This window comes from Drosophila arizonae, chromosome 3 (genome assembly GCF_054131065.1).
Source record: "Drosophila arizonae isolate 15081-1271.41 chromosome 3, UAZ_ARI_1.0, whole genome shotgun sequence".
NCBI lineage: Eukaryota > Metazoa > Arthropoda > Insecta > Diptera > Drosophilidae > Drosophila > Drosophila arizonae.
In genome coordinates, this window is record NC_142923.1 from 18332826 (window position 1) to 18387151 (window position 54326).

At 37.5% G+C, this 54326-nt stretch overlaps 4 protein-coding genes across 34 annotated transcripts; 2 read left to right on the forward strand and 2 right to left on the reverse strand.

Annotated features, from left to right (window-relative positions):
- Positions 1-1365: 1365 nt before the first annotated feature.
- Positions 1366-35190, reverse strand: wwk (anoctamin 8 white walker). 21 transcript variants are annotated; one of them, XM_089463821.1, is made up of 19 exons: positions 35147-35190; positions 33797-34258; positions 15758-16010; positions 14646-15016; positions 14259-14551; positions 14041-14196; positions 12550-12615; positions 10276-10411; positions 10081-10211; positions 9699-10010; positions 8307-8636; positions 7853-8197; positions 7669-7757; positions 7210-7347; positions 6436-6754; positions 4697-4795; positions 3756-4179; positions 3554-3699; positions 1366-3481 (listed from the first exon to the last, which is right to left on the reverse strand). In XM_089463821.1, exons 2-19 carry the CDS (start codon positions 34056-34058, stop codon positions 3248-3250), a joined length of 4104 nt encoding a protein of 1367 aa, XP_089319947.1. In that variant the 5' UTR covers positions 34059-34258; positions 35147-35190; the 3' UTR covers positions 1366-3247. The 21 variants fall into 21 exon arrangements, with proteins under 21 accessions (XP_089319947.1, XP_089319941.1, XP_089319939.1 ...); XM_089463815.1 differs by having other exon boundaries at positions 33797-34317; XM_089463813.1 differs by having other exon boundaries at positions 33797-34320.
- Positions 35191-35726: 536 nt separating this feature from the next.
- On the reverse strand, positions 35727-50519 carry LOC108611061 (ATP-dependent RNA helicase vasa). Of its 7 annotated transcripts, XM_089463265.1 has the most exons (9): positions 50360-50504; positions 49780-49867; positions 44027-44071; positions 43512-43953; positions 37774-37997; positions 36975-37718; positions 36682-36895; positions 36351-36619; positions 35727-36116 (listed from the first exon to the last, which is right to left on the reverse strand). In XM_089463265.1, the coding sequence occupies exons 3-9, from the start codon at positions 44045-44047 to the stop codon at positions 36066-36068; spliced, it is 1965 nt and encodes a 654-aa protein (XP_089319391.1). In that variant the 5' UTR covers positions 44048-44071; positions 49780-49867; positions 50360-50504; the 3' UTR covers positions 35727-36065. The 7 variants fall into 7 exon arrangements, with proteins under 7 accessions (XP_089319391.1, XP_089319386.1, XP_089319388.1 ...); XM_089463260.1 differs by lacking the exons at positions 35727-36116; positions 36351-36619; positions 36682-36895; positions 36975-37718; positions 37774-37997 and adding exons at positions 38869-40640; positions 42343-43366; positions 49986-50044 and having other exon boundaries at positions 50360-50505; XM_089463262.1 differs by lacking the exons at positions 35727-36116; positions 36351-36619; positions 36682-36895; positions 36975-37718; positions 37774-37997 and adding exons at positions 38869-40640; positions 42343-43366; positions 49938-50044 and having other exon boundaries at positions 50360-50505.
- Positions 41323-48368, forward strand: vig (vasa intronic gene). 3 transcript variants are annotated; one of them, XM_018003515.2, is made up of 4 exons: positions 41323-41601; positions 44631-45443; positions 46131-46415; positions 46723-48368. In XM_018003515.2, the coding sequence occupies exons 2-4, from the start codon at positions 44786-44788 to the stop codon at positions 47202-47204; spliced, it is 1425 nt and encodes a 474-aa protein (XP_017859004.1). In that variant the 5' UTR covers positions 41323-41601; positions 44631-44785; the 3' UTR covers positions 47205-48368. The 3 variants fall into 3 exon arrangements, with proteins under 3 accessions (XP_017859004.1, XP_017859001.1, XP_089319392.1); XM_018003512.2 differs by lacking the exon at positions 41323-41601 and adding an exon at positions 44284-44442; XM_089463266.1 differs by lacking the exon at positions 41323-41601 and adding an exon at positions 44369-44503.
- A 7-nt stretch (positions 50520-50526) lies between the features above and the next one.
- Positions 50527-52087, forward strand: TfIIS (RNA polymerase II elongation factor). 3 transcript variants are annotated; one of them, XM_018003516.2, is made up of 3 exons: positions 50527-50666; positions 50784-50875; positions 50958-52087. In XM_018003516.2, exons 2-3 carry the CDS (start codon positions 50804-50806, stop codon positions 51855-51857), a joined length of 972 nt encoding a protein of 323 aa, XP_017859005.1. In that variant the 5' UTR covers positions 50527-50666; positions 50784-50803; the 3' UTR covers positions 51858-52087. The 3 variants fall into 3 exon arrangements, with proteins under 3 accessions (XP_017859005.1, XP_089319394.1, XP_089319393.1); XM_089463268.1 differs by having other exon boundaries at positions 50606-50666; positions 50932-52087; XM_089463267.1 differs by lacking the exon at positions 50527-50666 and having other exon boundaries at positions 50673-50875.
- The last annotated feature ends 2239 nt before the right edge of the window (positions 52088-54326 follow it).

Below are 54326 nucleotides of genomic sequence, written 5' to 3' on the forward strand. Positions count from 1 at the left end.
TATAAAATATATACAGAAATAAAGATCTCTTATTTTTCTTCTATATATTCGCTTTATAGCTATGCTTTTATATACTAAATGTGGACGCTCTTATATTAAGTAAGGGTTTTAGTATTACAATTCTCCCACTTTATATATACTCTCTTATATTATATAAGTATTTTAGTATAACAATGTTTCATATTCTCAACCATCCTACATTGTAAGTTACTTGATAAAAAAAAATAAAATAAAACTTCAAAAATAAAATGTGTAAACGATTAAAAAAAATAATAATATAATAAATACAAAAAAAAAAAGGTAATTTAATAATAAATTCTACTCAGTGTAATCTCCAACTCTGCCTATAATTTTAAGGAAATATAAATTATCTAACTGCCTACAGGGTATTTCCCCACCCGACTAGAGTGCACTTATGTCAGCTTGCCATTTTTTTGCAACAACATTTCTCATTTTGTTTTATAGCCCAGCACCAAGTGGCAGGCACAAGGAGAGGGGCCCATGGATGTGGCTCTGGATGTAGATGGGGTCACTGGGGTCACAACTGCACGCTCTCATCAGCAGAAAACAGCTAACAGCAACAGCAACACATGTCATTGTTACAGGTGAGCTGTTCGCTGTCCGCTGTCCGCTGTCGACTGTCTGATGTCTGATGTCTCCTGATTTGAATTCATTGATAACACAACGCGATCTCAGCTGTCACAGTCGTTCGAGTTGGCCGGCAATGCCCTCGGGTTTGAGAGCCCAGCTCCAGACTCCACACACTCCGCACTCCGCACGCCACTTTCGACACTCCTCTGTCACCAGGTCCATATTCTATATCATTTCGAGCGCCTGACAAAACGCACTCCGCACGTACCGCTAATTAGCGCGCGCGCGTTTTAAGGCCCCCTCCCCAACAGTCGGACAGGCGCACGAGTCGACGGCCATTACGAGCATATACAGATAAGTCACTTTATATACATTATTTATATATGTACGCACACAAGTATATAGAATGCATATTATGGGCTTGAATGACAGGTGTGTGTGTTATATGACAAATTGTTTGCCTTAAGGAAAGGGGTATAAAATGTATTTTACGAAAATGTTTATAGCTTGTGAAATGTTCGCTGTGATACGATATGATAATAAATTATATATGTAATCTAATATATAATCTAAGTATATTGCAATTATTAAAAATAAATATATTTATAATCAGATACTTAATCTAAATTGCATTGATTTAAATGAAATTAGAGCGTTGTATAAAAATATATATTTTAAAGTAAACCCCTTTTAACTACATACATATATAGACATTATTATATGTAACTGAAATTGAATAAAATGCAAATTACAGCTTAAAATTATTATTATTATTATTAGAGTTCCGATGTTTTTCCATCTGGCAAATCTGCCAGAACATATAGTATATACTAGTAATATATTTTATAAGTATGTGTATTTAAAATTATTCGCATTTTCGACAGTTTTAAAATATATGCGTTTAAATAGTTTTCTAGTTATCTAAATCTTATATATTAATCTTCAACTAATGCTGAAATTGGTATTACAAATTTCCAACAAAATCTTTTCCTAGCATTTCCTTACAATCGCTGTACATTATCAAACTCTATATAATTCTTCGTATGGGTGTATAAAAACAGTCGAGTTTCAATATTCACTACCCCGATAAATCGAACAAAATTCTATCCCCTTGAACAAAATTCGTTCTCGATAATTATCGATAATATGAATATCTTTTTAAATTGGAAAAACACTGATCCCCTTGCCATTTTGAATTATCGGGAGTCGACTGTAATAATAATATATATAAAGTCTTTCACTTGTACTTACCAATAATTTGAATGGATCCGTTTCTTATCTTTTTATCACATTTACGTTTGCACTTGCACTTTTTCACTTTAATTTTAATTTCTTGTCTGTCTTTTAGAAATTTCAAGCAACGCCCTAAAACATGCAACTATTGCTCCGCCTTCATAATATGCAGCAGCAAGCCTAAAAGAACACAACATCAAAGTCAAATCAAAACTTTGTTTTCAAAGGATTTGTTTAAATAATTTGCATTACCTATTTTTTTTTTTTTTTTTTTTTTTTTTTTTAATTTATATTTTTTGTTATTCGTTTTTGTTTTTAGTTTTCAACTCAAGAGCACATTAATTTTATTATTATTTTTATATTCACGTGTAAATTTCTCGTTGACATCTTAAATACTAAATATTATGTACAAATATCCATCGGTAGAGTTAGTTGTATATAGGTGTGTATATCTGTGTGTCCTTATGTGGTTGTGTGTGTAAGTGTTCCTTTCAAGCACTAAATAAACATAATAAGTATCAGATTGCTTTTGGTAATAGCATTTGTAAATAGATTTGTTTAAATTGTTTTAGTTTAAGCGATTGCGAAGTCTGTTGTCTGTTTATATATATGTATATATATATATATGTGTTTGTATATATATGTCTGCATGTATATATGGAAGGAACAATGGACGACATTTGAGTGCGCAATGCAATTGGGCATCACAATGTTTGTCGTTGTGTTTGTGTGTGTGTGTGATTGATTGATTGATTGAGAGATCACTGCAACGAGTACATCAAGCTTAAGTCTGTAAATAATAATTGAAATTTAATGAGTATGCAGTAGTCGAAAATAATAATTGATAGCTACTCATTGCAGCTTTCTGTTAAGTACATAATTAATTTGTTAATTAATGAATCATTATTAGTAAAAAGTAATCGCAACATAAATGCGTAACATCAAGTTTTAACAAATGACAAATATTTTTCTTCATATTTTTTGCTGACTTTCGTTTATGGCTAAGAACATTAACTACACAAAAACATGTAACGGCTAAAACGCTTAAACAAAATTCGTTTCACAACTGTTTTTTATCATTAATCATTTTTTAAATATTAACAAACATTCATGTGAGTGTGAGAATATGACTTAAAAAACATTTAAACATTTTGTTTTATGTTCTTCTATGTTTTGCAAGCCATATCATATCATAGTTAATAACATTCGTTAATTAGTTTGTTAGGTGTACTAATACATAGACGTTATTTAGTTGCTTCCAACTCTGGACAAGACACACATTCAGCAAATGGCTCATATCATCAATATGTTAGTGATAGATCGCTCTAAAACATGGACCAGATATGGGTATTACGTGCATAGAAAAAAACTATTTACAGTGTGCGTTGTTTTTTATAGTTAGGCTAAGTTCTGTCGATTAAGCTTAATTATCCGTATGATGATAATGCTGCTGCTGCTGCTGTTGCTGCTGTTGCTGCTGCTGATAATGCATAGAGGAGCCCGGCTGTGTACTCGATGAAACGGCTGCTGATGTTGTTGTTGTTGTTGCTGCTGGCTTGATCGCTGGCTTGATATCATCGATTTGTATTAGATGTTCGATGGGTATTAGAGACAGCTCGCCGCCCACGGGCTGCGGCATTGGCAGCTTAGCCAGAGCCTGGGAGAAGAGAAGATAATTAAAATTCAAAATCTTTTCACTTAGCGTAACTCATGAATCCAAAATGTGTACCTTGGCATGCTCCACAGCAATTGTGGCTGCCTTTTCCGCCTCGCGCTGTCGCCGCTCCTTGAGCTTGAGCGAGAATATGGCCACAGATCTCGCGCTCTTAACCAGCTTTTGTTTAAGCCGCGATTTCTTGGCCGCCAACTCGGCAGCTAGAAATGAAATGAATAATTAGTTTTAATATATGCAGGGAGCTGAACAAACTTACCCTTTGTCTCATCGTCTGTATTGCCAGCGGATGTGGATGCAGTGGCTGCCGCTGCCGCCTGCTCCTGCTCCTTCTCTCGCTCCTCCTTGGCCTCCTTTGCCTGCTTCGCCTGCTGCTGCTGCTGCTGTTGCTGTTGCTTATGCGATGAACTCGATGAGGAATTGGATAAAGCGCCCACACTGGGTCGTGACTGTGAATTGCTGATGCCGCTGCTGCTGCTGGCTGCGGCGACGACTGGGCCCACGCTACTCGGACTGAAAACGCTGCCACCGCCGCCCGACGACGACGATGAGGAGGCGACAATTTGCTGAGCAGCTGGGGGCGTGGCCAGCATAATACCCGGAGCGCCTGTCTTCAAGGCCACGTTGCTCCAGGATGGCGCCGGCTTCAATATGTCTGAGTTGTCCGCCGTGTTGCCGAGCTCCTTGAGTATCAAAATATATTACATGTAGAATGATATGAAGGATTAGGCTTGAAGGTTCATAGGTCGACATTAAATGCTCGCAACGCTACACACACACTCAAAGCTTAAGGCATGCATAGATTATGAATGGATGAGCACTTGAAGCCAGCGTGAAATTGTTTTCTAGGTGTTATTTTTTTACGATTAACGACATAAAGCAACTGCCATGCCCAAATCAAAGCTTAACGTATATTTTCTATATAGCTATAGCTGCCTGCAAATTGAATCCAACTCTGAACCAAATGAAGCTTCAATTGCAATGCAAACAGCAAGGACAACAGTTTATATTTATATATATATATATATATATATATATATATATATATATATATATATATATATATATATATATATATATATATATATATAGATATATGTATATCAGCTTCTATTCGAAACTCAATCCATATGCACATCAATTAACATATATACGATATATATTTATATATATATATCGCTTTAGACAGCTCTTCACTACCTTGGCAATACAATCTATGCTTCTATGGAGATTCACATTGTCGTTCACTTTTAAGCGTGACATCCATTCGGGTGCGTGAAGTTTTATATGTAGTTTGTCCTTTAAACAGTAAACAATTTGTTAGAGTTTGTTTTGTTTGTTTACGGTTTAGTGTGGTGTTGTGTTAACTGAAAATTGTGTGTTCTATAACGACGTTTTATACTAAAGAATATACCATAAAAATAAGTTGAGTAATTTCATATAAAAATACCTAAGAGACATATTTTATATCAGATCTAAAAGTTTACTTCTATTACTCTCGTGGCAGCAATTATTTTGAGAACTTATAGATAAGCAAATGTTCGCATGATTTATCGTAAAATAATATTATAAATATAAATATACTTTTAATATTAATATATGCTTTATTTTCTACCTTCAATAACATGACATCACGCATCACCGGTCAAAAGTTAAACCTCACTAAAAAAAAAAATTAATAAATAAAAATAAATTATTAAAAATAAAAAAATAAACGAAGTATTTTCAAAAGGTATAGCTAATATGTTGTTATTAAAAAATAATTTATATATACAAATTTGCATATATCATAGCTTTAAAATAACTGTTGATCGTTCCTCGATGTCTGACACCTTGAGAAAAAAGTCTGAGAGGAGGAACCGATTGCGTCGGTTCTTCAACTTCCTCGATCGCAATCGGACAGAAACTTTTTCTTCAGTTCTTGTGGTTGAGTAAAAAGTCTTTCATGTATTGGTATGTATGAGAGAGTTGTGTTTGCTATAACTATGCCTATTAGTGAATCGCTAAGCATGTAAGCATGAGCATCGTTTACACAAATTCTCATTGGGCGATCGTCAATCGTGTCGCTCTCTAAATGATATTCGTCAAAAAGAACGAAAATAACCGAAGGCTCTTGCTCAAAGTGAAGACGATGGAATATGAATTTTTTTCAGTTGATCACAAGAACAGAGCATGTTGAATGAAACAGTTAATAAAAAATGTATGTATATAAATAATAATAATAATAATAATAATAATAATAATAATAATAATAATAAAATACTAAAATACTAAAAATATTGAGACCATGTATAGGAAAAAAATAAAAAATATCAAATCAAATCAAAATACATTAGTATGCCAGTTTAAAAATACTATTATTATTTTTATACTATATTAATTTTAATAATTAACAATATACATATTTTTTAAATAGCTTAAAAAGCTCGAGAATAATTCTTATTTTTTAATTTTTTTTTTTTAAATCTAAATTCGCTACAGTCTATAATAGTTAGACTGTAATTAATCCTTGATTATTGATAATACTAATCATATAATTTTCACAAGCTATTGTAAACATGGGGCCTAATTCTATACTTTCTTTGTCAGCAACAGAGTGGAAGTAGTGCCATAGAGTAGTGTTGTGAAAAACTATTTTTGCTCTACTCACAACATCGAGTCACAAGTATCTAATCAATGTTCAATTGTTGCAAAAATGTTATATAGCTATAATAATAATTAATAATACTACTACTTAGCGCTAAGATTAGTATTTGGCAACAGTTAGGTGTTATTTGGTCAGGTATCGAGGTTTTATTGGTCAAGCTACGCACAAGTCGAGGGTGTTTGGCTAGGGTTCAGTTTGTGTGAAAGGGAAAGATTTTAATGGCATTGAAATATATCTAAATATGTAGATATATCTAGATATATGTAAATTATATATAGTGCTCTGTTCTTACGCTCAGCGGTACATTGGCAACGCTCTCTGTGGATATTTTGCGCTGCTTGCTGTACGGCGGAATCTCTGCGATTCTAGTTGGTTGCTGCTGCTGTTGTTGCTGTTGTTGCTGCTGTTGTTGCTGCTGTTGCTGTTGCTGCTGGTGGGTTGATTGCAGCAGTTGGCGCGCCGATACGCGCTGTGGACTGCTGCCCGTGCTGCTGCCTGTCTGATCAGCCGAATCGCTCGATTTCTTGCGGAACGGCGGTATTTCTTGTATATGCATCGGCGCTGCGTAGCTGGCAGCGGCTGAGTTCAGAGCTAGCGTGCTAGCTGAAGCGCTGCAAGGTGCCATAACAGAAGCGAGCGATAAGGAAAAAAAAGTAGGAAAGAGAAATATATATGAAGACAGAGTGTATATAGTAAGTTGAGTAGAGAAAAGCAACAAGAGTCTAAAGTAGGGGTATTCCATGAACTACAGAAATTTTATGAACCATAAAATCAATTACTGGAATACCCTTACTTTAACGAATAAATAAGTTGAATATATATATACATAGATCTATTATAGTTAGAGTAAGCAGCTTGTAAAGTGAAGAGGTTGGCCAATTGATAGAGAAATTGTTTAGAATTTTTGGTTTTTTTTTTTGAAAGCGAAAACAACAACAAACAGCAAGAAATTAGAGCACAGCACAGTAAACACATTGAATTTGCATTGTTGCATTGTGTTGCAATGCCTCCTCCTCCTCCTCCTCCTGCACACACACATCTATAGTTAATGAATTACACAATTTACCCGCTAAGCAGCTGTTGTTGTTGTTGCACTCTCTGACCGTGCGCGGACAGAGCACTCAAATTGCGCACCGAATATCCAAGAAATGGCGGTATTTCCGGTATAAAGAATTGCGATTTTTGCCTACAACTTTTACAAGCGCTACAAAAGTTATCGATAAAAAAAAACGTATGAATAAAATTTTTAAGAAAAATGGAAAAATGCAGAGAATGACACAAAAAGGCGAGAGGCCATGGCAAAAGGAGTTAATCAAAGGCATTAAATATTAAGAAAATTTTTGAATAAATTGAAGTGTGCAAAATATATTTTTGTATATAGTATATACCAATGTTATGGTGTGTACGTGTGTGTGTGTGTGTTTGCCAGTCATATTATTCAGCCATTGAATGGACCTTAATTAACTTGGCGTGTGCAAAATACTTAAGAGCTTAGCCAGAGCCAAGACTTGGCTTCTTCTCTTACCCATTGCCATCGTGATGCAAACTGCTCAGCGAGGCGCCACCGTGCGGCGGCGTGGATTCATGCAGCGGTCTTATGAGTATGGTGCTAGTCTGAAAGTGATTAAACTCTTAGCTTTAATATGCTCCACATATACATATATAGAAGTATAAATATAGTGTAGAAAGTATGTGCGCATTGCACGCACCTGCGATGGCGGTGAGTCGGGCGAAGAGTCACGATTCTCATATATATTCACATCCGCCTCAATGCTGCGGCCATAGCTGGCGCCTAGCTCGTGGCCATAGAGCAGCATATCCTCAGCCAGCTGACTCTCCATGGACTGATCGTGCGTGGTTTCGGCACCTGTGACCTCCTGCTCCGGCTGCGTGGATGTGGTTGAGGGCGGCGTCGGTGGTGTGGGCCGGGGCGAGGTGCCCTTGCACTGCATCTCGCGGCGACAGTGCTCGGCACGCGCTATTTCCGCCGCCAGCCACGAGGGCAATTCCGGCAGCAGCCAAGTCAACGCCTGCCGCAGGCCCAGCATAATGTGCTGCACACAGAAAGCAAACGGCAACAACAACAAGAGCAACAGCCAAACAGAAAATGCATTAAAACTTTATGCATGTACATAAATATAAATGATTGCCATTTGGCCTCACCTCCAGCGTCACGATTAAAATTATAGTTTGCGCCGTGGTCAGGCCAGGCCAGAGGCGCGACACCTGCCCGGAGAGGCCAATCAGCGCACAGTTGACAATAACCGCGGCCAGCGATAAAATGCTCAACGCATTCTGCCAGGTGCCAATGTTGGCCACGCGCTGCCCAAACGGCCGCTGATGCACATGGGCCAGCTTAAACGCATCCGAGCGGATCTCCATCAGGTTGTTAATTAACGCACAGACCCCGGCCAGCGGGAAGGCGGCCGAGAAGAGCACCACATAGCCCATTTGCACCAGCATCTCCAAATGATCCGAGAATGTCCCATCGTACTGCAATAGTAGAAGCGAGGGCTGTTTAATGCAGTTTTAATTAGAGTGATAAATATATTTCATATGAATTGAATGAACTATCATCAACTTAATTAAGTAAGCAAGATTAATTAATTGATTTTTATATGAAATACAGTTTGTATTTGATTTAGACTTTGGCTTGACTACACTCATACTAATAATACTAAGAATACTACAACTACTACTAATAATACTACTACTACTGCTAATAATTATTCTATTTAACTACTACTATTACTACTACTACGTCTATAAAAAATTCTACTAATATACTACTACTAATACTTCTATAATAATTACTACTATTATAAATGCTAATATTGTTACTACTACTATAATATTCTACCCTTTATATTAAAATATACCACTACAATGTAGTAAATGTAATAGTAGTTTTTATAGTAGTAGTAAATGTAGGAAATTATTAAAAGTACTGAATAATTTCCTACATTTACCACTACTATAAAAACTACTATTACATTTATAAAATACTACTACTATATTTTTACATTACTAATAACATTACTACTACTATTGCTACTACTAATAGTATTAGTACTGCCACTTTTATATTTACTCCCACAATAGCCTACTACTACTATAATATTCTACAGATACTTATTCTTACTTTCAATAAAATATAAAAATTTTTATATTCAGTTAAATTATGAAAAACTTATATGCTGGTATGCATTGAATCTCCAAACTGATTTATCATTCTGGGTAATATATATTTAACTCAAAGATCTTCTTTACCTCTACACGCTATACTAAGCTTTGAAATTCAAATAAATACTATCTATATATTTCAGGCTTGATATCTAAACAAAAAACACATCTCGAACTGATGCTGCAAATTAAATCTAAATGCTTTTCACATCTCTTAACTTACAAGTTATAACTTCCAACTCATTGAATGATTTTCCGTTACATATTAATTATTAGCATATCTATATCTCACTTGCTATATCTAAACACCTGTACCACATCATCTATAGCTTATAATGCAAATCTAACCAATAGTTTCTAAGCATCCCTTACTTTATATAGAGAGCTCTCAATCTCGGCTTGTCCAATGTTACGTTTGTTAGTAGATTGCTGCTGCTGTTGCTGCTGCTGCTGTTGCTCCTGCTGTGCTGTAGATTTAGTTGTGGCAGCCGCCTCAGCCTTGAGCTTCTCCTCGGCAGTGGCCAGCTCCTCGGCTAGACTGCGATTAACATGCTGTGTGGGGCTCAGAGCGCCCCACATATTGAAGCTCAACTTGGCTAGCTTCCATTGCTCGAGGACATAGGGTACAGCCGATTCGCGTAGATTGCCAATAATTTGACGAGAGATGAGCAAGCCAGCCAATTGCTAAAGAAACACAAAGAATGCTTAAATAAAAGAGAACTGCAAAGACATTTAATGATGCTTAGGCACAAACCTCCTTCAGCTTGTCCTCATCCCGCAGATAGAAGGCAATGTAGAAGAGCGAAAGGAACGAGTTGACGAATTGAAATAGCGCAACTTTCGCTATCAAATGATTCTCGTACTTCGATTGCAGGCGATAGTTTTCTATGAAAAGTTTATTATATATAATTATTATATATAATTCGCATATTATATAAACAAATCTTACCCCTATCGTTCAACCAAACGGCCAGCTTGAAATAGGCCTCATCCATCAAGGTAATCGCACCAGCTAGCAGCACTTTGGGTATCACACTCAGGCAGCACAAGACGCTGTCCTCGGGCAGCTTCGAGTCCCACCAGTCCTAACGCAACAAAAACGAGAATAAATCAATTATATATGTATATATAAGTGTGTATATATAAAATTAATGTGTGCATATTTACGCTAGATTAAGCCAACTTATTAGTTAACGATATAGCATGAGTTTGGCATAGCGAACAGCGCTCGTTTAATACATCATTTCATTTTGCCAGCCAGTCAACTCAATTATTGCACTCACACACACTCACACACACACATACTTAGACACTCCATTTATCAAATTGCAGCTTAATTTGATTCCATTACGATATATATCCGTTGTGGGAGCTGCTTTTCGTGAGCACGAGATCAAACAGACATTTGCCCCCGCTCTCTCCGTCTCACTCACTCTTACGGTAATTCATGACAATTAAAAGGCACTTCGATTGCTTGTGCGGACATATTATAAGCTAGAAGATACCCTGTGCAGTGTGCTATATTTTTAGAGAGTATAATATGTAGTGTATAGCCTAGATATAATGCTTGCTTAGGATAGTTGTTCTCAGTTATTGCCGTAGATTCCTTCTGTTTTATGTTTAAAGATCCCTCATGTTTTATATGTTTACAGTTCGAGCATTTTCATATATATCATTGATCATATTCAATAGATGTTATAGTTGGCAATTAGATACCCTCTAGTTTCACCCAAATTTATAACAGTGAAGTCTGACCTACCAGCTACCCTCTAAAGTATGCTATATTTAGACGCAGTTTATGTTTAGTCTAGAATCTAGAGATAACTATTATTTTTGAAGAAGAATGAAAAAATGTCAACTATTAGACACCCTCTGAAATATAACATGTCTCGATATATTGGATTATCAACTATAAGATATCAACTATAAAATAAGTTAAGGAACTATTATCTTGATAAAATATCGCTATGAGATACAGCATATACCTTGATAGATTATTTAATATATTATATAAAGATTAACTATGTTCTTAAATTAAGAACTCTATGAAAGACAGCAAACACCTTGAAATATTAAGAAATATTTTGTATTATAATATAATACTTTTATAAATACTCTATATTAAATTATTTTTAAATGCCCAATTTTTACTACATAGATATAGCTATTTATCAATATTAGTCTATTTAAGAACTAAGTTCCATATTAAAAAACTTTCACTTTTAGCCATAAACAAGTTATATTAATTCATATTGAAATAGAATCACTTCCACGTAATTTCTAGCCAAATCTAATATACCCCTTAGTAAGTCGCTTAGCTGGGTATTCATGACACAGACACTCGTTGCACGGCAATCATTTACCAGCAAACCTGGCTAACATTTTACGCTAGAACAAAAGCGGTTTGCGCTTTTAAATTGCCAGCACTTCCGAAAGTGTGTGCATGTGTGTGTGTATATGTGTGTGAACGTGTTGGCATCTCTGTTCTGGCCACATGTGCAAGAGTTAGCGTGTGTGTGTGCTCGTCTCTTTTGTATTGTTGCATAATTTTCAACTTAATTAGCAGCTTGTTGTAAGCAGGTAGTTAGCCTAGCTGCCAGCTGAATATCATAATTTACGTCTCAGCTCGTTGGCAAAAAAGCACAGAACAAAGGGCGTGACATAATGAATGACGGCAAGTGCAATATGCTATAAGGTGCATTTTAATTATGCTCTAATATATATTAAAAAAGTTAATGTTTGAGCTGGGTCTTGGCAAACGCTTTGCAGTTAGAGAACAAAGTGTCTATCAAATTCTGCGAAATATTCCCTTGAGTTTAATGAGACTTACAAAAGGCTTATGGCTCATGAGCTTCGGTGTGGCATTACAGCTCAGCTTTTCAGCTCAACTCATGAGTTAGGGTATATCTAAAATCCTCTTTCACAGAGGCAGCAGAGTGTGCCTCAATTTAAATTGAAATTCCTGAAACATATGCTCAGGCATTTCAACAAATTTCACTCTGTGTCGAAGGATCTAAAAAAGGTAATCGTAAAATTATGCCACGAAATTGAGCCTCTTAAATTCTTGTTAGGCTCCTGTTTTATGTATTACGCGCGTGTGAATATTGTGACTTGATAATAACAGCTACGACATGACGTTTAAATTGCTACATAACAAAATTGGTGAGCGAAAAAGAACACTTAGTCGTAATAATAATAAAAGTTAAATGAAATCAATAAAAACCTTGTGCAAATTATACATGCATTGAGCAATTCCTCTATCAGGTATTTTATGATGATCCAGCCAATCCTGTGGAAAAAGAAACAACAAACAAACGGAAAAGAGAGAAAACAAAAGCAAGAAGAAAGAAAATAATTCAATGAGGCGTGATAGATGGGATAAATTATGGTTTTTATTGTAGTTTATTTCTATATGTACTGTATTAAATATTTTTGGATTTATTTGCCTTTTGTTTTTGTTGTTTGTAAATAAAAATCATGAAGAAAGAGAAAAAACTGTGCGCATAAAAAGTAAAAAAACGGCAAAAGCCAAACGGAAGCCAACAGAATTAATGCGAATGGGTGTGCGTGTGTGTGTGCGTGTGTGTGTGCGTGTGCGTGTACGTCTGCGTGTGTGTATATTTGGCAAATGTGCGTGTATGCAGGTGCTTAAATGCGTGTGCTCGTAAAAGCGTTAACGACAACAGCAACAACAACAACAGCAGCAACAACAATACGAAATGCGCTCGCTAATGAAATGCGAAAGGATACCGTTAAGCAAATTGATAAGCACACTCCCACACACATGCACACATAAAAAGCATTAAAATCAACACACACACACACATTAACACGTATCACAAGCACACGCACACAGACAGCCACTCGTTCACACACACAAGCAAATTAAGCGGATAGGGAATCGGATTTGTCATAAAATGTAAAACAATATTAAGTATTAAGTATACGCACGATGTAACAATTAAGTAAATTATTTTTAAGGGAAATATGTCAAAACATGTATATAAATAATATTGAATAGAGAATACCCTAACACCTTTAAAAGGGAGATAAAGAGAGAGCAAGAGAGGAATAGAGCAGTATGCGTTTCATAAAAAATATTTTTATATATGAAAAAGAAATTTTGTTTTTTTACATAGTATTTGATTATAAACAATATATAACAACTAATAAAAAAAAATTATAAATATTAATATACACATATATAAAGTGAATATAGCAAACATATAAAAATAAATATAATTATAAATTTTAATAAAAATTTAATAAAATTATATCATTTTTAATTAAATATTTGTTTATATTTATACAGAATAGAAAAATTATATTTTGAAATGTTTATATTTTTATAAATCCTTCAAAGAATTTGTGTATGTATGAAAACCCTATATTTATAAAATGATTTTACCAAATATTTTCCCTACAAAAATTTGATATTCATGATGTTTTCATAAAATTTTGTTAAACGGAGCTTTAATTAATGTAACATTTCAGCTAGTTTTTAATATAATATAATTTACATTTATACTTGCTTCACTTATTCATTTGTAAAAAGAATGAATTTAAAATTAAAATATCTTTCGCATTACAAATCTAAAACTTTCTTTCTCTCTCTCCATCACTTCACCACTTGCAAAAAATATTCAAGCAGTCGGTGAACCGAGAACTAGACATATTATGTATATGTTTATACATTATTCACAGCTCCACTCACCTGGAAGCGCAACATGAGAAACATAACAGCAAAGACCACACAGAGGCACAGTCCAATCACAGGAAAGCTGACCAAATAGCGAAAGGCGCGACGCTGCCAGGCGGGCGCCTCCCTTGGCTCCAATCGACCCGTCACATTGTTCTCCTCCAGCGGGCCCTGAAAGCATCAAATAGTTGTAAATTTCATATTCATTCTCGATTCTCAGTTAGACAACTCACCTTATAGAGCGGCCGCGGCGGCTCCAGCAGTTCGGGCGGCGTTGAGAGCGTGCCCCAGCGAAAAGCCAGTTCGACGGAGTAGCGCTTCCAGGCTTCCAAGTACAGTGACGCCCAGGCCACGTTGAACAGCGAGAACAGCACATGGCCCATATCCTGCGCCGTCTGACCCTTGCCCCACAATATGCAATAAAGTATGGTGCCAAACACGGCGGGCACGCCCAGCGCGCACGTATAATGCCCCAGCCAGGCGAAGTACAGAGCGACCTTAACGCCAAAATAGGCGGCGATGTCATCTGAAGCGATATTTGGATATGTTAAAGATATGCAAAGATATATACCTATATATACCGATATACATCAAGAATAGCTTGATATTTGATCTCTTACCCAATGGTTGTGGGGCAAATATTTGCTTAACCCATTGCGCTTGCAGCTGTGCCAGCGAGCGCGGCTCGTGCAGGGGAAAAACCTGTGTGATCAGACCCGATTCCTGCCAGGCGGCCACAATGCTCTGGCCCTCGGCCACCGCGGCACGTCCTTGCAACGCATCGATGTCGCTGCAGCCGGCACGCAGACCCTGCAGCACCTGCAGCACCAGCCACTGGCGCTCCTGTGAGGTGAACAACGCCGTGCTGCCCACATCGCCGCGCAGCTGCTGAAAGCAATGGCTCTCGCGCGTCGTAAACTCACGCAACGCGCCGCCTAAATCGGGCCGCAAACGTTTCGGCAAACGTGCCTCCTCAGCGGCTTTGAAGAGACTGCGGGGCAGAAGAGTTAATTGGACTTTAAGTTCATTTGATTTAAGCTAAATTGAATTGCAGACTAGCTTTAAGTAATCATAAATAATTTTGGGCTATGTTTGAGATGAGAATTTTTATTGTTATAACTATTGATTTTCGATATATATTTTATGCCTTGATGCTAGAGAGAAATGATTTGAATGTTAAATAATATCTATCTACTGGCTTAGAGTAAGAAGATTTTGTGATGATGTTTGTAACAGACAGAAGAAGGCGTGGGGACGACAAGCCGAGGGAATATACATAGCAATAATTATGTAAGATTGTCTGCCTTATCTCATTAATCACTAAAGCTATTATCGAAAAATATCGGTAACTTGATGTTATATCTAGACTCACTAAAGCCATTATCGATAAATATCGGTAACTTGATGTTATGTCTACCAAATCTCATTAGTCACTAAAGCTATTATCGATAAACATCGATATATTGAAAAGTCAGCTGTGCGTAGAGCCCAGAATAAAGCTCTCTTGCTTGTTAAATTGAGCAGCTATCAATGTTATCAATCAAAGACTTCTCTTTAAACTGTGGATCTATTCTAATCTGTCACCCAGTTTTACTTCATAGGAGTCCACACTTCACTTCACATCATTATATTCCATCTGGAAGTGCTCGTAGCTAATTCCACTAAATTCTACTCTTATATATGTACATGTATTCTCTTAATTAATTTTATAGCCCACTCTCTCGCCACTTACACATTAACTGGCGCGCTCACATAGAACGCGTTGCGTCTGGAGCTATCGTGAGCCTTAACTTGCACCAGCAGACCGAGACCAGCTGGCGGCTGCGAGCGGATCCGGGCTAACAGCCATCGCAGCGCCTCATCTGGTGCATCCTCGGGAAACTCAATGACCACATCGCATTGTGTGGGGATTTTGTTGAGCCAGAGGCGACGCGGCGTCATCAAATGGCCAGCGTATGGCACTTTACGGCGTAATTGGCGGGAAGCTACAATAATAAAGCAGAAATAAGATGAAAATTAATTAATATCAAGAATTTACGCAGCTGTCTTTTGTTTATTTTCTATTTATTTCGTCATGTGCATCAGTAATAAAAATATATAATTTCTAAATTAAATTTATTCAAAGTCGATTTAACAATTTTAATCTCTATTAAAATATTTTTGCAAATTAAGTTGAATTTGAAATTTAATTCATTTCAAATGTCGTTTTTATGATTTTATTATATGGATTACTCCTAGCATCAACTCCAAAATAATAATTAAATTTTATTCCGCTTAGCGCATTTTTTCCTTCCGTAAAATTTAAAATCTCTTTTGTTTCGTGTACAGCGAATGCATATTAATAGACCGCAGCGAAGCGTGGGAAAAATAGTCAGCAAAAAGCTGCGATAGAAGAGAATTATCTAGGTAACAATGGAAAATTGGCGCCAGCAGAAAAACTGCTTTTAGAGCAGGTAATAGAAATTCTATCAGCTGTCGAATTGCCGCACAGAATATGCGAGAGATGCTTTTAAAGTTGCAGAGAAAATATTAAGGTAATATTAAGGACTTAAATATAAGAGAAATAGGGACTCTATCTTCAAGAAATAAATAAAAATTTTAAAAGCTCTTAATTGTAGTCAACTGTAAGAGAGAGGACAAAGTTAATGGGAAAATGCATTAAAAATGCTATATCAACATCATCAGCCTTGCAAGCATAACCTTTACTCTCAAATGTCAGCAATCTATCAAACATATTTAGTAAAGCAAAAAAAAATGCTCTGCGCTGCAAGCAAATATTGTTAAAATCTTATTTTATTATTTATAGAAAAGCTCTCGGGCTTATGTGTCAAGCACATGTCACATGACATAGTTCAAATGCACGAGACACAAAAAGCCGCACAACCTCTGCACTTGTGCGTCGCACAAATTGTGTTGCATAACCACGAACAGGTATGCCAAATTGTGCAGGGGCTAAAGCAGGATAGCAAAATAAGCAAACAAACAAATAGACAGGTAAATATTAAACCGCAAAAATTTGCCGCAACTTTTAATTAAAGGAACAGACGAACTGAACAAAAATAGAAAATCAACATTCCAGGAAAAATACGATGCAAAAACCGGTGCAAAAATCGGAGGAAAAAGCACAGTTAAGCAACAACAAGAAATTGACTAATGACAGCTACCAAAAGTTACGAAAAAGCCAACTGAAGGACCTCTTATGCCACGTCCTCAACTATCTGCTACTTGCTGCCATATATATATATATATATGTATATACACGAGGTTGTAATTAATTATGAGCACAAGTCCAAGGTCTGGGACGTAACTGATAGCAGGCAGTATGCAGCAGCAGCGGGAAACTTGCTGCGGCAGCAAGAGTCGACCTCAAACAGCATTTTTGCTTATCAACAGCTTCCATTTCCCATTAAACGAATGTCAAATGCAATTTGCAACGTTTTATAGCAGCTTCCGGCCGGTGGCAAGTTTAATTTGGCTCAAGGGGCAGCCAACACATAGTATTTAATGGTTCATGCTCTCGATATATGTATATAGTTTTTCTTACTTTTGATAATGGATATTAAGTATTGCTCAAGATTTGAGTAAACTGTGCTGCATAGTTGATTAGAAACGTAATAAATAAATATCAATAATATCGATCGATAATTATATAACAGAGATTGATGAATAGTAAGAAAAAAGAATGATTATCGATTATTTACCGATAATATTCGAAACCAATAGCACTGAGCGTTATAACAATACTAAGAGTCTTAATTCATTAGCAAATTAGCAAAATTAAGTAATAATAATTATTATATCAATATTACATGTTTATCAATAACCATAGGTATCGATAACACTGAGCATCATGACAAACCAAAGAGTTTTAATTAGTTGATTCATATAACGCTTACTAACACTCGATTTATAACAACTACTTATCGATATAAGAACTTTCAGTTAGTTTTTTCATTTTACTAAGAGAATTAAAATGCTTATAACAAAATGTTACTCTGAATGGTAATTTACTTTTAAATAAAGAAATATTAATATGACTGTTTAATAAGTTTAATAAATAATAAATATGAGGAAAATAAATCTAATTATATAAAACCGTAATTTACTTATTTTGCACGCATAATACAGAGTATTATCGATAACTTGCTATATGTCACATTAGAATGCGTAAAACTATATTTAGATCAACTTCATTTTCTTTAGTTTACAACAACAAATCACTTTCAATTTTTATGGCTGTATATTCAATTTATAATTTGCAAATTTCTGCACTCAGATAACTTAAATGAGGCACACTGTGCGCTCTGCAGTCCAATCCAATAAGCTCTGCATTTTATGAACCTGAAATCTCTATTCATATGCCAAAACACATTTACTCATGCATTAAAATAGTAGCAGCCCATATATACACACACACACACGCTTATGTGCATATATACTAACTAAACTAAACGCAGATGCGTAGGCTGATGCTGTGCGTGAGATTGTTCGAATTTTACGAGCGGGGCGTGATGAAATCCGTGATGCCCCGTGGAATAGAGTCCTATGCGGGCGGCATACTAAAATAGCAATAGCAATTGTATATTTCACATGTTCTCTTTCTGGTTTATTGGCTGAAATTTGCATTGACAATTTGTTCTCGTGGTTGGCAAACAGAAAATTTGCAGCCTATTTGCCATGTGGGAAGCCAAACATAATTTAGATACATTCATGGAATGTACGAGCCGGATATATATAATTAAATATATATGTATATATACTGTTCCTATATATCATAATGTGCGTGCCTTTGCCTCTGTGGTTCGGATTTTATTTTTGGAATTTATTAATCTGCGATTCCCAGAGGCAGCAGCAAGCTCTAAACAGCGTAATGGGTTTTATAAATTTGGAATATGCCCTAATTGCCCTCTCGATTTTAATTCAATTTCAATTGCTACTCGAGCTAACTAAGTTTAGCTATGCAAATAACTTCGCTTAAGCTAATAGGCGAATTTTCATTACAAAAATGCTCAAAGCTTTTAAGTATCTATTGGAATATTTTGCTAATGTTGCTCTGATAAGACTAAGCGTTATTCAAAGCTAATTGAGCATGAATCTTGGCTGGGGGGCAAGTCGATTAAAGCTAAACAATATATGTATGTATATATTTCGTTTAGCTTCAATGGACATCAGTTGGCATCGGTTGACATTGTTGAAAAGTGCCAGCTAATACGTTTGCCTGTTAAATCAAATGCAGCTGGAGCTCTCCGGATATCGGACAGAAGATGACTGCCAGCAGGCAGCTGGAGACCGGACCGTACTGTGCCCTGAATAATTAATGAAATCGGCACAGGGACGGGCGTTGAAAGCGCATTGAAGCAGAGCAAAGACCTTGGCTGCCTTCTGGCTGCAGGCAATTGGGATCGAGCAGCGTAAGCCGCCTACCCAAACATCCAACCAGTTAGCCACCCAAAAACACCCAATAAAAGGCTCAAATTTAATCAGTTGCTGGCAACAACTAACTCAAGTCCATGTAATTGTGTGAACGAAACGGCGAACTGAGGGAACAGTTTATGTTTTAATTAGCTCAACGCAGCTGACATTGACGAGCAGCTGAACTGACCAAAGAAAAACTCATTAGCAATTGCGCATTTGACGCTCTGCGGCTTAATCTACTCGAACTAAATGCGTTTAATTGAAATCAAATTACATAGTTCTGCTAATGCCCAGCGAAGGTAGGTAGGTACCTAGGTAAACGAACAGCCAAGAAATCATCATTAGCACCCCATATTAATTGTGATTTATTGTGTGAGCTATTTGCAGAAATGAGATTTACTATGATTAAAATGGTTAGTATACAGACTAGGTAAATAGACTTAGGCAGGTATAAAAATACCGATTTTGAGACAGATAGATACGCTGAGACAGTGGAGAGACAAGAAATAGAGAGAATATAGAGTATAGGGTCATAGAAGTGTCACTAGAGAAAGAGGGAGAGAGACAGAGAGAGAGAGAGAGAGAGAGCGATAGAGAGGGAGAGATAGAAAGAGAGTGAGAGAGTTAGAAATCAAAAGAGAGAGAGAGAGATAAAAGATACAGAGAGAGAAAGACAGATCAATAGAAACCAAAGACAGGGAGAGAATGAGAGAATTAGAAATCGAGAGAAAGAAACAAAAGGAAAAATTTAAATGAACACAATGAGAGAGAGAGAAGGACAGAAATTCAATGAAAAATAGAGATCAGAAGCATAAATAAGAATCGAAGACAATCGACAAAAGGGATAGACACAGAAAAGAAAATACAGATAGAAGAGATGGATACCATCTGAGACCAAGTCGCAACTAGAGTATGCGTTGTTAAAAAAAAAAAATGAATGAAAGAGACAATCATCAAAGAAAATAGCTAATATTTCGAGTTATTAAAAATTTAAGCACATACATAAGTATTACGATATCATAAACAATAATACGTGCCATAAAGTACTCTGTGCAAAAATAAAAACTATAATTTAACCGCATAAACCTTAAAAGTTTATGGCCCAAGCTCACTTGATGGCTGTGCATAGTTGACTACAAAGTAGAGAAGTGGAACAGGGACACACAGTCTTAGCACATGATATTCAACACTTGACATTGTCCGCCTTAACTGTCACTTCATTGCTGCCTCTGTCCCATGCACACAAATGTAATTAATTTATGCTGACCAAGCGTTAGTCCTTGTTGGTCCTCGTTTAATCCTGTGCAGCAGCAAAGGGAAAGGCAGGGCAGGCGAAGCGCCCGTTGTTGTCAGGGAGAGCCAAGTGGCGCCCACATACAGAAGTGCGGCTGCCCCACTTAATCACTTCGAAGAGTTCAGTGCATCAATAAAAATGTGCCACAAATACCATTAAAGGACAACGCTGCCAAAGTGGTGGAGGTCGACTCACAGAGCCAGGAATTCTCTACACCAGACACTGGAAACGGGACCGACATCAATTTACCAAAACGACTTTATGGTGCCCCTGTGTGAAATACAATGTAATATTGGAAAAGTGTAAAGAGCAAAAGCTGCCAGAGATTCTCACGTCATCTATGGAAAATATTTAAGTGCAATGTGGATCCAAATGGCTTGGAGTCACTAGAGAAACAGAGTTCAGTGCTCGATAGGCGAACTATCAAAGCTGATGATATGTATCAAAATTTCAACTGTGCATAAAATTCTTTAATAATCTCAGCTATCAACTACTTTTTGAAAGAATCTAGAGAGAGTTAAAGTTGCTCTAATAATCTCTAAGGGGTCTGACTTCTCCTTCTTCTTATTTTCGCATCCAATTAAGAATATTTTTAGCTTTGCACTTATTTATGCCCATCTTTTGCTCCACACTTTACATTGTATTCCAACTGTCAATCTTTTGAAATCCTTTCGCCTTTTGCCTCAATCAAATAATATTTGCTCGCTGAAAATTCCCCAAGCTGAGCTCTCGCTCATTCACTCACTTCTGTGACCCTTTAGCGCACATATTTTATGCAAAGAATTTTCATAGCAAAGCTTTTTCACACTTTCAGCGCACTCTGACAACTAAAACCACTCAAAGTGTCAAAACGACCAGCAGTCGGACAGCGACCCCAGCGGGAATAGAGGAGGCGAACTGGGACTGGGACTGGGACTGGGACTGGGTAGGTTATCATATAAATGCAAGACGCTGGTGACTCTTCAATGAGTGATGTCAACTTATTGATTGGATCTGCATATATAATTGAAGCGCACAATTGAAAATCAAACTGAAAGCAAGCATTGTCCGTCGAGGCGGGACAGATGCCGATGGAGGCCAACTATGATGGCCGTGCCAAAATGGACATTAATATAGATTAAGCTTTTGAAATGATTGAGCGTTAAAGTAAACTTTCTAAATAATTGGCATAACAAGAGTTTAACCAATGATAAATCTTGTGATACAAGGGATTTATAATGGAATTTAAATTCATTTGAATTCAGTCAAATTCATTCAATAAGAAATTTGAAAATCTTAAATCAGAAATCTTTTATGTGCACTACTATATATATTCACTATATACTATATATATACATATATCTCCCAAGATTCACCTGCATGCCCATCTTAAGACCTTAATGAGCTGTAAAACTTTGAACAATAAGCCAACGCTGCAGGCCCTAGGGCGTCCAAACGGCCACTCAAGGGGCGTGGCAATGCAAAGGCAAGACGTGGACTGTACGAGCATAGCAAAAACTTTAACGACTTGGGCAAAAATTCAACAGCAACAAATTTCAATTTGGCCGAAAAGAAATTATGTAGTTGCATAGCAAAATGAGAAATGTGAGAGAAAAACGAAATAAAATATATTTTTAATGTAGAAAAGAAAGAATAAGACAAATGACCAAAAGAACTATAAAAGAACTATTGACTGTTGACTGAAGTTTAAGGAATATTTTAATTTTTTGCTTCAAATAAATTCGTAAACTTCAGTCAATTTATTAAATAAGATTGCAGTAGATTTTCTAGAGATATAATAAAATAGAATTTACTTTAATCATAATTAAAGGCAACTTTGGAAAACTAAAGAAGATGCAGCTTTACTAGTAAGTCCGGCCATTAAAATGGATGAAACTAAAACTTAACTTAGTTAATTCAATATGTAAATGTTTTATTATCAATAATAATTAATATTTAAGTTATTCATAAATAGTTCAAATATATTTTTTAATTTTATTAATTTGTTTTTATGTTTATCATGTATTATGAAATGTATTTTCCCTTCTTATATTTTCATATTGTTCAACAATAATGTCTGCTCTAAGAAATTACCTCAACATATCTGATATATAATATTTTTATAAATACATGCCCACATTCTCTCTTATTTATTGCCCCAAGTACATAATCCGTTTGAGTGAGTATCAATGCACAAGTATTTCAATTGGCAACTTGTTAAGTGCACAAGATACGGATATATCTGTCAACTGTTTGCTGGCTTTTTGGCTACAACAAACGCATCAAAATCTCAAGCGACAGCTATAAAAACCTAACAACTCGCAACTGTCAGCTTAAATGCGTGAGTATTCGTAAATAATAAAAAAGGAATCGAGTATAATCAATCGAAAACGACTAAGTTATGCCCTGTAAACAAGTAAGTGGGAAACAAATTAAGAAACAATGATAATTTTCACATTGAAAACTGATGTAAGAGCCAAAAGAAATATTTTGTTTTTATCCCAAGTGTGTAACCTATGCTACCTGTCACATATTCACCCGCTAATATAGGGTATACGCATACATAACGCAAAGCTCTTGAGTGACATGAATGGCGCTGCTTGGCGCCTAACATGGCTGTCACATTAAGTATACGCAGACGTGTACGCATATTACGTATACGCAGCGGCGTACATGACAAAGCTGTATGTATATTGTGTGTGTGTGTGAGAGAGTGTATTTTGGAACTGCGGCTGTTAAACCACAAGCTTGCGGCTAAAGACGCCAACATGTCTGCCACGCCAGATCTTTAAACATAATTAAGCCACATTAAATTGTTATTGGCAAACAAGATTTGTCTAAAGCAATTAAAATATTTAAGCACATCTTCCGACTTGAATGTGTTGCGACTATTGAATTATAACATCAACGCGACCAGCTAAGTAACCCCACACGGACACACTCACACACAGCTGAATATCCTTACGTCAGCTTGAGTTCATTCTGCTTTTGCACCTTTCGCCTTTCGTGTTGAGTTTCTGCCTCGCTAAATGGATTTTCATTATAAGTATAGGACGGGATTTATTATTTAATTTGAGAGCATAATTTGTAATTATGTCTTAACATTTACCCAAACTGACAACTGCCTGCGGCAGGGCTCAGCGTGGCCATTAAGCCTCATTGAGATAAGATTTAGGAAACGTTAAAAGCCAACTTAACAGATTATCAGTTTGTGTTTTGTTGGCTTTTCCCAGAATTTCATCTTGCCTCTGTCAAATGAAAGTTGATTATTTATTGATGATAACAATCAAAAGAGAGGGAAGAGGGAGGGAGGAGAAGAAGCGGGGGGGCAGAAATACGGAACAGAGGGGGGAGGGAAAGAAGAGGAAAAGGCAGAGGAGAGGCAGGGGAAGAGGAAGAGGCAGAGGCAGAGGCAGAGGGAGAGGGAGGCAGAGGCAGAGGGCAGAGCTAGAGGCAGAGGCAGAGGGCATAGGCATGGGCAGATGCAAGGCGCGGCAGAGGAGAGGGAAGAGTGAGAGGGAGAGGGAGAGGAGAGGGAGATGGGACAGGCAGAGAGAGCAGAGGAGAGGGAGAGGCAGGCAGAGGCAGAGGCAGAGGCAGAGGAAGAGGCAGAGGCAGAGCAGAGGCAGAGGCAGAGCAGAGGCAGAGGCAGAGGCAGAGGCAGAGGCAGAGGCAGAGGCAGAGGCAGAGCAGAGGCAGAGGCAGAGGCAGAGGCAGAGGCAGAGGCAGAGGCAGAGGCAGAGGCAGAGGAGGCAGAGGCAGAGGCAGAGGCAGAGGCAGAGGCAGAGGCAGAGGCAGAGGCAGAGGCAGAGGCAGAGGCAGAGGCAGAGGCAGAGGCAGAGGCAGAGGCAGAGGCAGAGGCAGAGGCAGAGGCAGAGGCAGAGGCAGAGGCAGAGAGGCAGAGGCAGAGGCAGAGGCAGAGGCAGAGGCAGAGGCAGAGGCAGAGGCAGAGGCAGGAGGCAGAGCAGAGGCAGAGGCAGAGGCAGAGGCAGAGGCAGAGGCAGAGGCCGAGGGCAGAGGCAGAGGCAGAGGCAGAGGCAGAGGCGAGGCAGAGGCAGAGGCAGAGGCAGAGGCAGAGGCAGAGGCAGAGGCAGAGGCAGAGGCAGAGGCAGAGGCAGAGGCAGAGGCAGAGGCAGAGGCAGAGGCAGAGGCAGAGGCAGAGGCAGAGGCAGAGGCAGAGGCAGAGGCAGAGGCAGAGGCAGAGGCAGAGGCAGAGGCAGAGGCAGAGGCAGAGGCAGAGGCAGAGGCAGAGCAGAGGCAGAGGCAGAGGCAGAGGCAGAGGCAGAGGCAGAGGCAGAGGCAGAGGCAGAGGCAGAGGCAGAGGCAGAGCAGATTCAGAGGCAGAGGCATAGGCATATTCAGAGCAGATTCAGAGGCAGATTCATAGAGTCATAGTCAGAGTCATATGCATATTCATATTCATATTCATATTCATATTCATATTCATATTCATATTCATATTCATATTCATATTCATATTGATACTCATATTCATATTCATATTCATTTTGATACCAATTTAGCCACGCCTCAATCAAGTTCAAGCCCGCTAAATAGGCTGATTAATTGCTTTTGCAAGCCATCGCACACAGCTTGGCCGAGAATTGACCGACTTGTTTCTGGTCTCATTTATGAGCCATGTTAGCAACGCCCACAGGGCATTTGAGCTATGTAGAGGAGCAGAGAGTGAGAAAAAAACATGATTGATTGCAGCTGCTAATGGGCAGCACCCAAACAAGCAAACAACAAGAGCTCTGACAACCTACGACAGTTAGCCTAGAAAAGTTAAGGATGAACCACAAAACTTTGCGGGCAAATCACATTTGAGTTGATTGGTGGGGATTTAGAATAACTCCCCGAAACAAATTAAACAAATTGAAAGCTTTTATTTGAAATATGAATTACAAATAAACTAAAAATTCCAATTTCAATTTGAAATATTCTCTCTATTTATTTTCATAATAATATAGTTTCGCATATTCATACTCATATGCTAGCAAAAAAACTATGTATGTAGGATAAACACAATTGATTCACTGACACCCGAACATGTGTTAAGCAAGTGGGCAAACACAACTGGGTAAAGGCAAGCAAAGTGGAAAATTAATAGAAAGAGCACGCAACAGCAAACAGCACTTAAAGACCAAACCCGAGCTGTTGACCAAGTGTATTTGTCTAAACACTGAGTGGCAAGACGTCGGAATGCATTAACTAACGGCTAACTTGACATAGTCATAATTTTCAGAGCTTATCTAATGGCGACAGCAAATATATTTTATATAATGTTCTTGAATATATACATCTAAGCAAATCCCAATATTTGTTTATTCCAAATAAAATAATTCAATCTGCAAAATAACAACAATTGGATAACATCAAGATTAATCCTGTGGCTGGCAAATGATAAACTGCAAACACAAATAAATAATATGAAATTTGTAAGGAAAACCAAAGCGACAAAAAATTCAATTGGATTAATGGCGAAACACCATCAACAACAACAACAACAGGAGCAGCCAAACACCAGCGCAGCCACATGGAACGTATGATGAATATCGAAACATTTTGGCGGTAATGCCATATTTATGGCATGCTCTGAGCGAAATCATCAAAATAAATTAAATTTATTGCCTACTTTTAAGTGCATGAAGGCATTGCCCACTCTGCTGCGTGTGAGAGGTCGTCCTGAAAGGTTAAAGGTTAAGCAAAAAAATATATTTTCTACAGATTTATTTTTATGGTTGATGAATTGATGAAGCATAAAAGTAAATTAAAGGTAAATTATTATTAACTACATACATTATTTATGATAAAAAAAAAAAAAAAAAAAAAAAAAAAAAAAAAACGAATGTAAAGACTCCATCGGAATTTAAAGCGATGTCCATGTAAAACATAGAAGACTTATGGAAGAAATGCAGTCAGAATTATTATTTCTTTTTTTTTAGAATTTAAAAGAGATGCATTAATTTAAAAAAAAAAAATGGATTATTAACCAATTATTAAATTAAATTTAATGCATATTAAATTAAATTAAATGCATATTTATTAAATGCATTTAATATGTAATAAACTAAATGAAAGATATTTTTATTAGTAGCCAATACTATTTTCAGCAACTATATGTTGCTAGTTTTTCTTTCTCAGACCCTAAAGTGGATATGTTTCTGAGTTTCCAACAAAAATTATATACATTTATTCCATTTTGTTAAAAAAGTTAAGGAACAAATTTTAAATTATTTACTTTGTGTTTTCTACAATATTGCAGTAATCCTTTCTTTCATAAATAAAGCTTTATATGGACATATAGATTTTTAACAATTATATTGTGAATTCTGGCCTTAGAGAAAATATAAAAAACTTTAGCTGAAATTCAATCTACATTCTTGGCGAGCTCACTTCTAAAGTTTTATATATATTTAGAAGAGTCAACTTCAATTTTTGCTGTTGAAATATTAATAGAGTTTCGCTAGGATTTCGACATTTACTTGCTCGAATTGATTATTCGATTTCGCTCCGCACATGTCAGCCATTACTTGAAAATGGACGAGAGAGGAGAAAGAAGAAAGTGAGAAAACAAGTTGCCTGAGAATTGGCTGGATGCCAAAATATTTAGACACATGCAGCGTATTCATTTATAAATAGAAAACCAAATGCTTTGGCTAGAATGTAGAAACCTTTTTTTTTTTTACGGCAAATGAAGTCGGCGTGGGTGCCACGAGTTGCCCACTCCCAGTTAGTCCTAGTTGGTTGGCCAGGTGTGGCAACTGGCGAAAGCAACTGCTGCAACTTTCTACGCTAGTTTCTTTTGTTCTCATCCTGTGGTTGTCCGCCGGACATGGGCATAAAAGTACAACAATGTCTATACAGATATACACATACATATATGTACATAGCTTGTGCATGTGAAAAATGCAGATTGATCGGCTGAGATTAGCTTTTGCAGGGATTTGGAAAGAGAAAAAAAGGAAACGAAACCACCAAAAGATGGTATTTTCACTTTAGGGCCGAAGTCAAAGGGAAGTGGATTTTGTTAGCTGGAGTGGATTTAGTTTACGTGTGCCACATGCCCAAGCAGTTGCCAACAGGAAATTGTTGCACATGGTTAACACATGAATAGATGAATAGATAGCGCTAGCTGAACGAAAATTGAGGCTAACGCTAGACAAAGAAAATACACTAAACTCAACTGAAACGGTCTGATATTTAAAAAAATTTACAATGCTTTTTTTAAACAAATATTCCAATTTGATGGAAATCAGGTTTTAAAAATTTTATTTAATGTTTATTATTTATTATTTATTATTTATTATTTATTATTTATTATTTATTATTTATTATTTATTATTTATTATTTATTATTTATTATTTATTATTTATTATTTATTATTTATTATTTATTATTATTATTTTGAAAATAATTTCTAATCGCCCAAAATATACCCTGCACATATTCTCAACATTTTCCACTCCTTCAGCTCCCTTAATAGTCCTTGCATTCACAGTTGAATTCCCTTTGCATTTGCATGCTCAGAATTGAATTACAAGCTTCAGATGCCTGACAAATGCAATAGCGGCTGCTGACGCTGCTGCTGCTGCCGCTGCGTAATACATTCGTGATGCTATGCTAATCAATAAGGAATTAAAACATGAAAGATCGTCGACAGAAACCAATCGTATTAGCCTCCCAATCAAAGGTGTCACACACATTCACACACTCACACCTATAAACACATACTTATGAGGTTTAGCATATGCTTAACGGAAATTAAGCTGCTCTCAATGTCACAGGCTGCCAGAGATATAATGATGATGATGATGATTATGGTGATGCTCATGATGATGATGGGTATTGACTTGGTATCTCGCCAGTTGAGACATTTGAACTGGAAACTAATTTTTGGGCTTGGGCTTAGAGGTGCAGCTGTTGTGAGTCAATGTTTAAATAAAAGATAGTTTGCATATATGTAAATACACTGAAAGAAAAATATAAACACTTAAGTAGAAAATGAGAAGTGAATACAATTTCGAAAGTAAAGTAAGTAAACAAATCTATACTTTAATCTTCCAAAATGTTAGCATTCGAAATTTGTTTATTTTCTATTTGGTGTTATTTTTTTATTTTATTTTTTTTCAGTGCGTAAAAACATATTGCACCTGACGGTAGTTCAATGAACACCTGACTGAGCACAAATTGACAGATTGGCTGCTGGCAACATGCAGATGAAAACTTTTGCTGCTGGGAGCAGAGGAATAACTTAGCCACAGGACAAGCATTTGCTATGCTTTGTGGATCTTTGCAGACAAATATAGAAATACTTGATACAGCTAGCATTTGCATAACTCAACCATTTTTATTGACAAATGCTTTAAACTAAATTTGAATTCTGTGAACCAAATAACGTTCAATAAACTATATCACAGTGCTCTAGTTGGGAGTGCTCGACTTGGGGATACTCTGCCTACTGTTCAGAGCTGTTATTTCAATTACTTAACGCATTTACTTAGCTAGTTTACTTTCATGTACAAGATATTGAAAAATGTTCCCAATCTTAATTAATTTAAATTTTTCAGTTGTGTGACTTTAAACTCTATCGATTTTATTATCCCCAACCTTTAAAGCCTGCTCTGTTCTCTATTCAAGCAAATTGTCGCTTTAAGCAGATTTAAATAAATCCAGATTAATTGAAAATCCGCAGGACATTGCTACTGATTATACAACTTGGCCAAAGTTTATTCTACATTTCAATATCAAACCAGAATTTGCATATCAAAACGTTCCCCGCCCCCGCAAAGCCGACGCCGTCATCAACGTCGATGCTCATCAAGCAACTGGCATACCAAAATTTATATGCAAATATTGTTGTGAGTTGAGTTTTGGGTTCACAGCTCACACACACACACACAACAACGAAAACACATACAGGAAACATAAATAAGCCGCTACCATTGCTTCATTATCGAGCTAATTTAATCGGCTTTTCACAAAACATGTGAAGAAATAAAGGCACAATTGACCCATTGCCATGAAAGGCTCTGAGCCGATGAAGTCCAATGATTCAGTTTAGCCATGAATGGCTTCGTTTATTTTTTTATTTTATTTTACACATTGGATTTTCTTAAAGTCAAATTCCTTAAATATCGCTTTACTCCCATGAATATTTAAACATTTCTGTGTTTTTATTATCTTCTAGATTGCATTGTTACGTAGTTTTTCATTAAATTCAATATTGACATTTCTTTGTGCCACACTTAAAAAGCAACAGTAAAAACAACCGTAAATAAAAAAACACCCATGTGTGTATGTATATTTGCCACACAGCGTTTTTTTTATAGCACTCTCATATTTCTCATATATTTTGTTTGTTGTTTTTTTTTTTTTTTTTTATTTCGCAAGCCGCAACAAAATGTTGGACACTTGCCTGAAGACTGCCATTTGAGTTGAGCTAAAGGAAAATGTATATAAAAACCATGCGTGGTTTAATCGAGATTGCCTGAGTAGCAGCTACCCTGGACACCTTTAAAAGTAACTTTATAATTTAAAAGATATATGAACCGACATAAGATATTCTATACATTTCGATAGGTATTTTTTCGGTCAAAAAATGTAGTTAGATCTTTATAATGTGCTTAATAATTTGGACTATATTTATATACTATATATTTTAAATAACTAAAAATTAGATTTTTACATTTAATTACATTTTTTTGAATACCAAAAGATAATTAATTTATAATATGATTGAAGTTATTTAAATTATTATTTTTTTTTATTATTATTATTTAAATTTCAAGCTGATTTGTTAGCTATCGCTATTAACACATTAAACCGGGTTATATCTAAATGAACTCAGCTGCTATATTCTACTATTCTTGCTAACTGCTTTCTAAAACCAATATACCCGTTTGTTTCATTTTGACTTAGACCATGCAATGATACCCTAGCTCAGCTCTATGAAACCTGCTCTAGTTGTTTATATACAGCTGATACACCCGTTTCATTCCATTTCATTAGACATAAAAATACCCTTCCGAATCATAGCAAGCGTTGCCAGATGTGGGCATTATTTATCCATTAGACTGCGAGACCTTTTCGTGTTGCGCTTGGAGAACTGGTTTAATGGCTTTTCGATTGTTTGCAAACAAATCTCTTCTCAGCTCAAATATATTTCAGTTTAAACTTTTATATGACATATAATCAAGCTTTTTTGCGCTTTAAGTGTTAACTAAATGGCTTGACTTACGGGTAATTATATAACAAATGAATCATGTGGAATACTCGAAAAACTATTTAGAGAGGGAGGGAAAGAAATAAATTGTAATTTGTCGACGTACAACAGACGAACGAATCGAGGCTAAGGGGTTAATAAAGCAGAAGGCAATGCCAATCTATTGCCAGAGTCCTCGGAGCCATAAAACGTCTGCGGGTGACGCCTCGATTGATGGCCCGGCGACAGGCAAGGGGCCGCTGCTCATAGGGCTGACAACGAAAACAATCATCAAAAGGACAAAAACAAACACTAAGCACGGACAATGGGGCCCAGACAATCAACGTTGGAGGGGGCCTGTGACAGTGATGGCAAATATATAGAGTACATGGCATATTAAACAAGAATGGGGCTTACGAGGTGCGGTAGGCAGCCTAACGATTGCCCTAATGGCCGCCAGACATTATCGCAGCTAAAAAAAATCGATACGAGCTGCTTACATTTTCCTACGCCAGTGCCCAATTCCAAGTGAAACTTTAGAAATTTTCACGCCAGGCCAACGCACGCGATGCAGTTGCGTCTTCTTGCCATTAGCAGAACAAGATTGGGGTGTGGCGGGGCGGTGCGGCGTCAGGATGAGAGCGTAGCTATACGTCAAGCGAGCAAAGTTTAAAAGTCATGTCTGTATTTTTTTTGCTTCTTTTTGGCGCACGGAAATCCTCGCTATTTCTAAAAACAGAGTCAGAAATCAAGACAGTGCATTTGTATGTGTGTGGCTGCGAGGGTGGTCTAACAAAATCATCGATCTTAAATGTAATGAATCAAAAAACAAAACATAGGGAAAAATAAAAAAGAATTAAAATTTTTTTTTTTTTTAATCTTTTGCTAACCCAAAAATGTTAAATATTATTTTATTCATTTCTTATATATATTTTACAAGGAAATGAGCAGCGTTTCAATTTTACATTTCTTTGTATCTACAAGCTCTGCGGACATTCGTATTAATATCAACAACAACAAAAATTATTTGTCTCAGTGTAATAATGTAAATAATATTTTCACTCTTTGTTAAAGTGTAAAGTCGCTGATTCATCTGCTTATAACAAAAATACTTTATTATATGAGCCTTGAGCTCTTTAGCTTCTCTTCCATTAATTTCCACAAATATATTCTGTTGCCTTTCATTTTTTAATTTCATTAAATTATTATGTGTGGCGCAAATTGCAGCATTAATTTAATCTCTTTTTCGCTCGTTGACAGTTGACATCAATTGCTCATTTATTATTCATATTATTCTTCATTTACCCTTGCTTGTTTCTGTCTCCTTGATTATTTTTGCTGGAATTCTTAGGTCCCTTCAATTGTCCGCCATTTTGAGCTGGAGTGAATAATATTTGGCAAGAAATGCGTTGCGCAATTTGAAAATTAAATATAAGTCCTTGGATGCAATAATATTTATCACGAAGTTGTTCAACATTCTTTACAATTATATATAATATAACTCCAATATGTATAATAAGTAAGCATCAGCACAGCAGTTAATAGAGTCATTAAGCCTTTATAATTGCACGATGAGCACAGCACCAAATCTACGCTCTCAATTCATCTACCTTGCTCGCTCATACAACAAGGAGATCAACGACAGCTCAACCAATGACAGCAGCGCTCGCTGAGCAAAGGCACACTGCTCTCTCTTTCTATTCAACACGAATGCATTTTTTAAAGTAAAGCAACGAACTGCTGATTACCAATACAATTGCACCAAGAGCAGAGGCTTCACCGTCACACATATGCAATATACGCTCTATAAATAGATCAGCTCCAACAATAGTAGCAGCGCTGTGCATATTTATACATACACTTGCGCTCATATTTATGGAAGCCTGCATTTGCATATCTAATGTAGGAAAGGAGAACCTGAATGCTCTGCTCTCTCCTGCCCGCTCTTGAATGCTAAATTAAAGAGATCAAAATTCATGCGTCATCTCTTTTACTCCTGCATTTGCTTATGCCACTGCCTGGTACATTTACTTATAGATGCGCAATTACCTTTATTATATTGTACTGACCCTGCCGCTCTTTAATGTTAAGCTAAAGAGATTAGTACTGATGGCAACAACGTCATTTCCCTTACTTCTACACTTTCTTACAGCTCTACTGTGCCATTGCAGGCAAATTCTTTATTCTCTCATATTAATTTTCAATTTAATTAATGCAAATGATTTTTTACACCCACATGGGAATGCCCAGCAGTAAGTAATTTTCCCACATTTACTTCAGGCGGTAAATTAATTTTTATGGGTCAAGGATGTGAAGTGCTTTGCGTGTGTTCCATATCATACGAAAAGAGTACATCGAAGAAATCCATATGATATTTATGGCTTTGCCTTAAGGGTGCCCAAACATAAGGGTTGGCCCATTAACAAGCTACGAAATTGGCGTCTCGACTGAAACTCTTGAGACAGAAAGACAGAGACAGGCAGAGAGAAGGCCGAATTGCGTGCTAGTAAGGTGTGTTTATTGGGCAAATTACAAAGTCAATAAGTGAGCCAGAAAAAAAACGCCTCACTAGGATTTGAATATTAAAGAGAGAGAAGAGAATGGTATAAAAGAAAATAATTCTTTTCAAAGCGATCGCTTATATGTATAAGATATGTATTAGAGTGACAAAAGGATTTAATTTCTAAGAGAGTTGAAGATTATGTGATAAAGAGCAGTTCTTTATTATTTTATTTAGTTCTTTTTACGATAAGATTACAATTAAATATGTGGGTAGATTTTTCGTATTTAAAAATACTTTTTGAAGGGATTGCTTGTAGCCAATATTATATATATAAGACATGCTACATATACATATGTATAAGAGTGACATTCTTACCATTCTCAATTGTCTCCTTGGCACAGGATATTATTTTGCCTTTGCGACGTCGCAAATTCGATTCGAAATTGTTATCCTCGCTGAATTCGTCATCTCGCAGTGTGGCAGCTGCTGTGCCAGCGGCTAAGTCGCCGGCTGTCGTTGTTGTTGTTGTTGCCGTCGAATCCGGCACATCCTCCGAGGACTGTCGCTCCGCATAGTCGCGCCGTCCGCCCCCACCTCCGCCTCCGCCGTGCGTTAAGCTATCAAAACTTTGGCTCATTGTGTGCCAAAATAAAAATGAAAATAATAAAAAATAAAACTAAAAACAAATATTGTCTTTTCCTTTTTTTCTCTTTTGTGGCTTTCTATTATATTGCGTTTTGTTTGCCCCTTGTTTTCTTTCTTAATTTTTTGTCTTTTTTGTTCACTTTGGATATTAGTTTTCTTTGATGAATTATTTCTCGAAATTGTGGAGTTTCGCTTTTTGTAAAAAAAAAGAGTGTCGTGGCGTGTTTATTACGTAAAAGTATTACGGAAGTCTTCTGGAAAAACATTCATTCATTAATCTTTTCTTTTACAGTTAAACATAAAACTTGCCGATTCACTGATATTGCTTATGAATTGCGGAAGAGTATTAAACGAAACACGCGAACTTACCGAATAACTTCAATTACAAAATTAAAAATTCATAAAAACAGCCCACTGTGCAAATGGAATGCCTTAAGGACCGTAAATTTTGGTTAAATTTCAATAAGTGCAGCTATTCATTTGAACGGAGCTGTGAGAGAGCTCAAGAGAGAGCAAGTCATATTCACAGTTGAACTTTGTAAACAAAAAGAAAGAGAAGGAATAAGGCAAAATAAACTGTTTTTTGTAGTCTTCCACACGCAACGCCGGCTAAGCATGCGTGCGCGGGCTGGGGGAATTTTTGCCATGCGGGGTAATATTGCAAGTAACGGGATCTTGCATACAAAACATCCCCGCTCGGGTTCAATGTGCGTTGCCGTCACTAAACAGTTACATTCTTGTTGCCTACTTTTAGTTGTTGTTGCTGCTGTTAGTGTTGCTGTTGTTGGTATTGTTATTATTGTTGTTGTTGTTCATCAAAGCCGCAGCAACAACAGCGACGAGTGCCACTTGAAGCCGTTATTTCATAATCGCTAAGAAGCGATTTAGGTTAAACCAATGCCACAGCGACAACAACAACAAAACTCAACACAAACAAACTTCAATTAATGCACTCCGTTTTCACTCAAATATAGCACACTTTTTAGCGCAACACAGCATTTGCATTTGATTTGGGCAAATGTAAATTCTTAATTCATTAAATACCACCAAAATGTTTTAGTTTTGTAATTTATTGCGCACCCGGTCGAAATAACGTTCACACGCTGGAAAATGCCGTCAGAGACTGAAATGACACGCAAATACTAAGCGGAGCAAAAGTTCAACACATTTGCAGAGAGAGAGCGCGAGAGCACGCGTGGTGAGTTTCGCATTTATTGATTTTGTTGTGTGCGTATGCGTACGTGTATATGTGTATGCATGTGTGAAAGTGTGCGTGCGTGCTCAAAGACAAAAACATAGCAAGGCAAAAATTTGTATTGCCTTTTTTGTTTTCATGCACGCCTCACGATTCCTGCAGGGGCCCGTTAAGGGAGCCGCATGCTGCAGACAGCATGCAAAAAGCCGGCATATAACAAAGCAGAGCAGAGCACAGCACAGCACATGGCAGGCAAAGAGCAAGCGAAAGCATTACAAATGCAAACCCCAAAAAGAACAAACATATGATTATCTTGTCAAAAGCTATGCCTCTCTTTTTCTCTATTTGGTTTACATATATATGTAGCTCTGACAGTTAGTTTGATCTGTTGCCTTTGGTGTAGCTCTCTTTAAATTTATTAAACTTAGTTTATTAAGAGAAATTTAATTGAAAGCCGTTAATAAATACTTTGTCAAACGAAAAATGATTTTATTTAATTCAGATTAATAAAATGTTAAACAAATTTGCAATAATTTTGTTTAACAAAAATAATGATTAGGTGCATTCCTCGAATTTTGTTTTTTAAATATTCATATAACTTTGTGTTATAAGATGAATTATAAGATTAACATAATTTACGTTTAGTAATACCCAATGTTAATGTTGTTGTATTTTTTGAAGCTCTTCTTCTGGTTGTTGCATTTTTTTCTGTTGTTCGGTTTGTTAGAATTATTGTTTTTGTTGTTGTTCTTTTTGTTATTGGTAAGCAAAAGTCGATATTTATGTTATATAGAGTAAACTAATTTAGTCCCAATCTTGTTCATCCTCCAAGTTGACGGGGTTGGCATTATTAACCTATGAACATAAAGAAAATACAAATAGAATAAAATATAATATAAATTAGATAATACTAAATATAAATTATAATATAAAATAGGAAATTAAAAAAAAATGCGCGACTCTGACTTTAAAATATTTTAGTATAAAAGTAGTCATACAAATAAAAATATAAATTCAAAAATGAATTAGAATATAAAAGAGAGTTATAAACTTTTCAAACAGCCCTCGCAAGAGGATTTCACTACTTACACCACGGCGCACATCGATTCCGCCAAAACCGGAGCCACCGCAATAGCTTGCACCTCCGCCCATTTCCTTAAGAAAATCGGGCACCTCCTGTCCAGAACCCTCCAAGATCTTTATCAAATCGCCGGCAATGGCGCGATCCTGATCGGGATCAAAGAAGGATGTGGCACGTCCACTATTGCCCACACGCCCGGTGCGTCCAATGCGATGCACATAATCATCGATATTTGAGGGCATGTCATAGTTAATCACATGCTTCACATTTTTAATATCTAACCAAAAGAGAGATTTAGTTTAAACAAAATATAGATAAACAGCTGGAGGCATCTCTCACCAAGACCACGTGATGCAACGGACGTGGCAATGAGCACCTTCATGGTGCCATTCTTAAAGTCACGCAATGCCTGCTCGCGCTGACTCTGCAAACGATCGCCATGGATGGACGTGGTTGGAAATTCGGTTTCCGAGAAAAACGAAGCCAGAAAATCTGCGGCACGCTTAGTCTCCACGAAGACAATGGTGCCATCGGCCCCCTCACGTAGAATTTCCTATAAAATATAAATATTTAAAAATAAACTTGAGTTTACTCAATCTCCCCCCCTCCCAGTCACAATCTGCCCGCCTCACCATCAACTTGGAGCGCTTGTTAAACTTGTTGACCTCGTAGATGGTCTGCTGCACATCGGAGCAGGCGCCGCCGACCACGCCAATGGTCACAAATACATAGTTGCGTAAGAATTCACCAGCCATGCGCTGTATCTCCTCCGGAAAGGTGGCCGAGAACATCAGCGTCTGATGCTCCGCACGCATTGTCTGATGATGCATTATCTTGCGCATGCTGTCCGAGAAGCCCATATCCAGCATGCGATCGGCCTCGTCGAGCACCACAAAGCGCGTATCATTGAATGTGATGAACGTGCGATCCACAAAGTCCAATAGACGTCCTGGTGTCGCAATCAGCACATGACAGCCCTTGGTAATGCATTCGTTCTGATACTTGAACGAGGTGCCGCCATAGACAATGCTAATCTTCAGATAAGTGCTATACGCAAACTTCCTGGCCTCATTGAAGATTTGGATGGCCAGCTCACGGGTTGGCGATACAATCACCGCCTGCGGCTTGCCAATCTCCAGATCGTGGCTCTCGTCCAAAATGTTACTTAGAATGGGCAAGAGGAACGCTGCCGTCTTGCCAGAGCCGGTCTGGGCGCAGGCCATCAAATCGCGTCCCTCGGCTATCACTGGGATCGACACCTTCTGAATGGGCGTCGGCACCACATAGCCCGACTTGACGACATTCTCCAGCACACTGCCACGCAAGCGTGCCTGATCAAAGGTCTTGATGGGGGGCGGCACGTTCTCGCCAGTCACCTGGAAATGTTGAAGATATATTACCAATTCGCAAGGGTAATTGATATACACCTACCTTAACAGGTATATTATCATACTTGGCAAAGTTAATGCCCGACGAGATGCCAGTGCTGAACACTTCAGTCTCATCGTTGGTCGGCTCGGGTGGTATATAGAACTCACGGGCCTTCTGCTTCTCGCCCTCCTCGCCAACGTCGTCGCGATTGTTGTTCATGTCGCCTCCATCGCCATCGCGATCACGGTGACGACGCTCGTCTCCGCCGCGTTCCCTGTTGTACTCTAAATTGAACATTTTCAATTAATATTATATTGATAAAAAAAAAATTAAATAGTTACGGCGAAACATGGATAAACACACAACACAAAAACAAACATATAAATAATATTCATCATATTTTTTTAGTATTTAAATTTCTAATATTTAAATTTAATTTATTTGTTAGTTTAAAAGTGTACAAAAACGAAATAGAAATATATTATTCAGGAGTATAACATTTAAAAATCGATTTGTTTTTACATTTTCCATTTTCAATTCAGGAACTCAAATATTTTTATTCATATTCTTGATGAGAATTGAAAATTCTCGTATATTCATTGTAATCATATTGAAATAATAATATAAAATTTTGTTTGGCAAAAATACCAAATGAATATATATTTTGTGTACATCGATAGATATGTATAAAAATTAAAAATAAGAGTTAAAATATTTTTAAAATTTAGCAAACAAATAAATGTAGTCTATTATTTAAAATATTAATAGATACATGATTATATAAAATTAAACAAAAATCTGTACATATATTTCAATACATAACATTGTATTGTAACATATTTATTTTATTTTAGAAATTATATCTCTCAAAAATCTTCATTTTTCCCTTTTCTATTCATATTCTTTCGTTTCATATGCAATATGCATTATCTTAAATACAATTTTAAAATGCACAAAATCAAAATATAAAATCCTGTTCAACAGATTTCCTTCTATAATATACTCAATCTTAATCTCTTAATGCTGAATATATATATTTTTTGTAATTGAATAATAAAATATATGTAAAAATGTATTATTTATAATATTTTGTAAGTCTTGAAATTAAAATGGATAAAATGTTTTTAAAATTATGCAATTGGAAATACATTTGCCTTAAAATAGACATTGGATTATTATTAATAATTATCTTAAAATTCAGTAAAGATAAAATTAACGTTCAATCAACATTACATAAATAAAATTCATTTCATCGATCGAATTCTCTCGCATCTCCCTCTCTCCGTCTCTCCCTCTATAATAGCATTGCATAGCGAGCATCTGCATCGAGCGAGATTATGTTGGCTGCCTTCAGCTCGAAGAGCACACGATAGCCAATGGCAGCTTCCATGCGCGTCTGGAAGAAACCCTTGGCACGCAAATCCACACGATCATTGCGGATTAAGGCGCCAATCAGTTTATGCATCACACTCAGCTTAACCTCCGACATTTTCAGTATGATCTGTGGATCGTAGGTGTACATCGCTGGAATGGCGACATATCGCACGCCGTCGCTGCTGTCCTCGTTGTCGTCCGACTGAGGAAAGTTTATGCTGGTGGCTATGGCAGATCCATGGCGACTCCTCAGCTGATCCTCCCTCTGTTGCTTACCGCTCAAGTGGATATTGTGATCGACCATAAGACGCAACAGATGCTTGTGCTCCACAATGAAGCTGAGACTCTCACGCAACTCTCTCTCCACACGCTTCAGGCGGGTCTCTTCCTTTGCCCCAGGCGATTTATCGGTTGAGCTTTGTATCATGGCAGTTGATTCATTCAGATCAGTTATCGATTGACCAGCATTGACAACCGCGCTCGAAGGCTGTTGGATAATCTGTATAGAAGTCACCAACGGCATTTCAGGCAACTCATCCAAGCTCAGGGGCAATGGCAGTGCCTGCTCTAGAGATCTGCCGCCCAGTTCGGGCAGTGGTAAGGCGAGCGTTGATCCTTCGGGCAATCCATCTATGTCGGTGGATAGAGTTGGTGGCGCCGTCACCTCTACAACGGTTGTTCTCTCCGTGCTCATGGACGAAGCCAGCATTTCATTTGTTTCCCCAGCTGCTGCTGCTGGCTGATGCTCAATCAACTCTCTGGCTTCAGCTCCTGGAGGCAACTCTGTTATCTCAATTGCAGCTGGCGCTGGGTCAATTTGTCCAGCTGCTGCCACTGCCATTGGTACCTCGACTTCTGACCATATTTGGTGGAAGAGATTGGACAAATAATCGAGCATCACCTCATCATTGCTGGGCGGCTGCACATTCACAATCTGCTCCAATTGATTTTGAGCTATTGTCACAGCTGCTTCTGCTGCTCCTGCTGTTGTTGTTGCGTCTGGCTGTCTGCGTTTCCGTTTGCGCCGGCGCAAACCTCTTGGCGGAGTGAGAAGGTTGTCGTATCCCACGCCCCTTGTGTAATTTGGCAGAGCAGTGCGTGGCCTAAATATCGAGGTCCAATCACGCGGCATTGGTGGCGTCAGGGAGACAGCTATATCGACTGTCCCGACAGCCGCTGCTTCAATCACTGTGGCTCCGACTGACGACTCAGCTGTCGATACTTCGTTCAGCTCCAGAACTCGTGGCATTGTCGAGGGTCTCATCTGCTGCAGTGGCTCCTCGTCAATAGCCGGCAACAGCGTGCGATAAGGCGTCGAGGCGAATGCATGACGCGAGCGCAATGCCAGCGATGCTGACAAATTTGCATCTACAGCAGCAGAAGACGACGCCGTAGCAGCAGCAGCAGCAGATTCTCCTATGGACACTCCACCGCCATTGTCCACATCGATGGGTGTCACAGGCGGCATCGGCGGTGGGCACACAGCATAGATATCTTCGGCTGATAAATTAGCTGCCTGATTGCCGCCGCTTGTCAGTTGCACGGCGGAAAGGCTGCGAATACCAATACCAATTGCAATTGTGAGTTCTGATAAGGTCAATCATGGAGTAGCAACAGCATCAAATGGCCAAACAAAATATTGTGTCCAGAAATGAGTTTGAAATTGATTCAGTTTGAATTTGATATTATCGTAAATAAATCTATTTCTATATTGATATTTAATTTCTATATTATTATTTACGGAATTTAATTGAAATTCGTCTAGAGAATTCTTCTACTGACCTGCAACTTTCTATATAAACTGGCTCACGAAATAAAAAGATTATATGGATTTAATTCGTTGTTCAGCCGTCCGTCCATCCTGCCTTCTGAAAGTCATACTGTCTGACTGAAACCAAGGAATCTACTTTGCTATAGAATGAATTGATTGTTGCTCCCGAAACGACGTTCGTTCAAAGAGCGACACGAAACAAAAACGAAAAGAGCCGAAGGCTCTTGCTCAGAGCGAGAGCGAATATTGAATATGATTTAATGGATCAATTTAATAAAATTTGATTTTGATTTAAATTTTAATCAAATTTCAAAACGAATATACCAAAGCTCCATTTTTGAACACAATATTTAGAGAAAGAGGAGATCGATCGAGCATGCGAGTTGTGGAAAAGTCAAAGTCCAAATTGGAAAGCCGAAGGACGTATGTGAAGCGCACAGCCTGTTTGATATCAGTTGAGTTTTTATTTTACATTTACGAACAGAGGCAAACAAACACAACACACACACATACAGAGAGACACACACATACAGGAGGCCCCCATCGCATTTACACACACATTTAAATCATTTTTGTTTCATATGTTTCGAGTGAATGTCAAAATTGTCCGTATACCAAAATAGGTATAATATATAGTGCGTGTTTATAGATAAATCAACCGAATTTTAGTAAAAACAACAAAAAGGAAAATAAACCCCCAACCCAACCAAGGCTAATGTGGCGGCGAAGCAGTTTAGCATAAGGTGAGTGGATAAAGTTATAGAAAGAGAGGAGGGAGTTATATATAGAGAAGTAGAGATAAAGGAAAATGATGGAGAGATATGCTAAATATGAATAGGAATAGATAGATAGATAAGCAGATAGATATATCCTAAAAGACATGGGATTATGGATAAATGGATACTTGTAAGTACAGATAAGGTTTAGCGATAGAGAGATATGATAGACAAAAAGAGACGGAAAGAGGGATGGTAATATTAAAAGTGAGATGGAATATAGATAAAAAGGCATGGAAGGATAAATAGAATGAAAGGAGATATTGAAATTGAGATGACAAAATAGATAAAAAGAAATAGAAGCAGAAATAGAAAAGGAGATAGAGAGAGAAACCTACATAGTCTGAGAGTAAAACTACAGAAAATTGCAGTTTTGTAAAGTAAAGAGTGAGTCAATGCGATGCAGACAATGAAGCGAATGTCGTATCAATATAAATACAAGCTAGTGTTTCATAGCAGACGGCATGTGAGAACGGAATGAAACATTTAGGAAAGCCGAAGTCGAATTACTCAATCGAAGCTGAAAGGCCAAAGCGAAGTGTGGACATCTTGAAATAGAGAGACGTTTGGAAACAGAGAATGTGGGAAGCAGTATGCATACATAAATCGATATGAGAGATATAGATAGAAATAGGAACAGTCGAGAAGGAAAAAAACATTTGACGACTTTTGTTGCTTATAGATTTAGAGAGAGACAGAAGTATATACCCATCATTGGAGAGTGATGCCGCATGGCTACTGGTCATTTGGGCCGCATTGCCTCCACTATCCTGCACACTCAACGGCAACAAGCCGCCATGACTGGGCGTATTCTGACTGCGGGATTGCAGATCCTGACGTGGCAGCGCTAGCTCGAGATCCAGCTCATACTGTTCCAGCTCCTGCTCTCGCCTAGCAGCCGAGTCACTTGCACGATGCACAAACCACATGTTCAGTGCCAGAGGCGGCTGTCGATTGGACAGCCAAATCCTTTTGTATACGCCCAATGGCCAGGGTAGCGGTTGATCCAATTCAGTTGAATCAGGAAAATGTGGCTTGCGCATTTCTCGCAAGCGCATAAAGTTCTCCGATAGCCAACGTGTTGGCACTCGTTGCTCTACTCGCTCCGTTGGCATTTCTATGGCCAATTCCTCATCGGCCGGCTCTACGACCCCATCATTTAGCTCGTAGTTACGAGACGCACTCTTCAGCAAATTTGTTATGCGTTTTATGACACTTTCTCTATTCTGCTCCTTGGCTAGCTTTCGATCTCTCCTGCCAGCTGTGGAGTAGCTCGTTCGCGTTACAACTTTTCGACTCTGTCCCGGCACCACGATTGCATCGCCATTCAGTTGCGATTCCAACAGCTGCTGCGGCTGCAACTGCTGCAGCTGTTTCTCCTGCTGCTCACCCGATTGCCGAAGATTGAGATCCAAACGATGCAGCTGCAGCAGTTCATCCTCTGGCTGTTTGAGGAACTCTTCTATATCCGGCATTATGTCTAACATTTTAACAGAGACAGGGCATAATCTTTTCAATTCCTCCATTCGCTGTTTATGGTCCGATTCCTCCAGTTTTGCCCACTCCTGCTTAACGAGTTCTCTGAAAGCTTTTAGCAAATAGTCGCGTTTTTTACGTAACTCAACGAGCGACTGACTGGCTGAATTAAGATTTAGATCCTTTAAAAATGCTGCAATCGTTTCCTTATCATAGCTCATGGGCACATTGAAATTGAAGCACATCAAATGATCCGCTATGAGCATTACAGACAATTTAGAGGCGATACAAGAGCAAACGACACACAAGACATATAGTTGGACATAAATTCACGACTCATGAGAATCTTACTAAATACCTATGTAGATATAGAAAATGATTGCTAGTGTAGAGTCACTTACCATCGTTCTCATTGCGACGTCCGCGATAACCGCCTCCTCTTCCTCCTTCGTCATTGCGTCCACGATAGCCTCCACCTTCCCCGTCTCCATCATTGTTATCCATACGCCTGCGATAGCCGCCACCGCCACCTCCACCTCCGCCACCTTCGCCGTCATCACGACGTCCGCGGTAACCTCCTCCACCTCCTTGGCCATCATCGCGACGTCCACGATAGCCGCCGCCTCCACCATGGCCATCCTCACGATGTGCTCGGTATCCACCTCCTTCGCCATTAGCACGTCGCTCACGATAGCCATTGCCATCTCCCTGACGATTCTCATTCGGCTTGTCATCATCGCTCCATTCTGATAAGTCTTTGGATTTCGATGGTGGCTCCTTATTGTCGCGATTGACATTATCACGTAATTTACGAATCTGATCGGTGCGCTCAGGCACAACAGGCTAAATGAAAATTTATATTAAAAGCACTATTTAGTTAAATTGCATGCATATATTAATATGATTATTAACTCACCTCATCTTCCCAGTCAGACATGATCACTCTTGGTCGTTAACTAAGCTGAAAGATTGAAATAATAATAATTAATAAACACAGTTAATATACATTTACATATGCACAACGAACTCAAATTTGCCGCCATAACAAAACAGCGTGCACACTAAACACAGCTGCGTTTTGGTATTTCATTTCTTTGCCATTCACCGACGCAGAAATGAGAGCATGTTAAGCGCACCAATGCGCTCCGCTCTGTTAAGTGAAAAACGTGAGTTGCTCTGTTCTGTGTATGTATACACAGACAGCATGCTGCTTGCGCTTTTTCGCCTTGCCTTCTGGTAGTGTAGAACACATGTGCGCTTGAGTAGAGTATATATGTGTGTAGATGTTCACGCTTGTGTGTAGCAGCCAAAGCAGAAACGCAGAAAATTAAGGTTAGAGCGCAGCCAGGCAACCACACACCACACGACGACGAAAAGAAAAAAATAGCAAAAAGCAAGACTAAAAAAACCAATTTCTTATATTCTCACACACACACTCGCTCACACATCCATACACATACATTAACAAACAAATACACAATCTCAAAAACACACATACTTATATATTTTTACATTTATAGGCGCAGCAGCAGCGACCAAACACACACGAGTTTTTTTCTGACAGAAAACTCTGAAATTCTGTGTGTGATTTTTGCATAAAAATCAGTTGTGTGTGGAAAAATCAATCGGAAGATTATATTGCAAGTATAACAGCAATAGAGGCAATAACAACAACATGGATAGCGCCGGTAAAAATCGTTATGAACTTTTGTTCATGGACGACGATGTTGGCGATCCATTAGATAATCTTGTCGCGGCCAAGAAGAAGCAGCAGCCATCAACTGGCGCCTCAGCAGCGGCGGGCAACACAAAAACGGCGCCAACTGCCAAAGCAGCGAAGCAGCCAGCGGGCACAGCATCAGCAGCCGCCGCGAACAAAAAGCCAAATCAAGCCGAAAAGGAAAACAAACCAGGTGCACTTAACAAAAATGATGGCAAGAAAACGGCACAGGGCAACAACAACAATGACAAACTGAACGGCAAACAAGGTGGGGCTGGGGCTGGCTCGACGGTCGCTGCGCGCAAAACACGTGAAACTGGTCAAGGGCAGCAACAACAACAACAGCGCAATGTCAATTTTCGTCAACAGAATGGAGGAGGTGGCGGCGCCGGGGGTGAGGTAACGCGCGAGCAGCGCAACAATCGCCGCAACGTGCGCGAAAATGGCGCTCCAGGTGGCAACTCTGGCAATTCGACTGGTGCCGATGGCAATCCTCGACCATATCGCGCCTCCGGCGGCTTTGGTGGTGATCGGCCACAGCGCCAGAATCGCAACTTTGAGGGCAACAATCGTAAACGTGAATTTGATCGTCAATCGGGCTCTGATAGAACTGGTGAGCTACATGCATAGATATTTTATATATATAGATATACCAACTATGTATATATAACTCTGTCTATATACATATTTTATTATTATTTCTGATTATTCCTAACCCCAAAAGGTTTATCTCGACTAATTATACTCGGGCGCATTTCTTGATTTTACTCATTCAGAATCCATATTTTAAAACTGTAAAGAAGCGAAATGAGTGTGGCGCACATTTCTTTAGCCTCACTCGCAAAACACGCTGTATAGAAATATGTTTAAAAATAGTTTGATTCTACTACAGGCCCTCTCCCCCGCAACCAACCCGCAAAGCCCGTCAATCGTGTACATGGCTATCCCACACAAGTTTTCCACGCCATGGAACATTTCTTAGAAGGGGGGCAAAGAATACACACACATTTAGCTGTGGGCTGGGGGGAAATGCCGCCTCTATAGATTTTGCTCAAGAACTAAAGAAACTGTCATTTTATAAGCATTATTATTCCGAAAAAATAAAACCCTAATTCCAAAAGCTTGTCACATAGAGGTCAACACTTTCCGGCCCCTAGTTTCTTATCAACGATTTTCCACTATAATCTAGAACCTGATAAGATTCAATTTTCACTAACCATTTCGAATAGGTTGATGTAAAACAATCTATATATTTACATATATTATATAATTAATATTTTATTTTAAAATTCAAAACCAGGTGTCAAGGCAATTGATAAACGCGATGGAGCTGGCGCTCACAACTGGGGCTCGGTTAAGGAGGCCATCGATGATGTTAACAAGAGCAATGAAGGCGGCAACAACAATGACTCCAATGCAAACAACTCTAACAATACCGAAGGCAAGGCCGACGAATCTGGCAATGAGCAATCGAACGAACAAACACCACCAGAGGAAGAGACCAAAGAGCTGACCCTAGACGAATGGAAGGCCCAACAGCAGCAGCGCATCAAGCCCAAGTTCAACATACGCAAAGCCGGCGAAGGTGGGTTGAATATAGATAAGGGATATGTTTATATAAGTATAGCTATAGTAATATGATATACTAGAATAATTCTGGGGAATCTTGAAAATTTCAAAAATGTTGATAAGTAGGGAAGTCTTTTAAATTAGATGATGTCTAGCATGAAGAAAATGTTGATAGTATATCTAAAAAGTTCCTGATGTATAGTTACTCTTGTAAAAGGCTCGAATAACAATATTATTGTTATCTATAGACTATAAATTGTATTTGTATATGAATATATATTATAATTCAAAATTTAAATCACATTTTCACATCTATGCTGCAGGTGAGGACACGTCGCAATGGAAGAAAATGATTGTGCTGAACAATAACAAAAAGAAGGAGAACGAAAGCGAAGAGGAACTTGAATACGATCCTGCCATGTATCCGCAACGCGTGGGCCGTCAGCAGCGCGTCCTTGACATTCAATTCAATTTCAACGACGGTCGTCGTGGCGGCGGCGCCGGCAACTTCAATGGACGCGGACGCAACGGACCACGCGGCGGCGGACCACGCAGCGAGGGCAATCGAGGCGGACCGCAGCAGAGCGGTGGACAGCAAGGCGGCAACAATGCCGATGGCGGCAATGTGGGTGGCAGCGGTGGCTCATCTGTTCGTACCGAAGGTGGTAATCGGCCGCCGATTGAGCGTCGCGGCTTGGGCGGTGGCATTGGAGGTGGACATGCTGGCAAGCGTTTTGGCAACGAGCGGCAACAGAATGCTGCACCCAAGGTCAACGATGAGCGTCAGTTCCCAACGCTCGCCTAAGCTGAATTTGGAGATTAAATGTTGGAAGAGCAGAGAGGAGCAGAACGATGAGGAGGCTGAGGTTGGGAGGCGCTCGATTGAGGCGCCGGGCGTGCATTCAATTTTTAAGAGTTGGTGTCTGCAGATTAGGAGCAGAAACAGATAACCAATATATATATCACTCACACTCACATACACACCCACACTCATACACACACACACACACACAAACATACGAACTGTAAGCAAGAGTTGGAAAATTTGATTTCATTTCAGGCGGCCGCAGCGCAGCCAAAGCCAAAAGCAACAAAAACAAATAAATTTGATAAAAACAATAAGAGCAAACGAGAGAAATTATAAATATATATACAATGAAAGAAAATATATATATATACATAATATGAGAAGAAAACCAAACTGTAAATCATAAGCAAAAGCAATTTAGAGAGCAAAAACTAAAGAGCAAAGTTTCTATTACTATGACACGCATTGTAAATTTGTTTTTTATTTCAATTTTTTTCCGTTTTTCATTTTCCCTAGCACTGTTTCAAAATTTATATCATATAAATACAGTTCGCTTTCCAGTGAGAAAAACATCACGAACTAAATTTTTCTCATCAATGGGAAGGCAATTATTCATTAAAAAAAAAAAACGCCTACATTACATTTACTTTTGTTAAAATTAAAACACATTTTTATATGCATACGCCCTCATATAAAAATGCATTTTCTTTTTTTTTTTAATTTTTACTGTGTTAAAATTGTATTTTAAAAATTAATAAATGAACAAAAATAAAAACAAAAAACAAAAAAATCGCAAAATTTTGTAGTCCACAAAAATAGAAGAAAAAACTATACAAAAAAAAAAATAATGTGTTAAAAACTTGTAATTGTGTTTCTTCAAAAAAAAAAATAAAATAAAAAATTAAGATACTATATATATACAATTATACATATATATACGTATACCGCTATGATGCATGCTCTATTATATTAATTATAAAAACAAATTAATGTGCATCATATATACTAAATTTAATCAAAGCACCCACACACACACGCTGACAAAAGATTTACATTTAAGCCTTATAAAAAATAAATACAAAATTTATATTAACTATTGGAGCAAATAAATAAAAAAAAAACCTTACTAAGTAGAGCTAAACACAAACTACCACACATACACACACACGCGACTAATTTGAAAATCGCTTACAAGGAAAAGCAAGTAAAAAAAAATAAAATAAAATAAACAATTAAAACACAGAAAGAATAAAATAAAACAACAAACAAAACCAAAATTATGTAAAACCTGTAAAATTTTATGCTTTTACAATTAGAAATTGTATAAAAATATCTCTTAAAAATAATTATATATATATATACAGACATATATATATTTAAAGAAGTTGATTATGAACAATACTTGAATGAAATGGCAACAACAATTTTACGAATTAAACCACAAATCCAAAATGAAAATGAAAAAAATACATTTTTTGACTAATATTGTATTGTATTTTGAGCCCAAAGAGAATATGAAAAACATGAAAGCCCTAATTCAACAAAAAAGTTGAGAGAAACTCGTTTAAAAACCACAAGAAAATATATAAAAATTATTTGATAAAAATAAACAGAAAAAAAAAAAAAAACCTTTTAACGTTGTATTGAATTTAAATTATCCTACATTACATCTTACTATAATTAATCTTCTTATATGCCGAACCCATTGCCCATAAGGTTAGGTCCAACTAACATGTCAGGGTTCTTTTAGTCGGACAGAGCTCACATAACACCATTTTGTAATTTATTTATTTATAAAGGCTTGAAGACGATTAATTTTTTGAGACATACTAGAACTATCTGTCAACATCAAGAGGCTTTTAGAAATGCATCATTGTTAATGTAATAAATTAACAATGCATACTGAGAAATTAGGAGCATCCAAAATTGTCTTTTGAGATAAAAATAAATGTAATTGGGAATAAAATATTTACTACGTTTACTAAACTAATATTTTAAAGAGCAGCATTATATTCAATGGGGCAGAAAATGTTATAGAGTATATAATAATTCTTTAATAATACATATGACAAAAAAAATGATTTTACAAATTATATTTAATTATTCTATATATAATTAAAATATATATTTTTTATTTTATTTTTAAGGTTATGGTTTTTATTTGCACAAATACTGTTATAAATTAAGCAAATTTAAAGAGCAAACAAGACTGTGCTTGTTCTCATTGTGCGCAGCATGCTGCCGTTTGCGCTGCGCGCGTGTTTTATGAACGAATCAAAGCCCTTCGGAGGCATGCAGATATTCCTCTTCATAAACTTCTCTTTGCCTAAAACTAATAAGAATCAAAGCATTCGTACACAAGCCTAACATAAGGAGAAAACGCAAAATAATGGAATGCGTGCGGAATGGACTCTCGTCAAAAATAAAACAAACGCGAAAGGCAAAATCGAAATGAAAGTCACACGATGAACAACAATTAATTAAACTAAAATATAAATAACTTCGTATATTGAATAAATCTTTCCTTTTTAAGCTGATCTGTTTAATTAAAATAATTGCACTTAAAACTCACCTTTAAATATCTATGAATCAATATATTTTTTATTTTTGCTAATGTCAAAATTTTCACACTACGTTCCGTTAACGTCCGAACAGGATGACTGTAAAATTAGAATGAAAGCGTTAGTGAGAAATACGAAAGAACAGATCACAGAGGAATCTGAAGCTGACATTTTGGAATTGCCGTTTTTCAACACCAGTGTTGTCAACGCTGCTGACCTGTGCAAAAATGTGGAGAGTTAAGTAAGATATTGCTCGCCTGCGGGAAGTTGACAACTCTGAAATATAACGGTGAAAGAGAAGTGCACGAGAATAGGCAATCAAGCAAAAATTGACAATTGTGAAATAATGGTCGGATGTTCTATTATTAAAAGCATTCATACTTAAATTTTTACATTTTTATATAAAAGAACAACTTTATTTTTCCAAATAAACATGTCTCTCCGAATATTAAAAAGAATAGACGCATTTAAAACGTTGCATTTCAAAAACTTTGCGGAGAAAAGCAGACAATATAATTTGTTTTTTTTTTTTTTTTTTTTTTTTCACAGCTCTCTATCATTTTAAACAATTAAAAAACAAAAAGTACTCACCACTTATATACAACTGTTTTAATTAAAACACACACGCCAAGATTTCATTAATTTTCAGCGCGTCCAGTTCGAAACGTTAACACTGCAAAAATAGCTTTTGGCACTTAACAGAGTGGGGCAATGTGACCGTTGTTGCATCAACATAAAATTACCATTGCACTGTTAATAGCATCTACTCAAAAAGGCACTTTTACGTGTTCAGCATATGCGGCGGCCGCGGTATTTGGAACTAGTTCGAGAATAGAATAACTCTAAAGAATACATAAAAGAAAAATTAGTAAACAACATTTTATTGGAGGGAAATAATGTAATAGACCAATTGCGACAAACTAAACTAAGGAAACACATTGAAAAGCATAAATTAAAACTAATTAAACCACAATTAACATAACCTCTGTTCTGTCAAACATTCTCATTTAACCAGATTTCAAACCTGTCGAAAAAATGAGCGTGGAGGACGAAGTGTTTCGGATTCAAAAGAAAATTGGCAAAATTTCAACTTCCAGCGATGGAACAGTGAGTAAATGCAATTAAATTGTAGTTAAGGTAATATATAGTTTGTCTATAATTAGTGCCCATATTTCGTTGAATGTTACAGGGCCAGGATCAGGCGCTTGATTTGCTCAAAGCACTGCAAACCCTCAACATTAATCTGGAAATTTTGACCAAGACACGCATCGGGATGACGGTGAATGAGCTGCGCAAAAGCAGCAAGGATGACGAGGTGATCGCCCTGGCGAAGACTTTAATTAAGAACTGGAAGCGTTTCTTGGCCAGTCCGGCACCCCCCGCGGCCAGTGCCAACAGCAACTCCACGCCCAAAGAGGCAGTCGGAGCTGGAGGCAATAAAGAGAGCAGCAACAGTTCATCAAAGTCAACATCGAGCGCCAGCAAATCGAGTTCCAGCGGCAAAGACAAGTCCAGCAGCAGTAGTTCGACAAAAGATAAGCGGGACGAGAAGAAGCCGTCGTCGGCGCAAACATCATTCCCAGCCGGGGGCATGACCGATGCAGTTCGTCTCAAATGCCGTGAGATGCTGACGAATGCGCTGAAGATTGGCGAGGTGCCCGAGGGCTGTGCCGAGCCCGAGGAGATGGCCGCCGAGCTGGAGGATGCCATCTACTCGGAGTTCAAGAATACCGATATGAAGTACAAGAATCGCATTCGATCGAGAGTCGCCAATCTGAAAGATCCGAAAAATCCTGGCCTGCGTGGCAATTTCATGTGCGGCGCCGTCTCTGCCAAGCAGCTGGCTAAAATGACACCGGAGGAGATGGCCAGCGACGAGATGAAGAAGCTGCGCGAAAAGTTCGTCAAGGAGGCAATCAACGACGCCCAGCTGGCCACTGTGCAAGGCACCAAAACGGATCTGCTGAAGTGCGGAAAGTGCAAAAAGCGAAACTGCACCTACAACCAGCTGCAAACGCGATCCGCCGACGAGCCGATGACCACGTTCGTCATGTGCAACGAGTGCGGCAATCGTTGGAAGTTCTGCTAAGTTCGACCCATTTATCCGTCACCCCCTTTTTTATTCATCTTCCCCACTACGGCCCCAGCGCAGTTCAGCTTCTTATTCAATTATAATACAAAAGTCAAATTGTAAACAGATTTGAATGCATTCACTGACCACCTAAAGAACTAAAAAACAATTCAATAATAATAAAAAAAAAAATTAAAAATAAATAAATACATACATAATTATGCATATGTATGTATTGTACGAATGTACATATTCGTGTTCTTTTTTATCAGTATTTTGCCCGCTTTTAACTTGAGGTACAGTATGCACGGCAGCCAGTGCTGCCAGCTGCAGTGTTTTTTTTTTCACGCTTCCAGAGGGCTTTATACCTGCTCAAGTTCATGCAGAAATTTAAGACGAATTGATAATTACTTTATTCATTAGTTATATGAAAATTGAATTTAATTTAAATATAATACAATATTAAATAAAAATATTGAGTGAAAATTCCTAAATAGTTTTCAGTAAAATAAAATGAATATATTTTTAGATTTTAAAATAAATTTTTAAAAATTTTCTCGTATACAAAATGATTTCAAATAATGAAAGTATATTAAAAATTTATATAAATAAAATAAAATAATAAAAAACAATAGTAATTGATTGCATGTTTGTGTATGAACAATGAATAAAATATTGAAAATTACAATAGAACTGCACTACACACACATGCATACACAATTAGCCTCTGTTAGCGGTGACGTAACGTTTAACGTAACCTGTTACGTAACGGTTAAATCTAATTTTGTGCATTCGTGTTTCAAATGCACATTACGAACGCATAAAGCGGGCTGCGTGCATGCTGTGTTTTTATTTTTGGCATTGCCAAAGACGTCTCTAAGTATTTTTTTAAGGGATAGTCGGCTGCCTTTATTATGACCACTAACCAGAGAACACATAGACTAGACATCTAGAACAAATTTTTTCACCGACGAAAAAATGCGCCTAGGAGACTACACAACTTCGTATTTGCTCGGCTCAGTCTCTTGAGGCTCAAGCAGTGAAATTATTGCACGACAAAATCAGTTTGCTGCAAGCGCTCAAACGAAATGGTACCATTCTTATATGAAGCACGGCTATGCGCTATTTGTCCTACTCTCTCTCTCTCTCTCTCTCTCCATGGCCTCTCAAATAGCAGCAGCGCACAGAAATTGAAAATTGTTCGCGACGATCCCAGCTCTTTCCTTTTGAGTGAAGGGTATACCGAAATTATAAAAGCGTTTGTCACGCTCATGCAAGCAACATGTAAGCGTTTCGATGGTTATTCGTGGGAAGGGTATGAAAGCGTTGATACGCATAAAGAATATGATTTCGCGACGGGCATGCACACACACACTTGTAGTCCCTTGCCACATGTATGAGCATTTGTGACCTGCGTTCGTTACTCTTGCTGCTTGTAGCCATTTTAAAGCCCAGCATTTGCATTTGGTCGGTCTTACGGACTGTCATAACCACTTTAAACAGATGTACTATGTATGAACATTACATTACATATGTATGTACATAAGTACATTTATATATTATTATTGCTAATCATGTTTATAAATGTGTTTATATCCGTAAATAATTATATATAATTAAAATTATTTTATACACATTTTTAACCGAAAAAATTATCGTAAAACATTACTAACTTTATTAAATGCTTTGCAATATATGAAATACACATGACATATTATACTCAAGCTTTACTCATTATTGTCAAAAATTTCTAATTAAGTCATAATGGCCCATTTGATAGTCACCCTACGATTCAAATCATACAAAATTTACAAACTACTAAATCCAGAGACAATTAGCTTGCCATCCCATACAAGCATACACATACACAAATGTATGTATGCATGTGCTCACTTCACAAGGCAGACCAACGGCAAATTTTGGGCTTTACAATTTGCACAGGCTGTTGTGCACAGAAATAATACATTTTCGCGACGAGCATGCACACACACACTTACATCCTTGCTACGTGTATGTGCTTTTGTGTGCGTGCGTCGCGAAACTCAATTCTTTCTCAGTATTTTCGTCTATCATCATTTACCGTTGGTCTGCCTTGTGAAGTGAGCACATGCATACATACATTTGTGTATGTGTATGCTTGTATGGGATGGCAAGCTAATTGTCTCTGGATTTAGTAGTTTGTAAATTTTGTATGATTTGAATCGTAGGGTGACTATCAAATGGGCCATTATGACTTAATTAGAAATTTTTGACAATAATGAGTAAAGCTTGAGTATAATATGTCATGTGTATTTCATATATTGCAAAGCATTTAATAAAGTTAGTAATGTTTTACGATAATTTTTTCGGTTAAAAATGTGTATAAAATAATTTTAATTATATATAATTATTTACGGATATAAACACATTTATAAACATGATTAGCAATAATAATATATAAATGTACTTATGTACATACATATGTAATGTAATGTTCATACATAGTAC

Coding starts and splice junctions, on each gene's coding strand:
- wwk (XM_089463821.1), bottom strand. CDS start 34,058: ATGAGCCAAAGTTTTGATAGCTTAACGCACGGCGGAGGCGGAGGTGGG. Junction 6,755..7,209: donor CAACAACAGCTGCTTAGCGG/GTAAATTGTGTA, acceptor GGCACCTTGCAG/CGCTTCAGCTAGCACGCTAG. Junction 3,482..3,553: donor TTGCTGTGGAGCATGCCAAG/GTACACATTTTG, acceptor CTCTTCTCCCAG/GCTCTGGCTAAGCTGCCAAT.
- LOC108611061 (XM_089463259.1), bottom strand. CDS start 44,047: ATGTCTGACTGGGAAGATGAG. Junction 43,954..44,026: donor TGTCTGACTGGGAAGATGAG/GTGAGTTAATAA, acceptor ATTTTCATTTAG/CCTGTTGTGCCTGAGCGCAC. Junction 43,367..43,511: donor ACGTCGCAATGAGAACGATG/GTAAGTGACTCT, acceptor TAATGCTCATAG/CGGATCATTTGATGTGCTTC.
- vig (XM_018003515.2), top strand. CDS start 44,786: ATGGATAGCGCCGGTAAAAATCGTTATGAACTTTTGTTCATGGACGAC. Junction 45,444..46,130: donor ATCGGGCTCTGATAGAACTG/GTGAGCTACATG, acceptor ATTCAAAACCAG/GTGTCAAGGCAATTGATAAA. Junction 46,416..46,722: donor CATACGCAAAGCCGGCGAAG/GTGGGTTGAATA, acceptor TCTATGCTGCAG/GTGAGGACACGTCGCAATGG.
- TfIIS (XM_018003516.2), top strand. CDS start 50,804: ATGAGCGTGGAGGACGAAGTGTTTCGGATTCAAAAGAAAATTGGCAAA. Junction 50,876..50,957: donor CAACTTCCAGCGATGGAACA/GTGAGTAAATGC, acceptor TGAATGTTACAG/GGCCAGGATCAGGCGCTTGA.